This window comes from Dreissena polymorpha, chromosome 9 (genome assembly GCF_020536995.1).
Source record: "Dreissena polymorpha isolate Duluth1 chromosome 9, UMN_Dpol_1.0, whole genome shotgun sequence".
NCBI lineage: Eukaryota > Metazoa > Mollusca > Bivalvia > Myida > Dreissenidae > Dreissena > Dreissena polymorpha.
In genome coordinates this window covers 95304039-95376127 of record NC_068363.1, presented here as the reverse complement: position 1 = coordinate 95376127, position 72089 = coordinate 95304039, and the positions used below count along the sequence as shown (strand labels likewise).

General features: G+C 33.9%; 1 protein-coding gene across 1 annotated transcript; it reads right to left on the bottom strand.

The window, feature by feature from the left end:
* Nucleotides 1-44540: 44540 nt before the first annotated feature.
* LOC127846284 (uncharacterized) lies at nt 44541-58877 on the bottom strand. Its single transcript, XM_052377453.1, has 3 exons — nt 58622-58877; nt 45388-46436; nt 44541-44884 (listed from the first exon to the last, which is right to left on the bottom strand). Exons 1-3 carry the CDS (start codon nt 58753-58755, stop codon nt 44541-44543), a joined length of 1527 nt encoding a protein of 508 aa, XP_052233413.1. The 5' UTR covers nt 58756-58877.
* Nucleotides 58878-72089: the final 13212 nt, after the last annotated feature.

The window sequence follows — 72089 nt, the reverse complement described above, 5'->3', positions numbered from 1 at the left end:
GCTGAAAAGCTTGGGGTCCTGACCACCAAACTGGCCTGGATTTTATTATACCGAAATAGTTCAGGATCTGAAACTCAAACTGACTTGGATTTTTATTATGCTGAAAGGCTCGGGGTCTCCGCCACCAAACTGGCTTGGATTTTAATTATGGTTTAGAAAGCTCGGGGTCTTTACCACAAAATGGCTTGAATTTTAATTATGCTAAAAAGCTCGGGGTCTTGACCACCAAACTGGCTTTGGATTTTAATTATACCGAAATAGTCCAGGATCTTGACCACTAAACTGACTTGGATTTTAATTATGCTGAAATAGGTCGGGGTCTCTGCCACCAAACTGGCTTGGATTTAATTATGGTGAGAAAGCTCGGGTCTTGACCACAAAAATGGCTGGATTTTAATTATGCTGAAATAGCTTGGGATCTTACCACCAAAGTGGACGGGGCCCTGGGTGGGTAATGTGAACATGGATGCCGAGATAGACTGTGTTGTCATAAGAAATCTTAAGTATTAATTTGAAGTCAATTGGTGAAAAATGGTGCGTCAGAGGCCGACGCGTATTTCCCACGCCGCATGTTTGACCCAGGGGCGCCCCAGGGTTGGTAATGCGGCCATGCATGGTTGAGATTGACCGAATTGTCATAAGAGATTTCGAGTGCTGACAGGTTAATGTAAGCCATCATGGAGAGGGAGGTTTAGTGGTGGTGGTAATTTAAAAGATGAACTTTCAAAAATAATTATAAAAAAAATTGGGGGGGGGGATTCTGGGGTGGGGCATGGGGGATAGTTTGGGTGCAGTGCATTGTGGTATGTCAGGTAAGTGTTGTTTTTGGTCAAAGTATTAATCAAATGTGATCATAAATAAAGAAGTTATGGCAATTTAAGCAAAATGTTCAATTATCTAAGTATAAAAGGGGCAAATAATTCTGTCAAATGCTTGATACAGTTGTCTGTTCTTGTTAATAGATTGGGATCATGTTGGTTAAGAAGTATGCAAAATATGAAAGCAATATGTCAAAAGACATAGAAAATTTTGAGGTGGTATGCAAACTTTTACATAGATTTATCAATTATATATGCATATTCTAAGTATAAAGGGCAATAATTCTGTCAAAATGCTTGATACAGTTGTCTGCTCTTGTTATAGATTGGATCATGTTGGTAATGAAGTATGCAAAATATGAAAGCAATATGTCAAAGGACATAGAAAATATTTGAGGTGGTATGGAAACTTTAACATAGATTTATCAATAATATGCATATTCTAAGTATAAAAGGGGCAATAATTCTGTCAAAATGCTTGATACAGTTGTCTGCTTCTTGTTTTATAGATTAGGGTCATGTTGGTAAAGAAGTACATGTATGAACTAGTGACCTCAAAAGCAATAGGGGTCATCTGCGAGTCATGATCAATGTACCTAGCAAGTTTCATGATCCTAGGCATAAGCGTTATTGAGTTATCATCCGGAAACCATTTTACTATTTCGGGTTACCGTGACCTTAACCTTTACCTAGTGACCTGAAATCTGTAGGGGTCATCTGCGAGTCATGATCATCTACCTATCAAGTTTCATGATCCTAGGCATAAGCGTTCTTGAATTATAATCCGGAAACCATTTCACTATTTCGGGTCACAGTGACCTTGACCTAGTGACCCTCAAAATCAATAGGGGTCTCTGCGAGTCATGATCAATGTACCTATGAAGTTTCATGATCCTAGGCCTAAGCGTTCTTTAGTTATCATCGGGAACCACCTGGTGGACGGACCGACCGACACATGCAAAGCAATATACCCCCTCTTCTTCGAAAAGGGGGCATAAAAATAAAAGTAATTTGTTAAAGGACAAAGAAAATATTTGGGGAGTACACAAACTTTAACATGTGCACGCTAACGGTAACGCCGACGTGATCAGGATAGCTCCATTATATAAATTTCATATATAATAGTTGAGCTAAAAATGAGTGAAAATCTCTAACCCGTCCCCACTCCAACCCTATAACTTTGACCCCAGGGGTCAGATCAAAATTCCAATAGTGCAGGTCGCACATAATGCTCATAGCTACCATGTGTTTAAGTTTCAAGGTTCTAGTGTTTATGGTGTAAGAGATAGTGGCTAGGACAGACGGACAGACTGATGGTGGAGATAACCACAATGAACCTGTTAACAGCCAACTAACGCTGCCAACAAAGCACAGCTTTACGTGTCAGGATGCGGCACTATCTATACAAACTGCATAAGGAATAACATGACGCTTAGGGTTTGAGGGACACCAAACCTGATTATGAGTCTTCCCACACCTTAAGCATCTTAAACCCTTGGCATGCTGGGAAATTTGTCGTCTGCTAAAATGTCGTCTGCTAAATTTCTAAAATTAGCATTTCTTCTTCGATTTTTTTTCAAAGAATACTATCAGAATAGCAAACAGTTTGGATCCTGATGAGACGCCATGTTCTGTGGCGTCTCATCTGGATCCAAACTGTTTTCAAAGGCCTTTAAAATTCGGTTCCCGCACTGAAAGGTTAAATATACTTATTTGCTTGTGTACATGTACCTGATAATAATTATTATTATTACCTGTTTTGGCATCAACAAGCTTTATCAATTGGCCCTCAAATTTTGCACATAAACGCTACACGATCAACCAATATGCCTTTTCATTTCAAGTCGGAAAGCAATTTAGCCCTTATTCGGCCATAATAGGGTGGAGGATCGATTTAAAATACAACTATTCCAGATACAAAAGTATTAATTCATTTATTTAATGCACTTATTTTCTTCTCTTTGCTACGAAATGACCATAAACCAGCTTTCCCAGTCATATTTTGCACTAGCAGATGATATTTCTTTTTTACATATGAAAGGTTTAAAGAAATTCAAGCAGCATTTTATAATATAAATTAAAAATGCACTCAATCAATGATTCATGCACTTAAAAACAATATTATTGTAATTCTGTTATTTATAATCATATTAATAATGCTTCATTTTTCTCAATTTTATGGTTTACTATCTATTTTGCCCAATTTTATGTTTTATCTTGCTTATTTTCTGAATTCAAAAGGCACTGGCTTAAAAACTGTCTATGCATGTAACTGTATATTGAAATCTCTTTATGAGTGATTATAAATGCATGATAAAATTCTAACATGTTATGTAATAGATAAATCTATATTTTTGTATTTTTCGTAAACATTATTAGCCACCGTTGTGGTCAAACATATTTTTTTGTTTATTAATGACGTTGTTTCACAGATTACTGTAACAGAGCTACAGATAAGGTGCGCATTTGTGTAAATACCCAATGTAAATTGCCAATAACACATAGAAAAATAAAACCATGCGTTCCAAAACCCAATGAAATTGCCGATTACGCATATCATATTTTTCCTTTGCATAACGAGTAAATCTGTCCCGGAAATACCCTGGTCCGAAATACCCGGATTCTTTCCACTCTGTCCAAGCGCTTTCAGTATACGTGTCATTGTTGTGAAAATGTCGAAACCGTGAGGCCTTAAAAATGGAAACATCGTATCCCAAGCACTAACAAACTCAATTTCAAGATATTTAACTGCAGGCAACAAAAAATCAGAAGCGGAAAATATAGTGAAACTAATTCTTGACGATATTGTTTCGGAGGCAATCGCGGTCAGTGCTCTCATTGTAAGAAAACTGGTGGAAAAAATCGTTGAACTTTTTTAAAAATCAAGACTGTATATTATGGATACATCTACATAATAACACAAAATCTCTGAAACTAATCAATTAAGAGTGGAACTTCAACCAGCTTATTCAGGTAAGCAGGTGAGAATTTAAGACAATGAACATACCTAATTTTAAAACAAAAGTACCCAATTGTCAATTAAAGTAGTGGGTACCGACTTTTTTGTACCCATTGAATATGAAAATACCCAATTGAACTCATAAGTAGTGGGTATTAACCCAATTACTCAGAAAAGTTATCTGGAGCTCTGCTGTAACTTACAATCTTTATACGGAATGAAGGAGTCTTTATTTACAAGTACCTTTCTTTTTGTATTCTTTTGATAGTCTACTTATTTTTTTTTTACTGTTAAATAAAATAACGCGTCAGACTAATGTCGTTAAAATCTAGAGTTTAAATGAAATTATGTCACACGATATACGTATTAAAATATTTAACAACTGCATGTCCGACTTGTCGTCATTACATTCAAGTCGTCATTAAATTCAAGATTTTAAATGAAAATACGTCACAAGATATATGTATTTCATACCATAAGAGTTTTTTTTTGATATTTTCAGATCTGAATACTGGTATTTTACATGTCTTAAACTTTAACTGTAATGTATCGCAGATTCAGAGATGTATGTTTTGTTGTAAAAGTCATTTAACCCAACAGATCCCAGACACAAGAGGGTCCAAATTTGTGCAAACAATTAAATTAAAACTAAGACATTTATCGATTGTCATTACCTGCTGTATAATTTATTTGTGCACTGACATATATTCAATTGTGGAGAAATCAACCGGGATCACCTTTGTGAGAATCTGGTGGAAAAATCACTGCACTTACCTGAGACATCAGTCTGTCATGATTGATATTGATCAGTTGTACATATTTTTCTAATTCTGGCTACCATAACTTTAAATGTTGCTTTTTATGATTTTTGACTGGCGCGACTTTATATTTATGGACCAACCCCATTAGGAAAGTCAACCACAAAATCCCAAAAAGTTGACAGTTAACAAAGACCGGTCCAAAACAGCTTTAAAATGCAGTTATTGGCCCAAATCAATCACTTGATTGGAAAGATTGACATTTTTCACATTTAACCAATACATTCTTTCACAAAATACTATCTTAAACATTTAAAATTTATCTATTCTGCTCTTACATATCGAGAAAAACAGCGATGTGACAGACTTTCTTGAAATGCGAATCTCCCGAGATTTCACGGTATTTCTACTTTTAGTAGATTTCACGGTATTTCTACTTTTAGTAGCATACCATATGTCGGTCAATAGCGATACATCGCTAATGCTATACTTGTTATGTACAAACCGACTAAAATAAAATTTGTACTTGTATATTTGTATACCATGTGCTCAAGTGTTTTCAAATTCAGAATGACATTTCCCGGTATTTTAGAATATTCTGGCTTGTTTTGTGAACAATTGTAGTGTAAATACAAACTCAAAGTAAATATTTAAAACTACCCGATTCACACTGAAATCAGTTTTATAATCCACCAGACATATGTTGTTAATCACAAATAATAGATTTCAGAAAACAAAGGTAATGTTTACAATATCAGCAAAAGATGTCAAGGATGATCCGACAGTATCCAAATGAAACTAGTCTTGGACAAAGCGACAATGGCTTCAAAATTGTGAATTTCAGACTGATGAGAGTTATTTTCATCTATTGTTAGATGCATTTGAAACATTTAAACCTTAAAATATTCCTCGATGCAGTAATTTATATTCATCCACCAATATATGTAGAAATGTATCCAAGAAAATGAGTATTCTTTGATTTATAGCGTGACATAAATTGTTACGACTCTGGTTGACTTTCGATACAGAGTTGGCTTCAGAGTACAGGTATGTCAATACCATATAAATTGTACACTGAACTTTCTTTAGCTATATTTTTCTAATGTTGACAGACCATTCACATTGCTGGGGTTTGTTGATTTAAAGACTTATTATCATCACGGGCAGAAAAACATTATAGACATTAAACAGCGCGTCATTAAGTAGACAACAGCTGCACAACTGTATGGTAAAAGGTAAATATGTATCTTAATAATTATGTTGACAACTAGCTTACGTAGCAACGTCCGAAAATATGAAATATCCGACATGTATTTCAATATTTAAAATTCAAGATATAATGACGACTGAACTGTTTTACTTTAAGGAAAAAACGGTAAAACTATGTTGAAAATGAAACACAACAAACTAAATACTTATCTGTTACGGCTTAACGACTAATTATCCCAATATAACACTGTCATTGAATCGCACATTTCAATTATAATTATTCCCCTTGAAAGTTAATGCATATTGACATAACGAATTCATCAACGTTATCAAACATTAGTAATTTGAATTGCATCGGATTCGCACAATATTATGTGGATGTAAATCCGATCCGGTTGTTGTTTATGTGTCAAGCTCATTTCGTCAGTGACTGAGTGAGATATAATAATTTCTTCCGTAGTAAAATCTACTGTAAAGTACACAATGATACTTACGTAATTCTGTCGTATCCGTCGGAATAAACATCCGCTGCACAAATATAGACATTTGTATTAATGATAATTAAACACAATCATATTTTCTGTGTTTATTGAATTAATAACACTGAGTTTCTTTGTCGCGTTACAAGATGGCGGATGTCTAACGCTGTTTGTGAAGTGACGTCACAATGTTTATCTGTGCGCGTGCCCTTTCCCATAAAAGTATTTAAACACAAAATACTCGAAAACTTGATTTTTGCCAGGTATAACGCCTACGCCAACAGTAGATCGCATTCTTGTCCATATACATGTCAAAATTCAGCAAACGTGCTGGGCCAGTTTTCAAGAAACTCAAATCGCGGCTATATGCCTCAACTTAACGAAACTTAGCCCCCTTTATCATTCGTTCGAATGAACGTCGTCAATGATGACGTCGAATACATCACTCATTCCATATTGCCATAGAAACCAGAATTTTTGACGTAGGAACAAAATGTCCTTATTGCCATCCATCCATGTTTCAAGTTTCATGTAAAAATATTAAAAACTTTTAAAGTTATCGCAGGATTCAGAAAAGTGTGACAGACTTACTGACTGACGGACACACAGAGCGCAAACCATAAGTCCCCTCCGGTGAAACCGGTAGTGGACTAATAAAAGCTAGGCACGACGTATAAAATCAGAACCACTGGACCGAATCTGCTGAAACTTGGCCACACTATAGATTATAGTCCAAACAAGCTACAGAATGAGCGTTTTTGGACCTGACAGCGTAAAACATTAACCAATAATGGACAGCACAAAATGGGTCATTTTGTACAAAAAAATTAAACTTTAAGTGGCATTTAATGACCTTTAGACATCAGAAAGTGCAAATTTTTAATATTCTGCACACTTCGACTTTTTTTATACAAATTTAGAGAAGCATTTATGCTTGGTATGTATATAAACCCTGTTATTCAGTGTCAAATTTGGCCAAAAATCACAATACAATCCCAAAAATGGCTAAGCAGCAATGCCCCTTTAACATTATTCCTTATATTTAATTGTATTGTTTAAAAAGATAACTGTGTATATTTAATCATAATGGCTCTGTATATCACACATGATAGGCCACTGCTGGGGCTTGAACCCAGAACTCATCCCACATTGTAAGATGCGTTTTTCAATTAAACTACAATGTCTGTATCTTGTGAAGTGTAGCCAACATACACCCACATACCGGTAAGTGAAAAATCATTCTGTCCATATATTTGTACTGGGCGTTTCTGACACATGTCGCATAACTGTTTACAACAAAGATGTATACATAGATATATATACAAAAATGGGGAAAAATAAACCGTCTATTTTTTAATTTTTGTTTCATATATACACATTTGCTAGCAATGATTTATAATTATATCATGTTGAAATCATTTATAGACAGAATATTACTGAAACTGCAATAAAACTATAAGATGGATAGATATAATGTTTCATTCCATCTAGTACAATGAACAAATCGCCTACTGAATGTAATAAGTCATGTAACTGACATTTTTATAAATTTTTACTTTTTTCAATTTGTGTTTATTTAGGTGACATACATCAACTGTTAAAATATTAAGTCAACCTTTTTGGTAAAATAATGTTTTAATCAAATTTTTGAAATTGACATAACAAACAATGTCGTTTTCTGAACGCAAAAAGTAGCGTAACTGACATTTTGTTAAATTTTCAGGAGAAGCAAAAAAATGTTCTATTAAAATAATACGCATGTTTCCGTATTCAAATTTTCTGATTAGTATTATAATAACATTTGAAAAACGAAACAAACTCCAAATTGATATGTCTCTTTAAAAACAATAAAAAAGTAAAAAGGAGCAGTTACCATAACTTTCAACACTGAAATATTTTGAGCGCAAAAAATAACGTAAGTGCTCTTACTGTATTTTTGAAAATGTCTGAAAATATGCTTTCCTGAACAATTCACAAAATGTCAGTTACCCTAGTTATTACATTCACTTGACGAAATGTTTCTTCCGATGCCATTTTCACTAAGGTATAGGTATTGAATCCTGATATACGACTAAAATGTATGTTGGTAAGCATGACATATTCATCAAATCCTCATATTCAAGCTAGGTCATCACTTAGTGAAAATAATTTGTGGACATATCATAATAGAAAAATGCATTTCATGCCTCTAGATTGCTTTATTACAGGGTTCCCAGCTTTTTTGTATGAACAAAATTCCCTGATTTTTCACTGATGGAAAATAAAACGTCCAGGATCATAATTTCGACCTATTTCTTGTTTTAGACACCCTGAATAATAGCAGTTGCAGACATAACTTATTTTTAAAGCTACATGTAAACTTCAAAGTCACCATAGCCATGCAGAGGAAATAACTTGCTGTTTTAATTGTATGGACTTCTCGAGACAAGTTGGGAAAGTCTGCCCAAACAAAATTAACTGATTTTTCCCTGATTTCAGGAACTTTTCCCAAATTCCCTGACTGGAAAAAGTGAAAGTCTTTTTCCAGGTTTTCCCTGATTTCCAGGTTGGCTGGGAACCATGTTTAACTATGATAAATGTTCTTTAGATGCCATGTGTATTAATATATAGGTCTATTTTTCTGAGATATTAATGAAAATGCCTGTGGGTATGTGGCGAATATTTAAAAAATCTGCAACTTAGTTTAGTTTTAGTTTAAACCTATTTATTTTAGCTCGATTGCATAGAAAGTAATTCCTACTTATTTAAAATGCTCTCGAGTCCGTTTCCTGGGCCTAGAACCAGTACTTCGTGTCTACATGAGAAATCGAAAGAACGCTCCTACAGCGGGGATCGAACCCTTGACCTCCCAGTCGCTAGGCGGACACCATATCCATTACACCACGGCGACCTTGATCTGCAACTTGATATATGGTGCTAACACGGTAAAATTGTATGAGCCCAAATTATAATAGATGAATGCGTATTGTGCTTCTCTGCTTATACTATGATGACATGTTCATACAATGCCATTTTTATAAATATACATGTATATGCCAAATTTAATGAAAAAGACTTAAAAATGTGTGTCGCAAGATACCAAGAAAGAAAAAAATCAGCATTTTTATGTAGGGTCTTCACACGGTAAAATTATTGTGCCCAAAATAATAATAGATGAATGCATATTAGGCTTCAATGTTGCTTATACTATGACTACTGGTTCATACGATGCCATTTTTATAAATATCTATGCCAAATTTAATGAAATAGACTTGAAAATGTGTGTCGCCAGGTACCAAGTAAGAAAAAAATCAGCATTTTTATCTAAGGTCTTCACACGGTTAAATTATATGTGCACAAATAATAATAGATGAATGCATATTAGGCTTCAATGTTGCTTTATACTATGACTACTGGTTCATACGATGCCATTTTTATAAATATCTATGCCAAATTTAATGAAATAGACTTGAAAATGTGTGTCGCCAGGTACCAAGTAAGAAAAAAATCAGCATTTTTATGTAGGGTCTTCACACAGTAAAATTATTTGTGCCCAAATAATAATAGATGAATGCATATTAGGCTTCAATGTTGCTTATACTATGACTACTGGTTCATGCGATGCCATTTTTATATAATAATAAAATATAACAAGTAATCCAACATGAGACAGAATGTCAAATAAAGATTATTAAAATAACATCTTTATAGCACAACTTGAACAAATTACAAATTAGACAGGCACACAATATCATTATAAAAAATATGATAGTCATATGAAATGGCCGTAAACAACTTTAAATAAAAAATAATTACGAATTTCTATAAACTGAAAACCTTTTTTATAATAGACTTGTTTTTTTTTCCTGAATTATTAATAGTGATAGCTGTTTTTTGCACAAATTATAGGAATTCGCGATGCAAATGGTCAATGTTTTAAAAAGCGTGCAACTTATTTTTTCACATTTCTCAACAGTTAGCGACTAATGCTGATGTTGTTATGCTGAGTGGCATATGGTTGCTGATGTCGTTACTGAGACTCATATTTTCACAAATTTGAACAATGCTCAATTAATTATTTTCACAACTCATTTGTTCACAATTTTGAAAAGTGTGCAACTTATTTTTCATAATTGTCAAGATTGCGAGGCTCATTTTTTTAATCTTCAACATTGCACGACTCATATTTCACAATTTTCAACATTGCGAGACACTTGTTTTCACAATTTTTAAAAGTTTGCTACTGATATTTTAGGAATTTTAAACAATGCCCGACAAATTTTTCACAATGTTGAATAGTCACCACCAATTTTTCTCACTTTGAACATTGCGCAACTCCTTTTACCACAATATGAACAGTGTGCGCCTCATGTTTTCACAAAATGAGGCGGCAGAGGTTGCTGCACAAAGATAAAAAAGCCCACTGCCATAAATTTTATCCAAAAAATAGCAACATGGCTTATTGGAGCTAAACAACCCTTTCTACATGTACTTTCAACAAGCACACAGACCAATGACAGTAGGACTACTGGCACTGACCGTTGGTTTATCAGCATGAAAAATGGGTGTCAAAAATAGCACAAATAATGTAAAATGTGTAATATGCATGTATAACGATGAAACTTACCGACCACTCGACCAGGAAACATCTGTTGCAGACTATGTCACATAGTATGTGGGATTCGGGATGCTCTCCCACTGGTATCATATGCAGATCAGTGGTAACAAGAACGTACACAACATCATTAATGTCAGCAATATATATCTCCGACTTCAAACACACAGCTTGCAAAATCGCTGAATATTGCACAAAAGCAGCTTCGTTACAAACTTCCAGCAACTCGAAATCCACAAGCAGTCTCGTTCCCCACCCACTTTGACTTCGTAGCGAAGGCATGTTTTTTGGGGAAACCGTTAACATCTCACAACTAAACGTATACTACGAAGTTGAAAAAAAAAATACTGTAATCACTTCCAATTTGCGCACTACGTTAAACTCCAGTTCCATTTTGTCTTTATTGTTGAAATGTTACTCTACACATTCGCTTTGAAAATAGCGGTTGGCGTGTTGTTGGAAGTACATGTACACGTCGAATGTGTTATTGTAAAAACTATTGGTATTGTGTTTTTAGTGCAGACATTGTATTTAAGTTTCGATTTCTAGCTTAAATTTATATATTTTGTTAAAAAATTTGCGTTTAAATGTGATTGTTTGTTGCTTACTTGCGAACTATTTTTTATGTGTAAATATGCATAGACGCTAGTGGATATGTAATCAGGTTACCATATTTACAACAATAAAATTTAACGGTTGTTTGTTTTTGTTTGTTTTGTTAATATTTTCTAAAACGTATGTTAAACGCAAGATGAAATTATTTATTAATTTTGAAATAAAATCGCATTATGTATTATTAAAAATCAAATTTGAATTGCCTAGCGCGTGAATTGTCTCCTGGGGTGAATCGGCTTCAGGCGAGAACTCATTTTAATGCGATTGCGCAATAAAAACACACCACTTTTTCGTTATTTAATCAAAAACTTGATTTTTTCCAGGTATAACGCCTACGCCAACAGGTAGATCGCATTCTTGTCCATATACATGTCAAATTTCAGCAAACGTGCTGGGCCAGTTTTCAAGAAGCACAAATCGCAGTGATTTGCCCCAGCTTAACGAAACGTAGCCCCCTTTATCATTCGTTCGAATGAACGTCATCAATGATGGCGTCCAATACATCACTCATTCCATATTACTAGAGTTGCGACACCTTAAGGGTTTCGCGGGATGGAATGAGTGGAGAGATCAAAGCAAATTGAAAATCGATTATTGGAGAGCTGAAATTCAATTGAAAATCGATTATTCCTAAAAATATTGGTACGAAAAAATATGTGGGTACGCAAAAAAAAACAAATTTGGGTACGAAACTAATTTGAGTACGAAAAAAAGGGTACAAACAAAATGAGGGTAAGAAAAACTAGTTTGGTACGAAAAAAATGGGTACAAATAAAAAATAAGTTACGAACAAATTTGGGTTCGAAAAAAAATTGAGTACGAACAAATTGGTACGACGAAATTTGGGTACGAAAAAATTTGTGTATGAAAAAAATTGGGTACGAAAAAAAATGTGGGTACGAAAAAAAAATTTGGTTTCCAAAACAAATTAGAGTACGAAAAATATAGGGAACGAAAAAAAATGAAGGTACGAAAACTATTTGGGTACGAACAAATTTAACATTTGTAAAGACATAAAACAAACTAATAAGATTTTATTTCAAGTTTGGGTGGAGTCCATTGTTGTATGTCAGGTTAGTGTTGTGTTGTCAAAGCATGAATCAAATTTGATGATAAACAAGAAACAATCGGAGACGGGTGGTGCTCCCCAAAGGTTTTTTGGTCACAATATTGCACTATATATTCAGATAAAAGGAAACGTCTTGAGGGGCATAACTTTGGACAAAATAATACAATGGATGGTTAAGTAACTTAAAAATTTCAAAGGGCCACAACTCTCTAAATAAATCATCTAACCTGAACCCACTTATAACATGCGCATCTCCTAGAGGTAGTTAAGCTTCCCATAAAGCTTTATTGTATTGGAGTCAGTAGTTGGGGAGAAATAGCCCGGACAAGAATTGCACGACATAAATATGTTCAGTTTATAGAAAATTTTAAAGGGCCATAACTCTGTGAAAAATCAACCGACCATAACCGGCTGATAATATGCACATCTCCTGTTGGTAGTGAAGCTTCCCATGAAGTTTCAGTGAATTCCCATAATAAGTTGCTGAGAAATAGCTCGGACAAGAATTGCACTATATGTTCAATGGAAAATTTCAAAGGGCCATAACCCTGTGAAAAATCATCCGACGAGAACCAGCTGATAATATGCACATGTCCTCTTGGTAGTGAAGTTTCCCATAAATTTCATTGAATGCCGGTCATTGGTTGCTGAGAAAAAGCCTGGGCAAGAATTGCACTATATGTACAGTTAATGGAAAATTTCAAAGGGCCATACATTGTAACTCTTGTATAGAATGGCGCGCAATGGAATGCCGGCTTACCGAAAGCGGTTCAAAACAACACTTTGTTGTCATATAATGACTACATACGGTGTCGTCTAACCATCCTGACATTAAATCGGTAAACCCAGAAAAAGACATTATCGCCCCGATATTAAACAATTTGATTGCATCGGTGGCTCAAAACTTTAGAAAACACGATGGAAAACGAATGAGACAGTGAAATAAGTGTTCATATACTTAGCTTACTAGTTGGCTTGTGTTTTCTTGTCAAGAAAAATGAAGAAATAGTATTAGTCATGAGTTTTAATGTGTACTGGTATTTGCATCATAATTCAGAATGGAAAACCTAATACAATAACTATTTTAGAAGCTACATATATTTATTATAATTGCTACAATGGTTACAATGTAAAGTCAGTTATACACCCTTCAATATCCAAGAACACGGGTAGTACAGTACTACCTGTATTTTTGGATATGGTAGTACAGGTACTAATTGATTTTAAGCGTTACTCCTTGTCTTTCTGTCAGTGGCAGTACCGTTACAAATTTCACAAATCCTTATCTGGAGCTCTGTAAAATTATTAATGTGATTAAATTTTAAATCTTAAATTGTTTAAAGTCACGTCATTGTATGACGTCGTCAAGTATAAAATTTTCCGCGACGTCGCACGTTCACTTTTTACAGCCATAGATTTTTTAAAGAAACATTATTTGGTTTGCAAGAACCGTTAAATGGGGAACACCATATTTGGTATTTATATTATGTTTTAACAATTAATTCATGCTGTGTAATAAATATTGTATAAGATATTTCGATATTAATTGAAAATGTTTCAAATTGTTATTTATGAAACCGCTTATTCTAATGAGTGTATTCTATTATATTATACTTTGAAAAGCATATCTGTTGTACTATATCCTTATTACGTGTATTCATTTTTATTGTTAATTTCATTTATTGTAGAGAATCGTCAATGTTACATCTAGTCGCCAATGCTTGTTGTCAGTGTTAGTCATAAATGCTTGTGATCATTGTCGTCAATGTTAGTCGTCAATCCTTATCGTCATTATACATGAAGGAAATAAAAGCAGAAACAGAGACGTATTCTTGATTACTTGCTTATTCCTACGGCGTCCTCTCAACACTCATACTAAAAAGCATGTTGATGCAGATTTTTTTAAAAGAGAAGGTTGTTTAAGGTAAACAATATTGTTTTACGTTAATCGGTAGTATGTTTAACGAAATCAGATTTTTTGGCGGATATACAACTCGGATACAATCTAATATTTGCGGGTATGTTTAAGTGTATTTACCGTACCAGGGTTACATGTAAGTAAAGTGAAGAGTACCCGGGGTACATGTACCGGTAAGTAGTACCCGAGCCGAGAATCATTCAATGACCAATCGAGCCTTAGTTAGTGAGTGATGGTTTATGGGATAACATGCACTGAGGGTGTATATTTTTTATGAACAAGTCAATTGAAGGTGTTAGAGATGCATTGATCCATAAGATTAAAAAGGGTAATTAACAACGGACTTATTAAAATAAAAACGATGATATTTCATTGTACCAGCTGTTTATTGTTGTATACTGTAAGCTTGCAATATTTTAAATAATGTAAACAACTTACCTTGTATTAAGTTGGCACATTGTTGTCAGGTGTAGAAACTTTTTATACTTATTTCTGTTAAGTTGCACTGGCTGAACCAAAAGAATTATGTAGTCGTTTCTAAATAATCACGAAACAACCTACTAATGCATATATGCTTGCCAGTTACTGAGTTTGTGCATTTCCATTCATTATATTATCGGCCTTGGCAAACAGCGTAGACTCAGATGAGACGCCGTGTGATGTCTGCTATTTCGTTACGCTAAAGATTTCCATATCCACGGGTGTTTTTATGTCAAATGTTATGGTTTTTCAATAGATCGTATACTTATCTACAAAACAGCGAATTAGCGTTCACTTTACATCATCTATGTTATTTTGTTAATACTTTCTCCCGTTCTTTTCGAACCTGTATTAGCCGTCTGCTATTTCGAACGCTGAAGATTTCCATATCCACTGGCGTTTTTTTATGTCAAATGTTAGTGTTTTCCAATGGATCGTATACTTATATACAAAACAGATAAGTAGCGTTCACTTTACATCGTTTGTGATGATGTTATTTTGTAAATACTATTCTTAGCGTTCATTCTGGCGAAGACAGCCATTTTGACGGGTGAGAAGAAATACCGAAATTCCCGTAATTACCAAACTCCCCAGGAATCCCTGAGATCCCACGAAATCCCCATTAATATTGATTATTTATCGAAAAACTGCGTATTTAATACAGATTGTTGCAAAATACACTGAAATAACTAATGAAACATTGTTTTTATCAAAGTTTGATTTCGGAGATTTCGGTAGGGATTTCGGTATATCCACGTACCGCATTTTGTAATTCCGGTTATGTAAAACTTGCGAAACTTTTTCGTGATTTAATCAAAAACTAGATTTTTCCCAGGTATAACGCCTACGCCAACAGGAAGATCGCATTCTTGTCCATATACATGTCAAATTTCAGCAAACGTTCTGGGCCAGTTTTCAAGGCGCCCAAATCGCAGTGATTTGCCCCAGCTCAACAAAACTTAGCCCCCTTTATCATTCGTGCGATTGAACGTCATCAATGATGACGTCCAATACTAGACTTGCGACACCTTAAGGGTTTCGCGGGATGGAATGAGTGGAGAGATGAAATCAAATTGAAAAAAATTGAAAATCGATTACTAGAGTTGCGACACCTTAAGGATTTCGCGGGATGGAATGAGTGGAGAGTTCAAATCAAATCGAAAATCGATTATTTCTATAAAAAAATTGGTACGAAAAAATATGTGGGCAGTGGGTACGAAAAAAAAATAAAATTTGGGTACGAAAACATATTGGAGTACGAAAAAAAAGGGTACGAACAAAATAAAGGTACGAAAAACTATTTGGGTACAAAAACAATGGGTACGAATAAAAAATTAGGTACGAACAAATTTGTGTACGAAAAAAAATTGCGAACGAACAAATGGGTACGAAAAACATTTGGGTACGAACAAATTTGTGTACAAAGAAATAATGGGTACGAACATAATATGGGCAGGAAAAAAACTAATTTGGTTACGAAAACAAATAAGAGTACGAAAAAATAAAGGAAACTAAAAAAATTAGGGTACGAAAAACTATTTGGGTACAAAAAAAATGGGTCAAATAAAAATGTGGGTACGAAAAAATCTGGGTACGAAACAAATTTGGGTACTAAAAAAATGGGTACGAATTTTTTTATTTGGGTACGAAAAAAATGGGTATGAAAAAAATAATTGGGTACGAACAAATTTGGGTACGAAAAAGATTGGTACGAAAAAAAAATGGGTACGAACAAATTTGGGTACGAAAAACATTTGGGTACGAAAAAAAATGGGAACGAAAAAAAAAATTTGGTACGAACAAAAAATTAGGTACGAAAAAAATGGGTAAGAACAAAATTGGGTTCGAAAAAAATTGGGTACGAAAAAAAAAGGGGTACGAAAAAAATTGTCTCCTGGGGATGAATTGTCTTGGGGTTGCTATTAAAGCTACATGTACTTCCGGCCAAGCCACGTGTTTATAGCGATTGCACAATAAAAAACACCACTTTTTCGTGATTTAATCAAAAAGTAGATTTTTCCAAGTTATAACGAATACGCCAACAGGTAGAACGCGTTATATGTACAGTTAATGGAAAATTTCAAAGGGCCATACATTGTAACTCTGTGAAAAATCATCCGACCAGCACCGGCTGATAATATGCATGTGTCCTCTTGGTAGTGAAGCTTCCCATTAAGTTTAATTGAATTCCAGTCATTAGTTGCTGAGAAATAGCCAGGACAAAAATTGTGCACGAACGGACAGACGAAGCGGCGACTATATGCTCCCCCCTTAAAAAATTTGGGGGGGGCATAATAAAGAAGTTGTGGCAATTTAAAGGTGGTACGCAAACTTTTAAATAGATTTATCAATTATATGCTTATTCTTAGTGAAAAAAAAGGCCATAATTGTTACAAAATGCTTGATACAGTTATCTGCTTTTGTTTATACATTGGGTCATGTTGGTTAAGAAGCAAAATACATGTATGAAAGCAATATGTCAAGGGACATAGAAAATATTTAAGGTGGTATGCAAACTTTAACATAGATTTATCTATAATATGCATATTCTAAGTGAAAAAGGGCCTAATTCTGTTAAAATGCTTGATACAGTTGTCTGCTTTTGTTTATAGATTGGGGCTATGTTGGTAAAGAAGTATGCAAAATATAAAAGCAATCTGGCAATGGACATAGGAAATATATTGAGGTGGTACGCAAACATTCCAATGTGCACGCCGACGCCGCGGTGAGTAGGATAGCTACATTATATATATTTCATATATAATAGTGGAGCTAAAAAGTAAATACACTATAAACAACAAGCTAACCTCAATCACAACTTTAATTCAATGCTTATAACAATAAAGTTACAATGATATGCCAGGGATTCAAACTAACTTTTTACTATTGTGGGCAACCATCTTTAGTATTTTGGTTGCCCAGATAAAGAATAACGAGCCCAGAAATATGAACATGTGAATATTATACATTCTTTTAATAAAATAATAGATAATTAAATACATTTGCTGAAAATACACATGTTCAATGCATGATGTATTATTATGAGCCTGAATTGAATCATGTCCTATTCCTAAATAATGAAAGTTATTTAACTAGTATTGATCCATGGTGATCAATTGTTTTTCAATTTTTATTGCACTGAATTGTTTTAAGATTTAAAAAAAAAAGTTTACCAACTTTTAAAATTGAATTGCCTAGGCAAAAATCTACTTGCCCAGGGCTCACGGGAAACCACTTATTTCCATCCTTGTATGCTCTTCATTTTCTGTTCTTCCATCCCATTCTCGAAATTAATTTTAAAGCACAATGTTTTTTAATAATATTTGTATGAATTACTAACCATTATCACCCAAAAAACAATTTTACAAAGCTGTAATCCTGTCGTAGAGATTTAGTTTACTATTATCAGTGTTATCTTTAAATACCGGCAGCCAGCGATTTTGCCGGTTACATTTACTCTTATATTAACATGCCGGCTACTTTTCCCAAATATATCAAGTAAATGTCATAAATGCTTTCGTTTTACTGCATAATTGCCAGCCATATAACTGGCTACTCAATTTTTTCTGGAAAACACTGATGACAAACAAACAATACTTAAAATCTTAGATTCGTTTTTAAAATAAATTGACAATGCCAGCTTGTCGCCATTAAAATCCAAAGATTCAAATAATTTTCCACGATATACGTCAACAATTGCGTAATCAAATGAATGAAAAATAAAAGTAAAGAAAGCCGGATTTTACATAAATTCCAGGTTGATAAACACAACAAGGTAAAGGTACCTTGTAGTCGGTGAGATATAATAATAATACAGTTAGTAAGGCTCGTACCCTGGGTACAGTAAATATACTTAAACGTTCCCGGGAATTTTAACACTAAATCGGTTGTTGTCGGGTATTTTGTAAAAATTAATTATGCTTACATTTATGTCAATTTTCTGTTCAATGGCATTTATATTATCAAAACTCATTGTTAACATCAATAATGTGATTTAATTTTAAATGTTAAATTGTTTAAAGTCGCGTCATTGTATGACGTCGTCAAGTATAATATTTTCTGCGACATGGCACGTTCACTTTTTACCGTCATATATTTTTTAAAAGAAACATTATTTGGTTTGCAAGGTCCGTTAAATGGGGAACACCATATTCTGTATTTAAATTATGTTTTAACAATTAATTAATGCTGTGTAATACATATTGTATAAGATTTTTGATATTTATTGAAAATGTTTCAAATTGTTATTTATGAAACCTTTTTTTCTAACGAGTGTATGCTATTATATTATACTTTGAATAGCATATCTGTTGCACTATAATCTTATGACTCATTTCTTATTGTTAATTTCATTTATTGTAGAGAATCGTCAATGTTACATCTAGTCGCCAATGCTTGTCGTCAGTGTTAGTCGTCAATGCTTGTAATCATTGTCGTCAATGTTAGTCGTCAATCCTTATCGTCATTATACATGTACATGAAGGAAATAAAAGCAGAAACAGAGACGTATTCTTGATTACTTGATTATTCCTACGGCGTCTTCTCAACACTCATACTAAAAAGCATGTTGATGCAGATTTTTTAAAAGAGAAGTTTGTTTAAGGTAAACAATATTGTTTTATGTTTATCGGTAGCATGTTTGACGACATCGGGTTTTGGGCGGATATACAACTCGGATGCAATCTAATATTTGCGGGTATGTTTAAGTTTATTTACCGTACCCGGGGTAAATGTAAGTAAAGTTAAGAGTACCCGGGGATCATGTACCGGTAAGTAGTACCCGAGCCGAGAATGACCAATCGAGCCTTAGTGAGTGAGTGATGGTGTATGGAATAACATGCACTGAGGGTGTATACACCATCAGTTTCTAACAGTGTCAGTTATAATAAAAAAAACTCATCGTTTATATAAAAATACTAGTTAGTCATTAGCATCAGAATAAATGTGGTCTAAATACTAATAGCCGTCAATGTACCATAACAAACTATAAATTAGCAGTATAAGAACTTCAATGAAATTTAATATAAAAAATCAACAATAAAACATTTTTATACCAGTAATTAAAGTTATCAAAGGTGTGAGAGTGCTTCATGTAGTGTGTTTTATTTTTCATGTGCAAGTCAATTGAAGGTGTTAGAGATGAATTGATCCATAAGATTAAAAAGGGTAATTAACAACGGGCTTATTAAAATTAAAACAATGACATTACATTGTACCAGCTGTTTATTGTTGTATACTGTAAGCTTGCAATATTTTAAATAATGTAAACAACTTACCTTGTATTAAGTTGGCACATTGTTGTCAGGTGTAGAAACTGTTTATACTTATTTCTGTTTATTTGCACTGGCTGAACCAAAAGAATTATGTAGTCGTTTCTTAATAATCTCGAAACAACCTACTAATGCATATGTGCTTGCCAGTTACTGAGTTTGTGCATTTCCATTCATTATACTATCGGCCTTGGCAAACAGCGTAGACCCAGATGAGACGCCGTGTGATGTCTGCTATTTCGTTACGCTAAAGATTTCCATATCCACGGGTGTTTTTGTGTCAAATGTTATGAATTTTCAATAGATCGTATACTTATCTACAAAACAGCGAATTAGCGTTCACTTTACATCATTTCTGATGATCTTATTTTGTAAATAATTTATGAGTGTTTATTCCTACGTTGCTATGTCGTCAGCCATTTTGACGGTTGGTTTGTTTACTTTCGGTTTCCACTACAAACGAAATTAATTGATTTGCTGTTCGCGTTTATTTATTGATTAAATAATAAATTATTAAACCCTTATAATGTAATTGTCTCAATATCATTTATATTCAAGATATTATCGGATAAATAGAATACCATTCTAATACCAGTGTGTACTTACATTTATCTCGGAAAGCCTAGCCGTGTAAACCTTCAACTCGTCGCACACAGTACGTTGAATAACACATAGATGAATGTCATGTTCATTAAAAAAACACAATATGCACAAAAAAATGCATGTGTACTACCGATTGATATTCAAACACAATTAAATTACGTCTTTGTTTTTCGATTAAACGCCTAACTGAATTAATAGCGCGTAACTTGGTTTCTTTGTTTATTAACAGGATGGAAGCTAGCCTAAGCGCTTTTTATGACGTCATGCGCGCGTGTGGTTTCCCATAAAAAATATTTAAACACAAAATACTCGAAAACTTGATTTTTTCCAGGTATAACGCCTACGCCAACAGGTAGATCGCATTCTTGTCCATATTCATGTCAAATTTCAGCAAACGTGCTGGGCCAGTTTTCAAGAAGCCCAAATCGCGGCTATATGCCCCAGCTTAACGAAACTTAGCCCCCTTAATCATTCGTTCGAATGAACGTCATCAATGATGACGTCCAATACATCACTCATTCCATACTAGAGTTGCGACACCTTAAGGGTTTCGCGGGATGGAATGCGTGGAGAGTTCAAATCAAATTGAAAATCGATTATTTCTATAAAAAAATTGGTACGAAAATATTTGTGGGCAGTGGGTACGAAAAAAAAAAAAATTTGGGTACGAAAACAAATTTGAGTACGAAAAAAAAAGGGTACGAACAAAATAAAGGTACGAAAAATTATTTGGGTACGAAAAAAATCGGTACGAATAAAAAATTAGGTACGAACAAATTTGTGTACGAAAAAAATTAGAGTACGAACAAATGGGTACGAAAAATAAATGGGTACGAACAAATTTGTGTACGAAGAAATAATGGGTACGAACATAATATGGGCAGGAAAAAAAACTTATTTGATTACGAAAACAAATAAGAGTACGAAAAAATAAAGTAAACGAAAAAAATTAGGGTACGAAAAACTATTTGGGTAAGAAAAAAATGGGTACAAATAATAATTTGGGTACGAAAAAATCTGGGTACGAAACAAATTTGGGTACTAAAAAATGGGTACGATTTTTTTTTTATTTGGGTACGAAAAAAATGGGTATGAAAAATAATTGGGTACGAACAAGTTTGGGTACGAAAAAGAATGGTACGAAAAAAAAATGAGTACCAACAAATTTGGGTACGAAAAACATTAGGGTACGAAAAAAATGGGTACGAAAAAAAAATTGGGTACGAAAACAATTGGGAACAAAAAACATTTGGGTACGAAAAAAATGGGTACGGAAAAAAATTGGTACGAAAAAATTTGGAACGAACAAAAATTTAGGTACGAAAAAATGGGTACGCCCTATGCCACGGGTCCGACATTCGGCCCCATTCCCAATGCAAATCTGGTTGTTTTTTTCCCAATTGAAAAAAAAATCCCAATTCCCCAATTTTTTTAATTTTTTTTTAACTTAAAATATTCAAGTTAACCTGATCCGTTATAGAAAATAGAAAGTGTTGCATAATTAAATTATCTGTTGCCTTGAATTTGTTTTAAAAACTGTAAAATATGTTAATGATTATTTAAGACTTTCCTTATTTTCCTCAAATTCCGGCGCTTCGCACGATTTTTTTCTCCTCAAAAAAGCCAGGCCTTTTCCCCAAATTCAGATTTAAAAACCTGCAATTATCTCACATGTTCATGATACGTTGTAAAATTTTAATAATAAGTTATCAAATAAGTCGTTATTTACCAGTAAACGGCTTCATTGAAATATAAGAAACACTATTTACATGCGATAATTTTTCCCAATTGAGCCAATTTTGCGACTAATTTTTTTCCCAAAATGGGAGTTTCCACGACGCGAAATTCCCAAAATTTCAGTGTGGCGTACTCCCAAAATGGAGCGGAAAAAGCCTGGTACGAAAAATTTGGGTACGAAAAACATTTGGGTACGAAAATAATGGGTATGAATTTTTTTTAGGTACGAACAAATTTGGGTACGAAAAACATTTGGGTACGAAAAAATGATTACGAAAATCGAAAAATTGGGGTATGAAAAATCTAATTTGAATTGTCTAGCCCGTGAATTGTCTCCTGGAGGTGAATTGTCTTGGGGTTGCTATTAAAGCTACATGTACTTCCAGCCAAGCCACGTGTTTATAGTAATTGCGCAATAAAAAACACCACTTTTTCGTGATTTAATCAAAAACTAGATTTTTCCCAGTTATAACGAATACGCCAACAGGTAGATCGCGTTACATGTACAGTTAATGGAAAATTTTAAAGGGCTATACATTGTAACTCTGTGAAAAATCATCCGACCAGAACCGGCTGATAATATGCATGTCTCCTCTTGGTAGTGAAGCTTCCCATTTAGTTTAATTGAATTCCAGTCATTAGTTGCTGAGAAATAGCCAGGACAAAAATTATGCACGGACGGACAGACGAAGCGGCGACTATAAGCTCCACCCTTAAAAAATTTGGGGGGAGCATAATAAAGAAGTTGTTGCAATTTAAAGGTGGTTCGCAAACTTTAAAATAGATTTATCAATTATATGCTTATTCTTAGTGAAAAAAAGGCCATCATTGTTACAAAATGCTTGATACAGTTATCTGCTTTTGTTTATACATTGGGGTCATGTTGGTTAAGAAGCAAAATACATGTATGAAAGCAATATGTCAAGGGACATAGAAAATATTTGAGGTGGTATGCAAACTTTAACATAGATTTATCTATAATATGCATATTCTAAGTGAACAATGGCCTAATTCTGTTAAAATGCTTGATAAAGCTGTCTGCTCTTGTTTATAGATTGGGGTTATGTTGGTAAAGAAGTATGCAAAATATAATAGCAATATATCAATGGACATAGGAAATATATTTGAGGTGGTACGCAAACATTCCAATGCGCGCACCTACGCCGGGGTGAGTCGGATAGGTCCACTATATATATTTCATATATAATAGTCGAGCTAAAAAGTAAATATACTATAAACAACAAGCTTACCTCAATCACAATTTTAATGCAATGCAGTTAAACAATAAAGTTACAATGATATGCCAGGGATTGAAACTAACTTTTTACTATTGTGGGCAACCATCTTTAGTATTTTGGTTGCCCAGATAAAGAATAACGAGCCCAGAAATATGAACATGTGAATATTATTATGCATTTTTTAAATAAAATAATAGATAATTATATACATTTACTGACAATTCACATGTTCAATGCATGATGTATTATTATGAGCCTGAATTGAATCATCTCCTATTCCTAAATAATGAATGTTATTTAACTAGTATTGATCCATGGTGATCAATTGTTTTTCAATTTTTATTGCACTGAATTGATTTAAACTGAAAAAAAAAGAAGTTTACCAACTTTTGAAAATGAGTTGCCCAGGCCAAATTCTACTTGCCCCGGGCTCACGGGAAACCACTTATTTCCATCCCTGTATGCTCTTTACTTTCTGTTTTTCCATCCCATTCTCAAAATTAATTTTAAAGCACAATATTTTTCAATAACATTTGTATGAATTGCTTACCATTATCACCCAAAAAACAATTTAACAAAGCTGTAATCCTGTCGTAGAGATTTAATTTACTATTATCAGTGTTCTCTTAACTTAAATACCGGCAGCCAGCGATTTTGCCGGTTACATTTACTCTTGATGTCGGCTACTTTTCCCAAATATATCAATTTAATGTCACAAATGCTTTCGTTTTACTGCATAGTTTCCGGCCATATAACTGGCTACTCAAATTTTTCTGGAAAACACTGAATTATGCATGACAAACACACAATACTTACATGTAAATACATCTTAGATTCGTTTTTAAAATAAATTGACACTTCCAGCTTGTCGTCATTAAAATCCAAAGATTCAAATAATTTTCCACGAGATACGTCAACAATTGCGTAATCAAATGAATGAAAAATAAAAGTAAAGAAAGTCGGATTTTACATAAATTTCAGGTTGATAAACACAACAAGGTAAAGGTAGTCGGTGAGATATAATAATAATACAGTTAGTAAGGCCCAAACCCTGGGTACGGTAAATATACTAAAACATGCCCGGGAATTTTAACACTAAATCGGTTGTTGTCGGCTATTTTGTAAAAATTAATTATGTTCACATTTATGTCAATTTTCTGTTCAATGGCATTTATATTATCAAAACTCATTGTTAAAATCATTAACGTGATTTAATTTTAAATCTTAAATTGTTTAAAGTCGCGTAATTGTATGACGTCGTCAAGTATAAAATTTTCCGCGATGTCGCACGTTCACTTTTTACCGCCATAGATTTTTGTAAAGAAACATTATTTGGTTTGCGAGGTCCGTTCAATGGAGAACACCATATTCGGTATTTTTATTATGTTTTAACAATTAATTAATGCTGTGCAATAAATATTGTATAAGATATTTCGATATTTATTGAAAATGTTTCAAATTGTTATTTATAAAACCTCTTATTCTAATGAGTGTATGCTATTATATTATACTTTGAAAAGCATATCTGTTGTACTATAATCTTATTATTCATTTTTTATTGTTAATTTCATTTATTGTAGACTAGAGAATCGTCAATGTTACATCTAGTCGCCAATGCTTGTTGTCAGTGTTAGTCGTAAATGCTTGAGATCATTGTCGTCAATGTTAGTCGTCAATCCTTATCGCCATTATACATGAATGAAATAAAAGCAGAAACAGAGACGTATTCTTGATTACTTGCTTATTCCTACGGCGTCCTCTCAACACTCATACTAAAAAGCATGTTGATGCAGATTTTTTAAAAGAGAAGTTTGTTTAAGGTAAACAATATTGTTTTACTTTAATCGGTAGCATGTTTAACGACATCGGATTTTGGGCGGATATACAACTCGGATACAATCTAATATTTGCGGGTATGTTTAAGTTTATTTACCGTACCCGGGGTACAAGTAAGTAAAGTTAAGAGTACCCGGGGTACATGTACCGGTAAGTAGTACCCGAGCCGAGAATGATCAATCAAGCCTTAGTAAGTGAGTGATGGTGTATGGGATAACATGCACTGAGGGTGTATATTTTTCATGAACAAGTCAATTGAAGGTGTTAGAGATGCATTGATCCATAAGATTAAAAAGGGTAATTAACCACGGGCTTATTAAAATTAAAACGATGACATTACATTGTACCAGCTGTTTATTGTTGTATACTGTAAGCTTGCAATATTTTTAATAATGTAAACAACTTACCTTGTATTAAGTTGGCACATTGTTGTCAGGTGTAGAAACTTTTTATACTTATTTCTGTTAAGTTGCACTGGCTGAACCAAAAGAATTATGTAGTCGTTTCTAAATAATCACGAAACAACCTACTAATGCATATTTGCTTGCCAGTTACTGAGTTTGTGCATTTCCATTCATTATATTATCGGCCTTGGCAAACAGCGTAGACTCAGATGAGACGCCGTGTGATGTCTGCTATTTCGTTACGCTGAAGATTTCCATATCCACGGGTGTTTTTATGTCAAATGTTATGGTTTTTCAATAGATCGTATACTTATCTACAAAACAGCGAATTAGCGTTCACTTTACATCATTTTTAATTATGTTATTTTGTTAGTACTTTCTCGCGTTCTTTTCGAACCTGTATTGGCAGCCATTGGTCGACGCCGTCTGCTATTTCGAACGCTGAAGATTTCCATATCCACTGGCTTTTTTATGTCTAATGTTAGTGTTTTCCAATGGATCGTATACTTATCTACAAAACAGATAAGTAGCGTTCACTTTACATCGTTTGTGATGATGTTATTTTGTAAATACTTTGTTACCTTTCTTTCTGGCGAAGTCGGCCATTTTTACGGGTGTGAAGAAATATCGAAATTCCCGTAATTACCAAAATCCCCAGGAATCCCCGAGATCCCACGAAATACCCATTAATATTGATTATTTATCGAAAAACTGCGTATTTTTTTAATATAGTTTGTTGCGAAATACACTGAAATCACTAATGAAACATTGTTTTTATCAAAGTTTGATATCGGGGATTTCGGTAGGGATTTCGGTATATCCACATACCGCATTTTGTAGTTCCGGTTTTGTCAAACTTGCGAAACTTTTTCGTGATTTAATCAAAAACAAGATTTTTCCCAGGTATAACGCTTACGCCAACAGGTAGATCGCATTCTAGTCCATATACATGTCAAATTTCAGCAAAAGTTACCGTTCAGTTTTCAAACGCCACAAATCGCGACTATATGCCTCAACTTAATGAAACTTAGCCCCCTTAATCATTCGTTCAATTGAACGTCATCAATGATGACGTCCAATACATCACTCATTCCATACGACACCTCAAGGGTTTCGCGGGATGGAATGAGTGGGGAGATCAAATCAAATTGAAAGCCGATTATTTCACCAAAAAATCTGGGTACCAAAAACATTTGGGTAAGAAAAAAATAAATGGATACGAATAAAAAATTTGGGTACGAAAACATTTGGGTACGAAAAAAATTTGGGTACGAAAAAACTGGGAACGAAAAAAAATTGGGTACGAAAAAATTTGGGTCGAAAAAAAATTGGGTAAACAAAAATGAGTACGAAAAATATTGAGTACGAAAAAAAAATTGGGTACGAAAAATTTTGGGTACAAATAAAAAGTTGGTACAAAAAAGTTTGAGTACGAAAAAAGTTTGGGTACGAAAAAAAAGAGTACAAAAAAAAATTGGGTACGAACAAAATGTGGGTACGAAAAAAAAAATATGGGTACGAAAAAATTTGGGTACGAAAAAAAATTATTGGGTACGAAAAAATTTGGTACCAAAAAATGGGTACAAAAAACATTTGGGTACGAAAAACATTTGGGTACGAAAACAAATTGTGGGTACAATGGGTTCATGTTAAGGTTTTAGCATGGCGGACGCCGGATGGCGAAAAGACACGACATGACACAATGAGCTGGCTATGACAAAACTTCAGGTTTTGTCCGAAAACAGCCGAGCTCATATGCATAAATGAAGTGAGTAATAGTACTTATACTTAAAATCAGAACCACTGGGCCGAATCTGCTGAAACTTGGTCGCATTATAGATTATGGTCCAAACAAGCTACAGAATGAGCGCTTCTGGACCTGACAGCGTAAAACATTAACGGATAATGAAAACCTCAAAATTGGGAAAAATTGAGTCGTGAAAACCTTGAAATTGGGAAAACTGTGTCGTGAAATCTTCAAATTCGGAAATTACTCAAATTAGTGTATTTGATTTTTTGCTGACAAATACCTTAAAATTGAGAATAACTGATGTCAAGTTATTAATATTATATTTACTGAGGTTCTAGCCATAGCGCTGCATAAGTAAATTAATTAAAGTTAATAAAAAAAATAACCTTCATTTGGGAAATATGTAATTTTTCCAAGATTGGGAAAGTGCCCTTTTCCGGTACTTTTCAAAGAAGAAGAAAAATCGCTGTAGATGAATGCATATTATGCTTCTATGTTGCTTATAGAATGACGACATGTTCATACAATGCCATTTTTATTAATATATATATGCCAAATTTAATGAAATAGACTTGAAAATGTGTGTCGCCAGGTACCAAGTAAGAAAAAGATCAGCATTTTTTGTAGGGTCTTCACACGGTAAAATTGTTTGTGCCCAAATAATAAGTGAATGCATAGTATTCAATTTTTATTGCACTGAATTCTTTTAAGCTTTAAAAATACCAAGTTGCCCGGCCGACTACCAACTTTTGAAATTGAGTTGCCCAGGCCAAAATCTACTTGCCCCGGGTTCACAGAAAACCACTAATTTTCATCCCTGTATACCCTTTCATTTTCTGTTCTTTCATCTCATCATCAAAATGAATTTTAAACCACAATATTTTTTAATAACATTTGTATTGAATGCTAGCCATTATGACCCAAAAAAAACAATTTTACAAAGTGGTAATCCAGTCGCTGTGAGTTGTTTTATTTAGTTTACCATTATCAGTGTTCTCTGTAAGTACAGGCAGCCGGCCATTTCGCCGGTTATTTTAAGTCTAGATGCCGGCTACTTTCCCCAAATATAGCAAGTTAAATGTCACAAATGCTTTTGTTTTACTGCATAGTTGCCGCCCATATAACTGGCTACTCAAATTTTTCTGGAAACCACTGAATTATGCGTGACAAACACACAACATTAAAATACATTTTAGATTCGTTTGTAAAATAAAATGACACTTTTGGCTTGTCTTCATTAAAATCCAAAGATTCAAATAATTCCCCACGAGATAAGTCAAAAATTGCATAATCCATTGAATGAAAAATTAAAGTAAAAAAGCCAGATTTTACATAAATTTCAGGTTGATAAACACAACAAGGTTAAGGTAGTTGGTGAGATATAATCATTATACAGTAAGTAAGGCTCCATTGGTCATTTTTGGCACAGGTACTACATGTACTTACATGCACCTCAGGTACTACTCTTAAGTATACTTACATGTACCCTGGGTACGATAAATATACTAAAACGTAACGGAGAATTTAAATGCTAAATCAGTTGTTGTCGGCTAATTTGTAAAAATTAATTATGTTCACATTTATGTCAATTTTCCTTTAAACAGCCTTTATATTATCGACACGCATACTCAACTAGAAATGGCGTGGCAGAGGCCGACGCGTATCCCCACGCCGCATGTTTGACCCAGGGGCACCCCAGGGTTGGTAATGGGGCCATGCATAGTTGAGATTGACCGTATTGTCATAAGAAAAGTTCAGTATCAATTAGAAGTGAACTGGTGTAGAAATGAAGAAATTATAGTAAAAGGCAATTTGGGATGGGCGTGGCCTATGTGGGCGGGCTGCCCCAGGGTTGGTAATGGGGCCATACATAGTTGAGATTGATCGTATTGTCATAAGAGAGGTTCAGTATCAATTTGAAGTAAATCGGTGTAGAAATGAAGAAATTATAGTAAAAGGCAATTTTGGGTGGGTGTAGCCTATGTGGGCGGGGCGCCCCAGGGTTGGTAATGGGGCCATGCATAGTTGAGATTGACCGTATTGTCATAAGAGAGGTTCGGTATCAATTTGAAGACAATCAGTGTAGAAATGAAGAAATTATAGTAAAATAACCAGATCAGATCATAATTCCAAATAGTGCAGGGTCGCACATATGCTCATAGCTACCATGTGTGTAAGTTTCAAGGTTCTAGTGCATAAAGCGTAGGAGGAGATAGTGGCCAGGACGGACAGATGGACGGACAGACGGACGGCGGAGATACCCACAATATCCCCACGCTCTTCAAAAAGTGTGGGGATAAAAAGCAACATGATGCAGATATTTTAAAATAGAAGTTTGTTTAAGGTAAACAATATCGTTTAACGGTAATCAGTAGCGTGTTTTACGACATCGGATTTTGGGAGGATATACAACTCAGGTTTAATAGTCTAATATCACCGGGTACGTTTAAGTATATATTCCGTACCCGGGGTACATGTAAGTATACTTTAGAGTACCCAGGGTACATGTAAGTAGTACCCGAGCCGACAATGACCAATCGAGCCTTAGTAAGTGAGTGATGGTGTATGAGATATACATCCTCAGTAATTTACTACCATACAAGACTGAGCTTTGCTGTTTGATCAGTTTCATCTTTTCTTTAATATCACGGGTTAGAGAAAAAAACTCTATCATGATAAAAAACAATGTAAATAGAGGGACAAATGTTAACTTCCCATTCATTGTAGATTTAATGATTAATTTGTCCAGTGTGAGTCTTTGCATATAGTATACTGTTAATTTGTTTAACAGTTTAAACACAAGAGTTGTCCTTAAATTAGGACCTCTGTCACACAATATCATAATAAAAAAAATGATAATATAGGCATATGGAATGGCCGTAAACAACTTTAAATACAAAATAATTACGATTTCTTTAAACTGAAAACTTTTTTATAATAGACTTGTTTTTTTCCCTCAATTATTCAGCATTATAGATATCGAGAATATTATGTGAGTTTTGGATAAAGATCAAGTTTATCATGCGAGGCTTAGAACCGATGTAGCGCGAGGCTTGCCGAGCGCTAACATGGTTCGTGCCGAGCATGATAAACTTGATCTTTATCCAAAACTCGCATAATATTCTATTTATCCTATTTTGTGGTCGTTTATCGTTCAAAAAGAGTATTAATACTTTAAAATTCAAAGAAACAGCGCTGGTTTTCCAAGTTGACTCCGAAGTGTTTGTTTACTTAAACGTCATCATTTGCTATGACGTCACATTGAAACATATAGTGTTCTTAAGATAGAGGTCGGAAAACCATGGTCTAAAAATAGCGATAGTATAAAGGTAAAGTTTATACGATCGTTGTTATACTATCGATTTTCATCTGGTAATAGGATAAAAAAAAATACCCATGGGGGTAAATACCCCCACTTTTCATAGCATGGGTGTAAATGGTCAAATTTTGCCTTGGTTGAAGGGTAATTTGCTAAAAGTAAAACCAGAATATAGCCGGGGTACAGACACTCTACTTTGATAATGTTAAACACAATTAACCACTAACTATGTGTATTATATTAGTAGGTTTCTTAATTTCTTGTTATTTTAACTTGTTGGCAGATTACATTTAAGAAAATCTTCGTCCTTATTGTCCACCACCGTGGCCAACGGATAACTTTTTTGCCAACTTTCAACAGTTGTTTTATTAGCATTTTAGTGGTTCCTTTTTGATTTGAAAACAGAGGAATTTAAATCATTCAGTATTGTCAGTACAATTTTATTACTCGATACAATTTTTGCCATACACAAAGAATCAATTGTACTATGAGAAGTAATTTGTGTTGGCTTGGAAGAAGCCATGCTGACCACTTCATGTAATTTAATAAACACATAAGCGCTTGACTGTCTGTTAAAAAATCAATACCAAATTTACCATGCATCTAGATGATACAGAGTATACATACCGACTGGCTAACTATTTCTACGACCAGCTGTAATTTTTACGATAACCAGTCTCATTTTTTGGCTAAAGACAATCAGCTGTTTATATTTTTTGTTTATGATGTCCGCAGAGAATTTACAGCATTAGCGTAAGTACACATTGGCTTGCTTAAATGTACGCACGGAAATGATAAATTGAGCGTATCTTGATATTTCGAATGCGTATATTACGCTGATACGCGGCTTATCTAGAACGCTGATTATTATTAAATAAATAAATAGCGATAGCTGTTTTTGCAAAAATTAGAGGAATTTGCAATGCAAATGTTCAGTATTTTAATTAGAGGAATTTGCAATGCAAATGGTCACTATTTTAAAAAGTGTGCAACTCATTTTTCACATTTTTCGACAGTTAGCGACTTTTTTCTCTCACAAATTTGAACAGTTTGAGACTCATATTTTCACAAATTTGAACAATGCTCAATTAATTATTTTCACAATTTCCAACAGTCACAAGTCATTTGTTCACAATTTTGAACAGTGTGCAACTTACAGGGGACCAACATATTTCTAAACTGCACTCGTCCTGCAAACACATGCACTCGTCCTTGAATATGTGTGAAATAAAGTTTGCAAAGGGCTAATATGACTAATAAAATTTACTATATCACTGCTAAAATGCTGCTTACTCAGTTATTCATGTCAGCTGATCAAAAAAGAAATGTTAAGCAGTGAAATAAGTTATTTATGAGGAACACAAAATAAATAAATGAAGACTGCTGTTTTACTTTTTTCTAATGCTTTGGGATGTTTGAACATCAATCCCCCCCATCCCTTTAAAGAACGCTCAAATGTCAGACATTTTTCGGACTAGTTATAAACTGTACTTTGCAGTTAAATAATTCTTTAAAAATCAATACTTACAGTGAATGTAGTCGGATGGTTCCCTGTCAATATTGACACCAATATTTACTCGGGACTTAGTCTCGCATAACAATGCGCACCTGTTGTATGAAATTTACAATTACAATTTTCAGTTCATTCTCGTTCTACTTTCGGAATAGATATGCTTTAAGAAAATGATTTTATTTAATTATTTACGGGTCCTAAAATACATATTTTAACATCTGCTTTTTCTCTCGTCCTGTAGGACGAGCGCTTTAGGGAAATTCACTTGTCCTTTAAAGATTTCACTCGTCAATATGGGAGGACGAGTGGAATTTTTGTCCCTTGACTTATTTTTCAATAATTGTCTAGATTTCGAGGCTCATTTTTTACCTTCAACATTGTGCGACTCATATTTCACAATTTTCAACATTGTGCGACACTTTTTTTTACATTTTTCTAATGTTTGCGACTGATATTTTAAGTATTTTAAACAATGCGCGACTCATTTTTTCACATTGTTGAATAGTCACCACCCATTTTTCTTACTGTGAACAGTGCACGACTCATTTTTCCACAATATGAACAGTGTGCGACTAATGTTTTCAAAAAATGAGGCGGCCGAGGTTGCTGCACAAAGATAAAAAAGCTCACTGCCATAAATTTTATCAAAAAAATAGTAACCTGGCTTATTGGAGCTAAACAACCCTTTCTACATGTACTTTCAACAGGTTTCCGGACGTTTCACCCCCAAGACGTTTCCTCCCCTAGACGTTTCTCCCCCAAGACGTTTCCTCCCCAGACGTTTCCCCCCCACTTTGGTTTAAGTGCAGACGTTTCCCCCCCCCCAATAAATGTATGATTGTTTGGTTGAAGTTTATTCTTGATTTATTATCAAAATAATTATTTTGTTTATGAAGTTTTCAATTAACTTTATTCATGAAGCAGCTTGTTTGATTATTTTTTTGGTTTAACTGTGAATGGAATGCATGTAAATCATTAGTGTTGAGGAACTGTAGTTGTTTGTTGTTTTTAATCCAATTACTCCGATTAAATAGGGTCAATTGGTGAATTGATTAAATGGTTAAATCACATTTATATTAATTTCAAAACTGTTTTCCTCGTAACAGTTAAATATGATAAATAAATAAACTATATAATTGTCAACAATTTTTTTTTTCATGCATTTATATGTATGTATATAATAAAATGATTGGATGTCACTGATATTTTAATTTTTACTAATAACTAGTTCAGACTAATTAAAACAGAATTGCACTTTCCTTGTGCATTATTTCATTATTGGTATAATGAGCAAATGTAACCAAAACTTATTGATATTTTAATAATTTTACTCCATTATATTAATTATATTAAAAAGCAACAAAAAACTTTTTTATTTAATGAAGGAATTTAAGGAAAAGTTAATAATTTTACAAATGACAAAAAAGGGTTTTAAATGCATAAATATAAAATATATCAGTTCTACAAACACCAAATCTAAGCAGTTAAGTATCACACTCCACAATATCATGAACTCCATTATTTTAAATCTGGTAACAAGTGTCTAATGGTGTTTTAAATGCAAAAATATTAAATATATCAGTTCTACAAACACCAAATCTAAGCAGTTCAGTATCACACTCCACAATGTCATGAACACCATCTTTTACAATCTGGTGACAAGTGTCTCATGTACTGTGCGTTCCGCTGTGGGCTCCACCTGTGGGCCGTACACCTTTGCACATTCACTCAGAAGTTTACTAGTTGTGATGTCTTTGCTGTCATACCTTGCCCAGAGGTCTCTTATGTTTTTCTCTATCCTACGGCTCACTGGCCTCACTCTCCTAGTGGATTGGCCCTCTCTGAGGTACCTCAACTCGTACTGCACATTCTCAGCCTCTGCACGTAGTGCTGGAATCAGGCGGTAGAAAGTTAGTTCCTGGCCACCTGCTTTTCTATTCAGAGATTGGTGCTATCCTTCGGTGTCATTGTTGGTCCTGACACTCACCCCATAAACTGAAAAGGAGTCAATATCGAAGATGGCGTGGTTAATCCACTGCTCCTCCATGTAGTATTATTATATTACGCAAAGGTTACCAGGCGCTATAAATAGCGCATGCGCAATTTCATTTTAGTAGAGACACACTTATGACAACGTTTTACGATTAATTTTTCATTCATCATTACTCTTCAAAGCAAATCATTTAACGGCCAATAAATTCAATGCCTTATGGTTCATTTAAGTTTGATGGTTGTATGTCCAAAAACTTACGATGCTATAACTTCAGTAAAGCGAACTTCCACGATGCTAAATACATGTAAGGCCAATTAGAAGTGTACATCGTATATGTAGAAATTTTAAGATAACGTGAATCAGTAACAATGTGTAAAATCACTTACATGTATGTACATTTTCTCACTTTGCTGAGAACATATGGTTGTACCCCTTACGCAAACACATTGCATACTATTTAGGCTGTACTGTTTGGGCAATCGGTCACTTGCCTTAAATAAAGGACCAACTAATTGTTTTTAATGAAAATTCAATGCTGCTCCAGCAGCTGGAGTTTCACTTCTTTATATTGTGATTATTATTTTAATAGTATTGTTACACAACACCCGGTTTTATCAGTTACACATAAAACCGAAACTTTAATTCGGAAACGATAAACTCCAATAGCAGCGACAATGCAGTCATAAGTACAATATTTCCAGAACTGTAAGGATTTCTTGTGTGCAACTATTTTTTGTGTGTGTATGCCTATCCACTTTAGTTTTTTATTTGAACATTTTATGCATGGTTTACATTTAAAAATATAATAAAATATAATTTGCATCATATTCGATAACGTGGTGTACAGCTTTGGCAGGGATATGATAAAGCCTAAATCTTAACCATTCATATCTCTGAGCGGACGTTGCCGAGACAACCGAGGTTGCTCAGATTTTCAAAGACTCCCCTTAACACGAACATGTATAATTGGCGAGCGGATGAATCAATCATTACAGCTTGCTAACACGCTCAAAGTGTTCTGAACTTTTTATTTCAATTAGCATTCCTTTTACCGCGAATTATATTGCGTACCTACTAATTTAAAGATGTTAGCACGTTTTAGAAATTGTTCCGATCATTCGAAAGCGTTCTATGCGTGATTAAGATGTGCAGTAAATTCATCATAAAGTTAGTAAAATGTCGTTTCCAGCTAATGAATGAGTATGCAAGCCCAGTCCGTCAAATAATGACAGAGACATTTTCACAGAATTTCGCGAAATATATTTCTTTATGTAATATAACATATAAAATACTCTAAGTAAAGTAACATATAAAGAGAACTGTTGAATATGCTTGTGTTTCATCTGGATATAAGTCACTGACATTTGGAAAAAAACGCGGTGAAAGTGGGTAATTCATTCTAATGAACTTCTAGTCATAATTAAAACGATGTACAACTGACATTCCTATACATTACTGGGCACTGCATGCAGACAAACATGCAAGTTTGAAAACACACGGTTCCTAGTATCTATGTTCGCAGGCATATGCTTGTATTCATGATCATATATCACATATGTGAATATTCTGTCTTGCATCAAACTGGAGTAAATAAATACTCGTTAATATATGCTTCATGTCGAATATTCATGAGCAATATCTGTTTCAATATTAAATTTCAGAAACAAGTGTTAGTCATGTGTATAACATAAAGAAATTAAATGGGATTCTGTTGATCTATGTAATAATAAAAACAAAATAAACAGTTTGAATTCGATACTGCCATAAGAAAGTATTATAAGTGATTGCCACCGGTTTATAGTATAAAAATTGGTCAACAAACAAACAAAGTACCCATTTGTTATCAAATAAGCGAATGCCGTCAAATTGCGTGTTTATTTATACATACACGCAAGTTCTGTATTTTAAACAAATAACATATCATTAAACTGAGCCTAAACATTTCGAGTTGCCTAACATCAAAACCGTTATCGAGTAATTGGAGAAATGATTCAAGTATTTTGGCGTTATGGCCCTTTAATTAGTATATTTATTTATATACGTATACTTCAGAGCTTGTAAAAACGTTATTGCTTCGCATTGCAATTATTATATTTTTAAAGGATATGTTTTTTTAATTCCGTGATCGTCTTCTACATTTCAATACAAACTAACAACGTAGAGCTTAATGAGCGTTTTCAATTCAAACTTTATATAAAGAGGCTTACAGGGGAAAATATCCGTCCTCTTCCAGTAAAAAATACAAACAAAAAAAAAAGACCCTATTTGGTAAGTCCCAACTTCCTTCACCTAATCGCGATCAGCTTGCTACCAACTCCACCCACACCAATGAGAAAGCCCTCAGTGGTGTAAACTATTTCCTGAATGATGTCACCTGGAGCACTTTCAATTGGACGGGAACATTAGTTATAGTAAAAAGATAAGTATTGATGCAAAGCATCAAAGGGCGTCGGGAATTTCAGTGTAAAAGGCACTCAATGAAGTTACATGGAGCGATTTGTTTCTGCTGTTCTTATTAATAGATTGGCTGATTATTTTAAACAAAACAGAAAAAGATACTGGTATAACCATTATCTATGATTTTGTGTTATAACTCCCAAAATAACCATTATCTATAATGTTGTTTTATAACCCCAAACTAACCATTATCTATTATTTTGTGTTGTAACCCCTAAATATTTCATAGTTTATTTTATTTATATTGGTTTCATTTTTTTTACTGGCATCCGTGTGCAGTTTTCATTAATGGAACAGAACTATGTAGGTTTTTAAAAATTTGCTTTATCTTGTAAGCGTAATTTCATATTGTTCAAACCTTCATGGGGAGATGATTCTGAACTTATTCTTACGTTGATCATTTACGATAGGGGTTAAGTACTCATTGATATGATTACAATGTAAAAGTTTTAATGTGTTTAAGAACTCCCCCACCCTCTCACACATATTTCATGGGCATAATAAAAACAAAAAATGGTTACAATAAAACAGCATATTTATTTAAAATAAAATGTCAACATCAAAACAAAAAGTTAACATAGAACACAAATAAAATAACTTGATTCTACTGGGGCTCGAACCTTGGACCTCTTACATGTGAAGCAAGCGTGCAACCACTACACTACGGAACCGCTTGAAAAATCACCGCCTACCTAAAATATTAATAAGTGACTGTAGTGTAACGGTTATCAATAAAGCTATCATTCTATACATAGATGGTGACGTCACTACGTTATTGTCAGTAAGACCGGTGTGTACATAATGATAAAGCAATAAACCGTGTAATCGCTGTCGTCTTGTAAAATTGAAGAAAATACGCGTTAACCAAAACTCGAACAGCAAAAGTCTGCGCTACTGTCAGAAAAAACACAAAATAAATATATTTTGATTATGTTTTGTTTTTATACAAAACCAGAAAGTTTCACCGGTTCGCGTATTTGCCCAGTCCCTGTGATCTTTTATTATTGCCCAGTCCCTGTGATCAGTAATTAATTAAAATAACTAGCTTTGCATTATTGGCAATAAATGTTGTAGTAAATGTAATAGGCACAAATGCAGTACTTATTTACACTAATAAAAAATCACCACTATGCAAGATATTCTTACAACAAAAATATATACATTGATCCATAAAATAACTTCTACTCCCATAAGCGAAAAAAAACGTATTAGATACTAGTCGCCGCACTTCAGTTCGACGCCAACAATACCAGAATCAGATAACTCGTCATAAATTTGATACACATTACTGCTATACTTATTTACGCTATAGACGGCATTGGATTTTTCCTCTATGAATTTCAACTTCGCCCTAAGCTATTGTCAAACAACTGATTTTAATCTATCCATGATAAAAACACTTAAACCCGTTCTTTTTTAAAATAAAAAAACAAAACTCACGTGCGCTGGTGTTTAAAATATTTTAACCGCGTAATATTACGATCAAATGAGATCTTTTATTATAAATTTGCAGAATATTGATGGGTAAGATCATGTACTTATTGTTAATAGTATTTATGTTACGTTAAATAAACATTTTATTCAATTCTATGCATGAATTTACAAATGGATGGAACTTAAAAAAGAGAAAACGATTGTGATCTGCTTATTGAAAAATGTTTTGGCAGTGTCATTGCATAAGGACAACGCATTCCAAATCCACCCGGTAACTCATAACAAAAAATCACAATACATAAAATATCTCGCAAACTATGTTTATATGTGTTAGTTTTCAGTACCGGCTAAAATCGTTTGAACCTCCACACGGCTAAACCATCTGCGATAATCCCGTATTCCATGACGATAATATTAAACTAGTGGTACCGACATTCCCCGTGTACGCACATCATAATCATTAAGTGCATTTATTTTTGAAGCCGTTAATTTAATAATAAACAAAGCACATGTGAATAGGCTGGCATAGTGGTAAAATTAATGGTGAATATAGTTTAATAATTAAAAAAAGATACGTTTGGATTTATTACGTATGATCTTAATACAACATATGTCATTTTTAAAGTTGCAAAATTAATAGCAATATTTAACATTGGTGTTAACAAACCAACATCAAAATGCTTCACACGTTTGATATTCGCCCAGATGCTTGTGTTAGTAACGCGTTTGCATTTTAGTGTAGTCGCGTCAACTTCCCAAAAACGACGCCTAATTGTAATTTACATTTACAATCACATTCGATACTTCATGGTTGTCTTTGCAACTTTTAAATTTGCGTTTGCAAGGCGCTGTAACGACTGATCGTAAGCATTTGACATTTCGAACTATACCTCAAATTGCTATACTTTAGTCATGCACATTTAGTCAATTGATGGATGTCTATTTCCGTATTTCTTTTCCATTGAAAGTCTTTGCTATATTACGATTTGTCCGTGTGCATAATAGTTGTATAATATACGAAATACTAACAGTAATGATATAACATTAAAGTGGATGACTGCATTTACCAATCAATCCCCGTATCATATACTTAATGTACTTAATGTAGTTTTTGTAATTTTCGAAGACACATGTTGAGCGTAGCCTTGTTGATATTTTCAAATGTAATCATGATAATAACATATTTTAAAAAGGCTAATATCGCTATGCATATTTTGTAGCGTAATATATACATACTTAATAAAACAAAACATTGGCCCGGTAGGATGGCATATAGCTGTCGAACTGTTCATCCGTCTGTCCGTCCCGCAATCCGTTTCCGGAGTGTTTTTCCTAAACGCTTTTCAGATATTTACCTGATATTTTATGTGTGAGTCTTCCTGCATGACTTACAGGTCAAGTTCGATTTTTTTCCAGTTCATTGATTTTCGGCTAAGTTACGGGTCATGTACTTAGGAATTTCCTTAAAACAAAAGGTTTCTGGAATTTTACAAAGTTTATGTTAGAAAACTAGGTTTTTAAGTTAACATGCTGATGCATATGTGTGTACAATTTAAGCGCTTAAGCAAATATACTTTTTACGTCACATGCGACACAATAATCCGCCAGTCGAAAGGAATACAAGACCGGTGTAAATTTATATGCACATCCCTCCTCCTGAAAGAGTAAGCATACAACTGGTATGGAAACAAACTGGTAACCATACGTGTGAAAACATTCATATAGATTCAAACTAGATGTCCGCTTTCTGAACGAAAGCATATCATTGACTAAGTCTGGGAATTTTGCGCGCAACACTGTCTAATGGTGCTGAACAACGTTATATCAATGTGTCACCTTGATACGTTGAAATCAGCAAATACTTCGTATATTAGTTTCATTTAATTCTCAAAAAGGTGACCCATGTGACATTTATCTCTGACCTAATACACACACAATCAAAAGAAGCCTTGTCTTTATAAAACCCAACCACCATATGAAATATGAAAGTACTGTAATGAATGACTATCATGATTATTAAACGAAAACATAGAGTGAAGAAAGACGGTCTGACAAATGCACACATATCAGTAAAGGGGAAACCTTTTTAAATTAAATGGTGGAAAGTCATATAGAAGTCAGAACACGATTTTGAATTTATTATTTGACATATCAAATAAAGTCAACGTACACAAATATTTCCACTCCACAAATAGATATGTACATTTACAACAGTGAAACAACAAACTTAAATCAAATTATATAAATGCACATGCTTATATGCCTTTGCGAACCAAACACTGATTATAGCAGTGGTTGACACAACACCATGATTAGTATGCTGTCGTGATTTTGAAGATATTTACAAAAGTCAGACAAAGGCATTGAAACAATCATGCAATTAATAAGTCCCTGATCATGATCTTGTACTACAGCACTTTTACCTTGGGGCAGTTTCCATAAAGTCCTCTTTATAAAACAGAGCCTTTTCACAACTGCTGTCACTTTAGGATGAGACAAACCCATAAACTTATTTTTAAAATGGTACCTACAAGTACCAATATAGTTCAATATTCATAATAAGTGTTATGCATCCCACATCAAATATGAATAATCAACAATGTATGAAAGTTAAAATATTATTAAGTTAAAATTTAAAAGTAATATAATAAAACAAGAAAGGTTTAACTGCTGAGTTAAAACGTTATTTAGTTTTAATTTTAAAGTTATATATTAAAACAAAATGGATTTTACTGCTAAGTGAAATATTGTTTAGTTTCAATTTAAAAATAATATTGTAGAACAAAAAGGGTTTAACTGATAAATTTGCAGTGTTGTTATAAAAGACTACTTCAGCCAATTTTACATAATATTGTTACATCATACACAGAAATCTTAAGTTAACAGCTCCAGCTAATGTTACATAATATTTTCACATAATACACAGGCATCTTAACCTAATTGCACTTTATATCCTTAATTTTACATCTATTGCTATCTTAATGTTAAGCTGCATTATTGGTCCAGACAACTGTTAAGAAATTGGATAGTAAAGTGAAGAATATTAAACACGAGGCATAGATAGAATTTAGCTTTACTTTGTGACATTTGACTTTGTGATTTTCTATGTGATATAAATAAACTTCATTAAACGTTATAGGAAAACATTTCTGATGAACACACATTTATTTAACATAACAATTTAACTGTGTGTCGTGTGTAAGAACTGTGTAATGTATGGCCTAGTGCTATTAATGCTGTTAAACTTAGTACTTTGTGAACATAAACACTAATGTAATCAACACTTTGAGTTGCTTTTGCCTGTCTTCTGAACAACGAACTGCGTCTCAAACACCTAAATCCCCGCATCGGCATACTCATATAAATACTTGTATGGTTACCATTTTAATTTAGCTTAAAATGACTTCAAATTTACAATGTTTTTTTTTGTATGTAAATATCAAAATAATATTATTGAAATGACACAAAATTTTAATTGCTGAAACATAGAACAAACATGTTCCATTCAAAACCAAGTTGAATATAAACAATCACTTTTGGGGGGAAGCAAGGCTTTCAGATATTTGTTAGAAGTTGTACGTATTAAATAAGAGGGTCTTTGAAAACTGGCCCCCGTGTTTTCACTTCACCAATAATTAATTTGGAGCGGTCAACGTGATAAAAGAACTGTAGCAAAACTGTTAAAATGTAAACACTTAATTTTCAGTCATACGTCAAGTATAAAGCAATAAAGTGGCATTATGTTCAAAACATGTAATTCGAAAAGTCAAAATTCCAAAAAAGAAATCAAAACTGTATAGTCATCGAATTTATAAAATATTTTATTACATATGCAGTTTGTTATAACACATGCACTTGAGTTTGTGGTGCAATAAGAATTCAATTTTACCTCAAATAACATTACTCAAACATATATTTCTGAAGTCTTTCCGTCCGTCCGGCACTTTTGTGACCGGAGCCATATATCTTGGAAGTGCTTTGGCGAATTTTATTAAAACTTGATATGAGTTTATAAATGGATACCAGGATGATTCATGCCAAATGGCATTTTGCACCATCTGTTAATAACGGAGTTATGGTCCTTTGTATCTTGAAAAAATGCTTTTACTATAAGCATCGAGCTTTATCTCCATTAACACATGAGCCAGAGCCATGCAACTTGCCATTGTTGTTCTCAATCATCTGAGGTGTTTTGGTCACACATTTGATGATTTATTCATTATTAAGTCATTTCTTTACTATGCATCAAGGGATTCTGATATAACTGTCCCCAATTGTTCTCCATTATCTAGCTGAGTGTCAAATATAAAATCCAATTTTCTAGGGTCATAGTCATAGTCACACACAAAGCTCAAAATCACACATTTTGATTAAATATGCCTTATGTGGTAAGGATTCTACCATACTTAAATGGATTCTCAAATTGGCCTGATATAATTGTTAAATTATCAGGTATTGCAAACCTATGTGTTTTTGACCAAAGTCAAGGTCACACATCAAAGGTCACACATTTGTAGAAGTATTTATTATTTAGCAATTATTTTACTATGCATCACACATATGCATTATGTAATAACCTTCCATAATTCTTCTCCATCTTCTTCCATGCTGTGTGTCATATGTAAGATCCATGTCTAGGATTAAGGTCAAGGTTCATGTCTAGGGTTAAGGTCAACGTCACACAATATACTTTATGTAAGGTCATACGATTCGCATCAAGGGTTAAGGTTACACAAATGCTTAATGTAAGGTCGTACGCTAAACCTCTAAATTGACCAGCATTTTTCCAGAATTATGTATACATCTTAGAAATTACAGGTTAGAGATTTTTGCTCCAACAAGGGAGAGCGTATAGTCGCTGACTTGTCTGTCCTTCCTCCGCTCAAATTTGTATCTGGAGTAGGATATTGTTTTGGCGTTGTCCATCCGTCCTTTTATCTGGATAAAATTGTTTTGGCGTTGTCCATCCGTCCAGAAAACTGTTGTGTACACAAGCATATTGTTGAACTGCTTTCGAAAATTTCAATGAAACTTGTTTGCACATAAATGCATTTCATTTATCAAAAAATATATGCATAAAATGTTATGTTTTAAGTTTTTGATTTTCCCAAATACTAATGATTCACACACGTTGGACCCATGTTCACCAACCATGCTTAATTTCTTGTACATTTAAACTAATTATTCTCCCACCCCCCCCCCGCTATAGGCGGAGGGGTATAGAATTTGCGTTGTCCGTCAGTCCGTCCGTCTGTCACAATTTTGAAATCGGCGTGGAATATCAATTCAACGAATTTGCTCGTTAAACATATTTTCAAGAATTTGCTTACTTTTGTATTGAAAAATAAGCATTCTTTACAGCAACATGTTTCTATTTCCTAAATATATTTTCCTCTTTAAAATATTTTATTTAATATTACTTTATTACATATAAGTTTCATATCAGCAATCACAGAAGCAACGCTCTTTTTATTGCCTTGCATATAAGCGATGTACATAATGAAAATGTTTTGTACAAAAAAATGAAAACAATGAATTCATTAATTGAAAACAAAAACATCTCATAAATAATTTAAACTGGAAATTAAAGTGTCTTGCTTAATATACACAATGGCAACATGTAAATAAAGATAGTGACCACATTAAGTCAAGTTGTTCATTAATTTACGCACATAAAAATCTGGTTTTCTCAACAGAAATGCACAATATATACAAAGCATCACAAACTATTGAGTCAAAATACAAATGTTGACAATTACAATCAGCATGAGTGAAATAATTGTGTGATCCATCATTAAATGACTAGGTTTACAATCATGACTGAGGCGATCATTTACAAATAATCATTTTGCTAATAATTTACTTTTTTTATAGATCTTAAGTTTTAAAACATTGAAAGCATTCCCCATAATAAGAATCATTTTCTTAATATTCAACAAACCATCTCAATTCAAATTAATTATTATCAGCATCTACACACACTATGTTGTATTTTAACATCATATTCTATGATGTTCTAATGCAAAATCACATTGTCGATGTGGTATAAATCACATATTACAACTAGTATTTACATGTGAAAGTCAGCTATTTTACTCTGAACACAAGGATGTTGTTTTCCTCGCACTGTCCCACAATGATGGAGTTAGTGGTGCTGTTGTAGCAGACAGACTCTGGTCCACCCCTCACTTTGGCTAAAGTGGCCAGCCTCTTCCTCCCCTCACAGCCCACCTGTATTATAGTCCCAGACAAGTGTCCACAGACCAAAACCTGGCCTGCAGGGGTTACGTGCACACAAACCGGGACTGTTAGGTTTGGTTCTGTGTATATAGCCAGGATTTTACCATCCCTGGCCAGGGTGATGAGCTTGTTATTGAGTTTGTTGATTATGTACAGCTTGTCTCCCGTGCGACTCACAGCACACCTCCATACTGCAAAACAGATTAAATTCACCATATTGAATTACTGTTAATGTAGATAATACACGGACTGCCGTGATATTGTAGTACATATGTGGTGTCATAAATAAGCAATTTCACATTGTAAAATATATTAATACAGTCCAATCAATATTTGTTAGACTGACTAAAATATATTATGGACTTAAAAGTTAACTTTTAAATTCTGTTGATTAAAATATTTTGTTGACTTCGTTTAAATAGCAGAATACATTTTAATGAACAATTCTTCGTGTTGTGTGCTTCATAATTCCATAGAATCACACATCTGGAGGTCAAGTTCTATTTATAGACATGTCATGATATTACAGACAAAATACTAAACAACTTGTGTTCAGAAGTCAATAATAGTGAATAATGTTCTTGCTGTTGTAATAATATATTGACACATAAACATTTAACTAATATGAAGTTCATCAATTACTTTGTAATACATATTTCTAATGATATCAGGATGAATCCACGATGATTCTTACCTGTAGAAGGACCTAATGAATCCTGGAACAAAGTATATATGTACGGTGCTTTACCAAAGTTGCTAATATAGAATTGTACATGATCATGATAAAGCATGCAGCCTCCTTTCCCACTCAGTGAGTACTTATACAGTTCACGGCCAGAGGTGACAAACAGGTCACCGTCGTGGTGGGCAATACCCGTGCATTCATGTTTTAACTGAAACTTTCTTCCAATTACAAGCTGGCTGTTGATGACTGTGATAAACTGGATCTCATGTGTTGTACTTCCATCATCAACAGTCACTGCAACCTCACTTGGTGTGATTTGACACACATCTAGAGGTTTAGCTGTCACACAACAATGACTCACAACCTGGTACTGCTCATTTAGCAGCTTGACTTTATTATTAGAGTTGTCTACAATCAGGACCTGCTCTTCTGAGAGAACACAACAGCCTGTGATATGACATGTGTGTAAATCCCTTTGTATTTTCACATTGTGCACAGACATCCCCTGGACAGTAAACACATGGTCTGCCTTTCCCAGCACTGTCAAAGCCTGCTGTATTTTGTTCTCACATTTTATGGTGGCTATAAGGTAGAGCTCTTTATTATCCCCAATTTTCTGAATGGTTGAATAGAACTGTGTTAATTCGTTCTGAAGTATTGCGCATTTATGAATAAAACTTGTTATGGAACCTTTAATGCTTAAAACTGCATCTTTCATTTGTTTTAGCTCTTTTATATTACTGTTATCAAAATCATCTAAGAAGGAAATGATACTCATACTTATTTCTTGTTTTATATTCTGATCATTTGCTTCAGACTTACTCACAGAACCATTACCACATTCATCAATAGTAGTGCTTATAATTTGACGCATCCGTTGTATTGTGGATTCCTCATGATCCTTGTATGTTATCTGCAATGACTGAACACTGGCTTTCTGACTTATCTGCACTTGTTTGATTTCTACCAGCACAGTTTTTAGCTCTGCTAACAGTGTCTGCAGGTCTTTTAACTCTGTGTCTCTCAGCTCAGAGATTCGTGTCACTCTTCTGCACTGGCTGAAAGAAACACAAATCCTTAAAAGTGTTAAACCGTTTTACAGTTTATGTTTTGTATTAAGTAGAGAACTGTTTACTGTACTTTAGTCCTCCTTATGATAATCTCAATGTTTCTTCTAAAAGTTAGTGTTTTGTTGGTTAATGTCTGTTTAGTTATATCATTTTTGTTTTCTAAGGCAATGTTCCCCTGCTCAAAGCCGGGCGTCTAACAAATAGGCTCAAGTTGTATTACACTACGTATCAAGGTGTTAAAATAAGGCTTTTTTTCTTGATTTAAGGAAATGGCATGGCCTTCCATTTTGGGAAAAAATAACAACAAACCTGAAAAATAGGAAAGCTATTCCCAAAGTAAGCATGTAATGTGGGGAAAATTGCATCATTTAAAATAAATATATATAAAAAAGTGAAACTCCAGCTGCTGGAGCAGTATTGAATTATCTTTTGGGAAGTGGTCTTTATCCCGGGGGAAGGGGCCTATATAAGGCCATTGCTAAACAATGAAAAAAGCCCTAGTTTAAGGCAACGATAACAAGTTTGACATAATCAGCACACTTACAGTTTATATTAGTTAAAGGGATCTTTTCACGCTTTGGTAAATTGACAAAATTGAAAAAAGTTGTTTCAGATTCGTAAGTTTTCGTTTTAGTTATGATATTTGTGAGGAAACAGTAATACTGAACATTAACCATGCTCTTATATAGCCATTATATGCATCTTTTGACGATTTTAAAACCTAAAAATTATAAAGCGTTGCAACGCGAAACGATTGAATAATTTGGAGAGTTCTGTTTTTGTCGTTAAATTTTGTGAAACTACGAAGATTGCTTATATAAGGTATAAAATACGTCACCCATGTGTACTCGGCGGAATAGCTCAGTAGGCTAAAGCGTTTTTACTTCAGGACTCTGGCAGGACTCCAGGGGTCACTGGTTCGAAACCTGCTCCGGGCAATGTTCTTTTCCTTTTTTTAATTTTTTCTCGATTTTTTACTGGAGCTTTTACGATCCAATGTTTACATTTATCAATATAAAGCATTTAATGAATAAGTTAAAAAAATGCCAAAATCTGTGAAAAGGCCCCTTTAAATGTTTACAATTTGAGGTTTCATACAACAATAGATTGGTGCTTATCTTTGTTAAACATTAGCGTATCTTTCTGTAAATCTAATTAAAACATATCTACATAGATGAATAATGCATATTTTCATTATGTCTCCAAATTGTCAGACATTTACTTTTAATATGGATTTTCTACCATTCAAAGTCAATGCATCTGTATGAGGCCATCACCCAATCCTTTGATGACATATCGAACGGAAACCAATTTAATACTTAATGTCACAGTGACCTTGATCTTCGAACTTGTGACTATTCAACAGGGGTCATTTACTGTTCAAGGCCAATGCAAATGTTAAGTCTCCAGCCAATAGGTCAATGTGTTGACGAGCTATTGATCAGATATTAATCACACTTATTGCGACCGTGACCTTGGCCATTGACCTCGTGACCCCAATTTCAGTAGAGGTCATCTACTGTCCAAGGCCAATGCACATGGGGAGTATCAAGTCAATCGGTCCCTCAGTTCACACGTTACTGATTTGAAACAAAATGTTCACTCTTACTGTGACAGTGACCTTGAACTTTGACCTAGTGACCCAAATTTATATAGGGTGCATCTACTGGCTGAGGCGAAGGAACATGGGAAATATCAAGCCGATGAGTCAATCCGTTATTGATCAGAAACAAACTGGTCTACCGACAGGCAGACAGAGCGACCATCATCCAAAAAGCAATATACCCCCTCTTCTTCGAAGGTGAGCATATTTATGTGACACACGTTCTTAACAATAACACATAAATAGTGAGCAATAAATTAAGCCTGTAAAGTTTTCACAGGCTTATTGTTGATGACAGATGAAGAACGACCAATAAAAAGGGGATAGCACTGAATACAATTCAACATGAGCAGATTTAGCTGCCATTAGCTTTAAATGCGGTCTAAAACATTCAACCTTCCAGTGTGGCCTTGAGTAAGCATGACTGGCATGACTCGTTCATGCCTTTTACACATGGTCGTAATAAACAAAGCATGATTTGAGCACAACTTCATGAAAGCAACATACATAAAAATTGAGGCTAAAGATGTTTTTCTTTAAATATAATCTTCACAATACCTTTTGCCTACATTGCTGTAATGGTAAAAACATGATGTGCCCTTTTTGTATAAAAATCATTCAAAAGGAATAGATACAAATGCAAGGACTGGACTAAAATGGAGGCTATACTATTTTACCTTCAACTGCGACCTTGATCTTCAGCCAGTATTAATGAATCATGCCTTTTCAACATCATCTCAATAACTTGAATGTTTCAGCCAGGTTTCATGACCAATTAATCCTTTACTCATGATGTAAACGAGATTTGGAGCGGACATTATACAGACAGGTGGAGGAAAAGAATGTATACAATCTTCACAATTCGTCTGCATGGGATCAATGGCATGATTTAGGACACATTGGTAGTCGTTTGTCACATCTTAGGAAGCAATAATCATCATGTATTGACCATGGAGACTTGAAACAACCATAGATACATGTTTGTGATCATAATAAATACCAATATTTAAATGTGTACGGTTCAAGCATATAAACTAACAAGCCATTAGCAATATTTCAGACAAAAAGCTCACTTTGTCCAGGCCATACTTGAAGGTCAAATAAATAGCAGGGGAAAACATTCTGGTTTTTTGCTCGTATTCATGAATGAAATCTTGAAATGATGAGTGAAATTCCCAATAGATCTCGCACTACATGAAGCGCGAAAATCAAAACTGTTAAAATATGTATTTTCTGACCAGTTATACTTGTTTTTATTGCATTAAATACCTTTTATCAAATCATATCTATTCCCAAAGTATAACTTAAATAAACCAAAAGTTGTCATTGTAAAAATCATACAACAGGTGCGCATTGTCCTTTATTTATTTTGTGTGTGTAAACTTTGCGCATGCAATATTAAAGTGAATCGTCAGACAGCATCAATAGTAGATTTTTCCAACAGAGAGGTAATTTTTTAAACCAGTCTTAGTTTAGTCTGTAAAATGTCACATATTCGTTCGTTCTTAACTATTAAAAGAAAAATATTACACACAGGGGGGGGGGCATTAATAAACGGGAGTTAACCGGGTTTAAGTATGATTAGTTGGAAATTTGTTCCAAGATGGAGTCGTTTTTGTGTTTTTCTTAAAAGAGTAGTGGATATTGTCACCCGGTTAGCCACTTTATGTTTATATTTCTTTTAAATGATTACGCCCTTTTGTCTCCACAGTATTTGCGCTTCCTTTGTGTTTTGTTTTGTTTCAAGACGTAGACGTTGAGATAAAAAAAATACTGAAGGATAACCGTCCATATATCTGTTGTCTACTTACATGACATATGAGAAATTGGATGTACACATATCTTTTTTTCTTATAATACACGATATTTATTTACGCATGTGTACAGTAAAAAAGGTATAACTAAAATTACGATTATTTAATTTTACAGTATTTGTTGTAACGAATTTGAAATCAGCGGAGGTCTGATATATCATGGTGACTCATTTACAGACCACATGCGTTTGAATGTAGAATATGCCAAAAAGAATCCTTCAACAGAGCCGGACTAAATAGCAAATGGGAACACGAAAACCAAACAAAAACATGTACAGCTGATGTATGTAGTGTTATTTTTATTGTTTAAAAGTAACTTAAACAAGCCTGACATATAATTGCAATGAGAGCTACTTATAACACGTTTAGTTCCGTATATGTTATGATGCTATGTTTTTGTTTCATTTTAATAAACCATTATTTGTGTTATGTCATTTCTTACCAATATGTCTATGCATACTTGTTCGAGTGTATTTAGCACTACATACATGATAAACAATTCATTTGAGTCGGTATGAATTCGTAATACATTTGCAAATTGGATAACAAGCGGGAAAATTATTAATTATATTGAAAACTTTATAAAACATGTACAATAATAAGTTGCATATATAACATTAAAGTGGTGAGTGATTTCCTACAAAATCCTGTTTCTATTAACACTAAACAATGAGTTTATTAAACTTAACACTCTTTTAACTGAAGCCGTGCGTGAGAGTATCAATGGTCTAAATCGGGCCTCTGAGCCTCAGGTCCGTAGAATAACTTTCCAGGTTTTCGTTATTAGACTCGAGCTCCGATGAAACGTTGCTATCAACACCTGACAACAATGCACTGGATTCAATATTTGATATATAACTTCCCATTTAAAAAGTCAGAATATTTATAAATGTGCCGTTGATAATAAGTTCTGGTAATTCTGCGATGTTTTGACCAAAAGGATTAAGATGTGTGCATGCAACTCTTCGCCAATTTGTTCTGTGAATTGGGATATTATTTTTGTAAATCAAGATTTTTTTATATTTTGAAATTGAAAAAAATGATCTCGTTGGGAATAAAAAAAATCCACTGATATGCATCTTCTAAGCAAGCGGCAGGTATTCCAAATGCTTCGGGTATTCAAAATTGCAATTATTATAGCATTTTGTCACAAGAACCTTATAATAGTATAGAACCGGTTTTACACTTTTATGTTTTTTATAATATTTATATTGCACGTGTTTGTCATGGCTTTGTGTGTTTGACTGGCGTGGTACTTCGACCTAATCTTTTTTGTTTGATTTATTGGTTTTCATGTAACTTCCGCTTTCTAGAAAGGTACACACTTTGTAATGTCTTCTTTTAAATTTTCGCATCTTCAGCGTCTGTAACTGGCGTCTTGATACCTGGAAAGAGTAAGCATAGTATTCCATTAAGTAAGCATAGTATTCTGCTTTAGGCATATTAACACAAAAGTAAGTAAGTACACGGCTAAGAATTCCGCTAACCGCCAAATGCCTTTTTTTACGCCAAATGTAAGCGTTTTGTATGTGAGAAAACATATAATAATACGAATTAATAATATAACAATTAATATAAATAATAAACAAATGGTAACTCCTGATCTCTTAATAGAAATGCTCACAAACACATTTGCTACAGTGCGGAATTCGTTCACAACAGTGATTTCGTGTTATTGTCTTTGTCACATGCAACACCCACGTGCCCTTAGGTTTAAACTGCAACAATCAAATCACAGCAAGTTACTTAGAAGATTGATGATAGCAACCGTGTTTAATCCTTGGGAAATAGTGCATTACATTCATAGTATGGTCAATCATTTATTCGACTCGTAAAGTGTTTTAACAAATGTTGAATTCATTACACATAACTTAAATGTTTTGTCGAATTCTCAAATTAGCATACTAAAATTTGTAATCCGAAACATGCTGCTGAATTTTAAAAATAACGTGACTTAAACAAATTCTAGCTTCAAATAAACAGTGCTTAATGTATTTCTGTTGTTGCTTTATCTTAACAAAAAGCGCCCGAAAATATGCAGACACGTACGTCATGTGAAAACACTTTTGTGTTTTAATTGTAAAAGGTGATATACGCGTGTTCAAAGCACATTTTGTATACTTGTGTATTTGAATGTTGCTGCAGGGTATTTGCACTATTCAGACATACAATTCATTTACTTATCAAAGCTATTATTATTCGAAACTCAGTTGTCTAGTATCTATAGAAATACTTGATTTTGTCTTTTTGAAACAAAAATGTGACTTAAATTGGTTTTACAACGAAGTTATTATATATATCTGACGATAAAATCAAATGGTTGGTAAAAAAATTATGTTTTTCTTAAATATTGTATTGCAGCAAAAAAAAGAATTCCAAAAACAACGGCAGATAAATAAAACAATACATTTTGAAAACTTGAGTATAGATAAAAAATATATATAGTGGCATAATAATACAAGAGGGCCATGGTGGCCCTGTATCGCCCCACTGTTTTTTTATGCGAAAAAAGCGTGCAATGCGCATGGGTTGAAATGTAATCAAGCATGTGACTTTCTCTTTCTATCCCTCGTCCCACTTGGCGCTTAAAGTTGGAAGGGTGAGCATTTTTATATATATGGAAAACGTTACTACGGTGTTAACTAAACAGACTAAAAAATCCGGGCATTGTCGCATAGGTCCTTTGCTTATAACGGAGGTACATTTATCTCTCCAAAAGATATTGTCGTTCTTTCTATTTCACATATTTTTAGATGCTGAAGATCAAATTTACGCATGTTCTACAAGATTAATGAAAGTTCCTTAATTCAATCAAGAATCTTTTTCCAAAATTCCAAAAAGTGTTTGTAGGTTTCAAAGTTTATGTTACATATATAGTTCATGACATATGCAAAATACCTAATGACGTAGATCACCTGAACTTTACCTCATTCTTGAGGCATTAGTGAGTGTAGCAGGATTGTTAACGCGGTGAAGAAATTGTGTATTGTTCAAAGAAGATATTTGCCTGAGGAAACATAACGTTACGAGTTGTTCAGGTTCATTAGGTGCCGAAAGGCAGTAGGAATGATAACTTTGTAGAGGTTGTTTGTTAAACAAAGTAAATGTTTATGAGACAAAAAATTGAATTATAATTCAAGATGTTGCGATCATGGCAACACTACTTGCATATGGCTTAAGGTTTAAAGAGATATCATGACAAACAATTAGATTGACCTAACTTTCCTTTACTTTTTCCATCTGACATTGGTTACCTGTCATGTTTGTTTTTGAAAAATAACAGGATTGCCATATTTTGAAATAAGATATCTGACCTATTCTCTGATAGGTTGCTAGTAATAGACTTAGCGGCAGTCATGTTATAAACAAGGGGATTGTTCACGGAATTGGTAGAATATACTTTTAATAGATACATCTTTTTTAAGTTGGATTCTCCTTACTTTTTTGCTACTGAATATTAAAATCACTTAATTTAAATGTAACAATTTGTTGCTAAGTTTATCTTGAAAAAATATTTTTTGCAATCTGTTTATAAATCATAAAATGATTCAAATTGTTTTTGGATAAATAGGGCCTATAATAAAACAAGAATTTTGAGAATGTTAACATAAAAGAATAATACTAACCATTTGGTGAAAACAAACAAAACAATACAAATTTGTTATAAAATGTTATATACAAACAAGGTTAATGGACTAAATATAAACAAACACACTTGAGTGTTCTTCTTGTGTTAATGATGTATTAAACTGAGTGAAATTAATATACAAAATGTATATAATTTGTTTACCTTTAAATATCTTGCATTTCACATCTTTAGTTCAATGCTATTTCAATTAACTGAACAGCGTGACAAACATAATAAAGCAGAATATGCATATTAATCTGATTATACACAGATCCACTATCATATAAATCAAATCATGTTTGTCTACTTCCATGTTCGAAAGATCCTCTTCTAAATTGTTTTACTTCGCGAGTAGACTGAACTCCCAATTTGCAAACAGAAACACTGGTTTCCGTGACATAAATTCACAGTGCACATTTCTAAACAAAATATGTGTTTCTTGTATCTAAAACGTAGTCTTTTTCGTTGACAAACACATTTCATTATTCCTATCGAACTATATGATGTCAGTCGTTAATTCGATTGATATTTGTCATTTCAATACTCTTAATGTTCGCTTCACAACGGCGCCATTTGCATACGAAATACCAAACACATTTTATGAAACCGATTTTATTTGGAAGATTGGAAAACGACAGCCAATTATATCGCTCATTTTAAAAATGCTTAGGCAGAATCTACCAGTGTAAAATGCGGAGAGATTTCGCGGGCCGTGGATATATTAAGCATATGTTCATTTTTGTGACCCCGGGGCAGAGTCAAATTTAACCCCAGGGGCATAATTTGAACAAACTAAGTAGAGAACTATTAGATGTCACTACATACCGAATTTGGTAGCCCTAGGTCTTACGGTTATGGACAAGAAGATTTTTAAAGTTTGCACAAAATAGGCTTTATATAAGCATATGTTCAATTCTGTGACTTCCGGGGCAGGGTTAAGTTTGACCCAAGGAACATAATTTGGAGAAATTTGGTAGAGGACTATTAGATGTCTCTACATACCCAATTTGATAACCCTAGGCCTAATGGTTATGGACGTAAAGATTTTGAAAGTTTTCATAAAATAGGCCTTATATAAGCAAATTTTCAATTTTGTGACCCCCATGGCGGGGTCAAATTTGACCCCAGGGGCATAATTTGAACAAATTTGAAAGAGGTTCATCCAAGGAACATTCATGAGAAAGTTCATCAGAATTGGACCAGTACTTTAGGAGAAGAAGATGTTTAAAGAAAAAATTAACGCACGGACGCACGGACGCACGCACGACGGACACAGGACCATGACATAAGCCCCGCTGGCCTCTTGCCAGTGGAGCTAAAAACAAAACATGTGAGTCCTGCTTATATTAAATATTATACAATAAATTTGATATCAATCAATTGAGTGATGGAAAGTAATAAACTTGCATGATGTTGCTATTTACAAATTTTCTGCAATTTTCCAAGCAATTTTCCATGGCTTCCAAATGAAGTTCAATTATCTCCACCAATCTCACACTGTTTACTCCTAATTTATAATTTAAGATGAATTATCTGTGCTTTTTGTGATGCACTGCATGTCTTATTTTTTGCTCCAATAACAGTCCCAGAGCTTGCTGCATCCATTCGTTTCATAGCGCCTGTTGCCTTAAAGCGGGTATATACGATTTTGTCAAATATTTATGAATTTATAAAAAATGTGTAAAAAACTCATTATATATATATTTCAATATAAACTAAAATAAAAGTTAAGAAGAACATGTGTCGAAAAATGCTAAATAAGCCAGATATTTAATTCTGAAATCGAAAAAGGCTGTACAGCCGAATTCGCCAGCATGTATATCATGCATGTACGATGTGAATCTAAATTTAGTTTAACGGTTCATTTGAAATTCCTGCAGCGATATCGATTCATACGACACATGAACACTTACTAAAAAGACGAATGCAACGGTTGTTGTAGGAAAATAATTACGAATTATCTTCGTCACAATCGGCTCGGGGCGCTAATTTGTATTTGCTGTATTTTATGAAATTCGTCTTAAATGTATCATTTTTCTTGCATATTGTGTGTTATTATAACATATTTGTATCAATATTTTACAATTCAGCACATATAAAAATCGTATATACCCGCTTTAAAGTGATATTATTGGCATTTTTCACTGTTGAATTGAGCTGAAAAGAATTAACAGGTCAAAAGTGTTAGTTAAAATTTGGTTACTGACTAATTATCTGAAACTTATCTAGCTACCAGTTGTTTATAACAATATATATTATGTTCGATTTTTTCCATGACTGGTGAGTCCTCTACGCCGAAATGATCCGTAAAACAGAAAAGTGTCTTTGTGCCGTAGGAGTGAATCTGCACTAAAACTTCATTTAGATTCACATCGTCAATCGAATCATTTCAGTCGTCAGTTGCCAAAACAAAAGTAAGGTTGATATTCAAATACATTATCTTTCTCTTTCCGGGATATTGTTTAAGTATTTTGATGCTGCATTAACAAATATAAGTGTATATGAAAGGAAAACACCAAACTAAACAACGATTGCGATAGACACCTATAAACTGTTTACATTTTGTATAGCCCGTGTGAAACCTCATGAAAACCCCGTTGATTCTGCACCCTGCTTTAACATGGCTTTAACATGGCCTTGTCTACAACGACCTGTTTTCCTTATTCGTAACAAACACCAAATGACCCTGATACATGTTCAATAACAGGACGTACTTTACAAAGTTTATCATGATTGACAGCTCCTCGTGGCGGTTCCGTGGCTCTGTTAGACACATGGATATACTGGTTGAGCTTCTTGAATCTATTTGATGTGATGACTGACTTGAAACCTTGGTTGCAAATGAAGAGGTGTTCGCTCCAATATCTTTTGATTGTTGGAACCCAGCTGCTGCTCATCCAAACATTCGGTGCTGATAAATGCTCTGATCTCAGAAGCATCCGTTTCCGTCCATCGCTGGTCATGCCTTCCTTCGGACTCCATCTTTCATTGAGCATAATTGTTAGTGTGGCGTGCTATTTCAGCATACATCATGGGCTGATACATCAGTGAAAAGAAGTCAAAAGTGGAAGCCAGTTCGTCATCGAAGTCCTCACCCCATGAAACCCGATACCTTGCGGGTCGTGTAATACCATAGGGGACAGTGCTGTGCATTTAGCATGAACTTACATAGGGTAAGTAAATTGGAAAAATTAAATTTTTCAAAGTCCAATTTGAAACAACTGTGTATTAACATTGATAACAAAGGTATTGGCCTACATTTAAAAAAAATCCTGACAAATTTTCTTTAAAAAATGAGCGAAATGTGGCTCCCTTAGGTAGAAGATCGGGCAAAACGGGCCATGTTCAGGCATTTAGGGGACAAAAAAATTGCTTTAATTTGCAAGCCACTACAATAATTAAAGGATTTATACAAACTGTACTTATATTATATGAATATATATATATATATCATGATTATAAATATCGATATATATATATATATAATTTGTGTATTGTATGTAAACAGTATATATGGAACGGACAAGAATTGACATCGTCAACCTGAATTGTACAATTAAAAGTCGCATGCTTATTGTCAATGTTCATTTCGTGTACATGTACGTACCGCCCTGGGAAAAAATTTAACTTCCATTCTTTCGTCGGTTCCTCATCATGATTCCGATTCATGAGGAGCATCAATGTAAGAACGAATATCGTCTGGCTCAAATCCTGAAAATGCTAATCGCTATCGTCAGAATTTGAATTATTTACACTAGTTGTTTGAAATGCGTCCTCCATCTTTGCTGAATAGAAAGTGCAAGAAAAAATTCGCGCATGGGTTACATGATTAGATCGCTATTTTTAGCTATACTTCAAATAGTAACCATGTGCTTTTTGATCGGAATCTGGTAAGGAGAATTTAAACTTTCGATAGGTACATTTGAATATGACGTCGTTTAATGTTATAATTAGTCGTTAACGATCTAAATTCGAGTGCGTCGCAGTGCGTCTTTAGGTGGAAATTAGAAATGTGTCTGTGTGCGGCATCATCTGTAGATCGATAAGTGCGTCGATGAGCGTCAATAGGTGGTAGAGCAATAATGCGTCGTAGTGCGGCATTAGGTGGTAATGGGTTAAACTCGAATATACTCGAATATTATTCTGCCAAAAACATTATGATATCAACACACACAAACGATTTGTCAATTTAAAGGCTTACAGTTCAAAACGTGGGAAAATATGTTTTAGTTATAACAATACTTGAAACTAGAAAATAGATACATACTTTCATAAATACATAATGACATGTTGATACTTAGGAAAAAAATAGCAATATGAATTTAAATAAAAATATAGTAACAATAAGGAGACAAATAAATTGACAGACACAAACACTATAAATCCTGAGGAAAGTTGTCATGATATCGAGACATTTACTACTTCATTAGTTAAGTATTACTATCATTTGCCACTTGCCTCTGTTTGCTTTGGTGGCCATCTTGGTTTTTTGACAAACGATTTTAACATAAACGCAGGAAATTGCGCGACATCAGATGATGTTTTTCGACTGGTTGGCGATTTCCAGATCGTACACACAACTAAAATCTTAGCTGCAACTCTATACTTACTAAAGGCTGTTATAAAACGGGTATTTGTTGATCGCAAATGAAAGATCCGCTACGATAAGATCTGTTGATAAAACGGCCTCCTGGATTATAAGATTAATATGACTTATATGTGATCAGCTGACATAAATGTTCTGAGTAAACAACAATTCAGCAGTGATATATGAGACTTCGTAAGTAATGCCAACCCCTTGCCATCTTTAGTTCACACATATTTAAAGGAGTGTATGTCTTTGCAGGACAAGTGAAAATTGTAAGGCACTCATCTTGCAGGACAAGAAATGTTTGTGTCCCCTGTCTAGCCTCCATTTGTGTCCATTCCTAATAAATGATATCATTATGCCTTGGGATGAAAAAAAATCCTTCTCTGCAATGTTTGAATATTGCCACGCATGTAATATTTTGGAAATAATCAGATAACTGCTTAAAATAATCTAAATGATTGATAACGGCCCATTATAAATGCATAACATCATTATTTGTACTAACATAAACACAACTATCAGCTAATTATCAGCTACCTGTGATTAAGCTCAACACAACTAGAGCAACAGAGCTGACTGTGGTCCAGGCAGTACATCACTAATGTTTCATCCTTGTGTAAGCTGCATGTTTTAAGATAATTCTCCATCGTCTTAGAAAGTGGCCACTTCATTATTTGATCCTTTCCAAAACAACCAACTAAATTATTTGATCCTTTCCAAAACAACCAACCATGCTGTACATGGGATTGAATACATGTTCCACAGAAGTATTTGAAACATGTTTTACAGTAAAAAGCTGCATCAACTTGTGAAGACTGTTGTTCGCAGATTGTACAATAATATTTATCCACATCACAATTTCCAGCAACTTTAGACACTGAAAATGCCGCCATTTTTATAAGACACTTTCTACACACAAATTGTACAACTTAAAATTAATGGATATATTAATGTCACAGTATATTTCTTTAAATGAATATCCAAGAAAACACACACTAAACCAAGTTAACATTCAAATGGGGTTCAGTTGTATGATAGATGTAAACAGAATGAATATGTATACTGTCATGAGATTGTTCGGTCATGTGAGTATTGAATATGTTTATCTTCCCCAAAGAAATATTGTAGATAAAACCTTTAAACCAGATTGTTAAACAGGCCAAACATTATTAGTGCTCCTACACATAACATGATAAGTTGCTGCATATGTAATTATAATAATAATAATGTGGATTCTAAACTCGACCTTTTTTATTACAATTTTCAGGTCCCTTTCTTTGAACAGTATTTACAACTGATGTTTTATACTAATTTACAAATTGACAATGTATTTTTGTAGAGATTTTAGTTTTAAACTAAAGGCAACCATTTAGTATAAAAGATAAATGTGTTTTCATAATTAAGGGTGTAATAAAATTCGATGGGATTACACAGCATACATACGTCAGATGAAGTATTCATTGATATTTTATTCTGCTATAAAACAAGTCCTTAAATATTCTAATTAAATAAGATACAGTCAGTAACTTTTGGATTCATAAAATATTCAAGTCAACTAATTAAAAATACGGCAGATGGCCAGCCCTTTATGGGCCTGCCCTTCGATTCACAATTAAAATTAATCCACATGTATATCCTTGTTGAACTCGAGCTGGAATTCTTGTACATGAAACATTGCTCTCTTTTACATTCAAAAAGACACAAACCTACGTTGCTACTAAATATAATACTTTGTGATCCACAACAAATGTATAGTATCCTGTTAGAAGTATTATAATAGTATTGGCTAAAAACTGTCATCTTTGTGATCGAAGTCAAAACTTATTTTCACAACCGATGTCTGTTTCCTAGTCATGTACATATTATTACATTAAAATTGTCGTCACATGGAAAAATATTATGTACGAATGACTGAATGTTTAGGTGGCTTTAACAAGTGGTTTTAACATTTTATCCATAATTTTAATTCCTTTATTTAATACAAGTCATAACCAAAACAAATGTACTTTCTATCATGGGCAACCATGAAAGGCTTATTTATGCAACCTTGACGGTTTGTTGAGTTAAATCTAATACTGTTACATTCTCCAAAAGATAGCGTTTTTGATAGCGTTCTGCTGACTTAAGCTTATTTTTTACTTTCGTTATTCGATACTGTCATACTTATTTAAAAAACATATAATGGATATTGACGCGTTACGTCACAAGGGGTTAAGCATGATAAGAGAATAGATTTATCATAACATTTAGATGCATTGCTGAACTCATGGATCTGACATAGTTATTACAAAACTTTGCAGGGCTGCAGATAGGATTTGAAAAAAGCAGAGGGGGGGGGGGGGGTATTTTGTAAAAAGAGCACTTTCGAGCGCGCAGTATTTTGTCAAGAGGTCACTTTCGAGCGCGCGGTCGTATCTGCAATGCTCTCTGTTGCGCATTCATTTTTATATTATTAATTATTGTTAGAATATTTTATTTCCATTATTATTAAACCATGAACATAGTTTATGAGGTCCTTCCATGCATGAGGCTGCATTTTTTGTGGACCCGGGGTGTGTCCCAGTAATCTTACCTAATTAAATTATGAGACTCATGAAAGTTGGGAATTATTTTTAAATCACAGTTTCAATTTCCAGCTTTTAAGTTGTTTCTGAAAGATTTTGAATGAAATTAATACCGATGCTTGCTGAGAAATTATTTTAAACGTGCATATGCGCTAAATCTGATATATTACAAAACGATCAGGCAGTTATCTTTGTTTTGTTAATCATACCTCTAAGTCCCCCATTTTATAAGAAATAAGGAAAAATAACTGCTACGACGATGCATTTTTTGCGGGAATGGATATGATTTTTTACGTTTGATGTGTTAATACTGACCTCATATGTTCTTGTGCTTAATATTTGTCGAATATGTTTTTTGTTGTTTATGTTGCTTTTTGTTTATAAAATATATAACATCTTGGCATCAAGCTGTTTGTCCTCTTGAATCTGATACTCCAATTAATATGAACTACCTCCAAACATTGACTGATATACTTCCTGTTGAAACTTAAAAAACTTATATCGGGCAGCATTATATGAGTCAGATATCAATGAAGTGGTATCATAAAATCAAAATGCATCCAATAAAAAGTCGCCGTAAACATATTACACTTGATTAATATTGGCAACTTTACCTGTTTATGTCCAACTAAAATATGTTTGACTACTTTCAGTTTCAATTAATTGATCTCCAAAGAAACACTGAAAATGTTACAATTGACATGATTGGTAAGAAACCAAGTATAACAGTACTATTTTAATTGTTTGACCAATCAGAATAAGAATTACAGTCCTAGTGAAATCTCCATACAGGAGAGCACTGCATTTACCGCATTTTATCAGAATGTTGACAGAATTATCACTGTTTTACATTTCTTATTAATTTTTTTTAACGTTTGGCCAATGACTCGATATTTGGAGCAGCTGGATTGGCTTGAGCAGGTGCCTTTGAATTGTTTGATATGCGGAACACTGGTGTATAAGACACTACAATGGCAAAAGGAAACTTGGAATACTATCAAAACATATTGACGCAAAACTGATGCTACTACTTATACTAATAATATTACTATTATGATTGCGTATAAGCAACAATTGCAAATACGCCATGAATGTCGGCAAATAAAATTCATGCAGATTGCTCAAAATAAGCGTCGATGTTCATACGGGCGTTACAAAATATACTGCCACAAAATATCAGTACACTGATTAGTGAGTACAATGTACATCATTTAATTAATAATTTTCCTCGCTGAGCGTCTAAATAAAAAACGACACAGTACAACTACCAGTACAAATACTTATAATACTTATGATATTAAGAAAACAAAATCTCAAAATTGTACATAGATTTCTAAATTAAATTTATAAAGTCAAAAGAAACTGAAAATAACAGCATATTAGGTATGTTTGTAAAAAATGTTTATTTTATATGTATGCTTAAGCTTGCCCTAATATATTTATATATCCAAAATATAATGCATTGTACAACATTTGCTGTATTTAAGAAGGTAGAAAGAGACAAAGCGAGCAACTACAAACCCAATGTCACTCACTTGTTTATGCTGTAACATGATGGAGCACATAATTGTCAGCAACGTTATGGGACACCTCAGTAGAAACAACAACGGGTTTGATCCCTACCGTGGGAGCGTTCCCCCAAAGACACCAAGTACTGGTTTTAGGTCCAGGAAACGGACTCGAGAGCGTTTATATAAGTCTCAGGCATTCGACGCAATCGAGCTAAAATAAATAGGTTTCAACTAAACTAGAAAAAACAGCATAACTAACTGGAAGCATGGATTCAGAAGAAAGCAAAGTTGTGAAACCAAACGCCTAACCTTGTCTGACGAACTTCTGAATTCGCTAGACAAAGGAAAACAACATGACCCTACCGTTTATTACTTACAAGTTTTCAAACCAGAGTTTATTGACCAAGCTGCATCACTATGGCATACATGGCAACCTTAGAATGGATACCAGCCTTCCCAACGACAGAACACAGAGAGTTTCTTTTGATAAAGCAATTTCAAATCCTGCCCCAAAAGGCAGTGGAGTGCCCCAGGGGAGTGTTCATGGACCGATCCTCTTCCAGGTCTTTATCCAAGTCTTCATGTGTTTATGTTGTTTTGTATTGTGATGTTTTGTACTGTTTAGGCAATTGGTCACTTACCTTAAATATAGGACCAACTAATTGTATATAATCAGAATGCAATACTGCTCAAAAAGCTGGAGTTTCACTTCTTTATATTAATTAATTAGCCCTCTTAAAGTCTCTTCCAAGACCAAGTTATTTGCACACGACTGTGTGTTATACAGTCAGACAAATATCCTCCGATAGTGACTGCAAATTGCTTCAGGAAGACCTTCATTGTCTGTGGGAAAGGGAAATGTCTTTCCACCTGGATAGTGCAGCATCCTTCATGTATGCAGAAAGCAATCACCCATCCTAATCAGTTACACTCTTAAAGGCCACAACACTTGCATGTGGCAAGCATATAACAGTGATTTGTTTTCGCTTTATATTTAACAACCAATTTGATTTGGAAATTGTGAAAAATTAAACATTATTAATATGATTATAAATAACAGTATACCAATTGTTTATAAGTACATGTGTACCTGCGTTCTAAGTCTTATATTATTCAATTCTAAGGATTTAAATTGCTGTATAATACACTAAAATAACCTACTATTTAGTTTATATGAGACGTTTGGCATATTTTTTTGGAAATGTTTTGTCATATTCTTGGGGGAAAATGTATTTTTCTGCCAGTTGTATACTTTTTGAAATTAGAAAACCAAGGAGAATGAAAGAGGCTGTACATTTGGGGAAAAATCACTGTATAAGTACCTTTTGGTGGAATGGACAAAGAATTCCCTGACTTAGTTTCCTTCAAGCGGGGGCTTAAAACAACAAGAATCTAAACAAGTCGTCAGCGCCAGCTTCAACGTTTAACTTCTAATAACCTCTTACGACTGTGGGAATTCCCCCTACTTTTGGATTTCTAGAAAAGACACTTGCTAAGTGAAGAACCATAGCTGGGTATGGATGGAAATTAGTGGTTGCCCGTGAGCCTGGGTTTAGTAGATTTTGACCTTGGCAAACCAAAATCAAAAGTTCGTAGTCCAGCTGGGCAACTAATTTTTTTAAGCTCGAAACCAGTCCGTGTAATTAAACATTAAATAAACATTGGCAACTGTGGATTAATAATAAGTGTAATAATATTCATTTATCAAGGCCAAGGTAATGATTCAAATTTGACCGTATTAAGACATAATACCAGAACGTGTGTCATGTTAGCAATGTTGTTGTTTATCTATCTATAATTTTATTTGAAGAAAGTATTAAATACAGATGGCACTACATGTACTTGGTACTTGGCTCGTTAGTATTTAGCTGGGCAAACCAAAATACTTAACATGGTTGCCGTGTGGGCAACCAATTGTAAAACGTTAGTTCCCATGCCTGCAGAGGAATCTGCTTTACTATATTTTAGTGTGTTAAATATCAAACTCTTTTAAATTAACTATTTTTTACTCCTTTATCTTATTCTCTAACCACCTGTCGCATGATAGTCAACTTTGACTGCAGCAATATACGATGCAGATAAAAAGGTAACAGACACCAGAAAATCACCATTTTGTGCATTTACAAAAATTGTGACAGAAGGGATACAAATCTTATTACCTAATTTACTTAAACTTTAATTATAAAGACTCACAGTTTAATAATAAATGTGTACACATTTATTTGTATTTTAAGTTTATCAATTGATTGAAAAAACAAATCTAAACAAAATCGTAAAACATATTGTAACCATACTATAATAAACGAACTAACGTTTCCAAGTGGAAAAGTTCTATTTTATTGATATTTATTCAACGATCATGTATATACAACAAATCAAGGCGTATCTACAGGTCATTTAGACGGACCGATTTCCAAAATTACAAAAAATATCCCCCCCAAAAATCCCTTTTATTTATTTTTGTTATAAAATAAGTGTATCGTGACAGTTAAATCACAATTTTATTTCATTAACATCTAACAAATGATATAACTATAATTTATATGATTTGTTTTTATAATTCAAATTAAAGTCAAACACGAGACCACCGGTCAGTCAAGGGAATTGATCAAAGTGACCGTTGTACAGGTGACGGTTGTTCTCAGGTGACCATGATTGTTGGTAAGTTGGTAGTACTGTTAGATTGTTACCCCACCCAGTCGTTTGCACACAGTGTAATGTAAACGAAGGCTCATTGCCAATAATTTAGTACAATAACAAAATGTATTCCTATTGAATAATACAAATTAATATCTTACACATTTATTTAAATTCATACCTTTTATTAATTGTATGCCTTTAATAAATGTAATATTTTTGTTGTACTCATGCATCTCGTTCATTCCGTAAATCTGACAGTTTGTTTTACGTTCATTGGAAGATATTTTTTAATATTGGCTGTAACATGTCATTGACATCTAATCTGAAAAAGTATTAATAGCGCATCGCTCTTTTAAACCAAATATACGGCAGGGCAGTATCGTTCTCATTAAAAAAAAGACATCAAAATCTTATACAAGTTTATTTTTACGCAAACATCACACGGAAAGCATTTTCATTCAAACAACCACAAATGAATTTCAGGGACTTGCCGATTAGATGATGTGTCAGCTTCTACCTTGGAAATTGAACAGGAGTTTTACGTGAAACAAATCCACTAGCATTAATGCCGAAAGATTGTTACAAAAGGTGCAATTCGATGTCTGTTTTGCCAATTGACGATCACAAATCCTTTATTCCTGCTAATAACAATACTTGCGAACTAATTGTTATCAATTTATTATGTCAAGCGCACATGGTTAGACATTATGACTGCTGAGGTGTCAGAGATAACAGATTGATGTGAGTGTTAACTTTTTGCACATTGAAACACGTGATTTGTGAATGCTATACACAGGTGAAAATGGCTTTGGGAGTGAAATATACTGGCCATTGGCAATTATATGGACATGTGGCTGTAAATCTCAGTTGTAGCATAGAAGTTTTTTTCGTCAGGGCGAATCCACATTGACCGCTGTAGGCAGGTGACTGTTGTTCTCAGGTTGCCGTCGAGTCAGGTTGGACTATATTATAATGAGTTATATTAAATATGGTTTTCCCACATAAGTGGACTTTTGCACACACAAAATCCCAATCCAATGCTTTTTCAATAAATGGCGAGGAAAAGGTTTTAGTGAAACATTGCCGTATGCTTAGATTAAACAATATAAGTGACTTTATTGTACATATATTGTATGATTGATGTTCTTAAGGTATCAAAAGAAAATCAGTTTTATGTAACATGTTGAAAAAAGTTGGGTAGGTATGTAGTTCTTTATTTTCGTTTTAATTTTGTATGAATTTGTTAACCAATTCTGTTCAAGCTTAATTAACTTAATCATTTATCCTTAGAAAACAAATGTTCGCTTTGTTTCCTTATTATTGGGATTTTTTTCTTTCTCTCTCATTACAGTACTACGTGTGTACACTGCACATGTTTAAAATATATTAATTGCTGTTTTTATAATCTAGTTTATTTGACACTCAAATAAGATGATATTGTAATGCTGATTTATAAAGTGAATGTCAATTTAATTAAGAGATGGAACTACTGTTGCTAGCAGTATTTCTCTTCTATTTTACACACATACATGGTCCTTTATTTATGGCAAGTGACTATTTTGAATGGTCAAATTATAATTGAAAATACACATTTTCTTCATTCATCTCTTAACTAGTCAGCGGATATGTTTTTGACAGAATGTCTTCAAATGAATATGGTACGAAAATCACTTTGAAGAGAATATTATTTTTTTTTGTATGTAGTTATCGTTCTTTTATTAAGCGTGTTTGTGTATGAATTTGCGTTATGAAACATTTTATCAACCGGAACAGCGCTTCGGTTAATGGACGTCCGGGCGTTAATAACCTCCCAAAACAGCAGTTGTATGTCCGTTTATAAATGGTGGAAGTCACGTGGACATCCGATTATCGGCTTGTATACTGTTCTAATACATGAAACGTACAATCACAACAGTAAATCTGGTCATTCACTCCACGTGTAATCGCCATAAAAGCGACATAGGGTAATATATCATTCACTGATAAGAGATATCAGAGTATCGAGTTGTAGCGCGGGCCGCCGACTTCCTGAGGCCGCCACCGAGCGCTATGTGCGCGGCCTCACAATGACGATGTGCCTTCGGAAACCCTCGGAAGGCCGATTACAAGTAACAATTAATAATAACTAATTTTTCTCAGGCTACCTGCCTTATGATTGGAAAATGAAGAGTAATTGAGTCGCCTTAAATATATACAATGCGACCAAAAGAGGGGAATCGATGCCTTCGACCGATTTCCTGAGGCCGCCACCGAGCGCTATGTGCGCGGCCTCACAATGCCGATGTTCCTTCCACGAATCCTCCGGCTTCCGTGAAGCTACATGTCACCGCCTCCGTGGGGCTACTGGCTTCCGCGAAGACACTGGCTCACGTCATCCCAAGGTCTTAGGTGAAGCTTCCGTCACTGCCTTGTACGACGTCCGTAGATTCCAACCCTCTGAAGACCCTCTCCAAGAAACAGGAACTCTGCAGCCCGGGCAGTACCGTTTAAAGCTTGAAGCCAACGTAAATACCCAACTGCTCCAGAATACTGTTCTTTTAGAGTAACGTCCCTTTTCTTCAGATGTTGATCCGCTCGCATACACCGGAGGACTCCCTCAACTTGCCTATTTGCAAGCCTTTTATATACTGGCAAACAGAGCGCCACCTAGCTCACGGAAAGACACGATCCGGAAACTACCGACGTTTCCGAATTCCATCCGCACTCTACGGAGATCACCGATCAGCATTTCTCCTTAACTAACACAGAAACTAGCCGAATATATACGCCGGATTTTACTAGAAACATTCCTTAAATATCAAATACTCTTTAAATGCTTAATATATTACTTTTAGCCATACAATTAACTTACTTTATGAAGAACAAGTTACAATTTAATATTGTTAACGTTGCAAATGTAAAACTAAGGGAGGTAATTATACTGTAGCTGTGAAGAAACGCAAAGCATATATTTCGACTACGAATCCTTTCGTTATAGAATAATTAAGTCAATTTACACACCCATGTATAATGACACGGTTGCACCACGATAAATTCTCAGGTAACTTTCCAGTCGCCATACTCCCAAACAGATTTTTTTTAATAAATCACTAATGTATCATCAATGTATCATCAATGGATCACTCTTCTGCTACCCATGTAAACGTGATACATTAGTGATCCATTATACTGTAACTTTTGATACTGATCTATTAGTGCTTTATTACACTTACAATTCTCAAAAAGTGATCAATAAGTGATTCATTACACTTACCATTCTGACTTAGTGATTTATTAGTGATCAGTTACACTTAACATCCTCATATAGTGATGTATTAGTGATTCATTATACTTAGCATTCTCAGATAATTTGTTGTGTCGAATTCAAAACGAAAAACGAAAAGACAGTATACACACAGACCTAAATGGGGTAGCCCAATTTGATATTCAGCCAGAGCAAAAACAATATGTCTCCTTGTTTTATTGGGGAGTCATAAATATGCAAGACCCGTGATGATTTTTTGTGTTAAATGAGTTTTTGAAAATATCCTTATTTCTGTGAATGCAAGATAATGTAATGATATATTCTCTCTATTCCATTCATGGGAGTCATGAAAAAGTCTCTTAAAACATATTGTAAGTTTTTGAAACTTTATTTATCATACTCAATATTAGGTGTTACAATTTGATAAGATTCATATAAATTTGAATTCGCCCGTACGAAATTTTGTGGCGGAAATGAGACGGAAATGAGGCGGAAATTGGGGCGGAAACTATTGTGTCCGGGCGGACTAGAGGCGGAAATTGATTTCCGCCCCCAAAAGACCATGTCTCTTGATTTTTTCCAGGCGGAACTCATTAGCAATTCCGGGCGGAAATAAGACTCGGGCGGAATTTTATACTTAAACATTTGTCTGGGGCGGATTTTCTAACTAAGAAAATTAACTCGGGCGGAATTTCATACTTATACATTTCTCTGGGGCACAATGTTGGACTTAGAAAACTATTGATATTAAAAGAATTTTGAAATGGGACTTTAAGATAATTAATAAACAGAGTTCTGATTTCAGTTTCTAAATGGTTATTGTAGGAAACATTTGCTATACACAAGGAAAACAACATTTATATTCAATTTATACAATAGTTAACCCATGCAAAAAAGGCTGAAATGAGCTTGAAATGACACAAATTTAAGGCTGAAATGACTGAAAAAATAGGATTAATCTACAAATTCAGCTGCAAGTTTTCACTCCTCAAAATTTGGAGGAAAATAATTAACTTAGATATACTGCAATTTATATATATATTGGCTTAGGCTTATTTTTATAGGACCGTATAATTAAATAACTTTGTTATGATAATTTAACTTACAACATTTAAAGTACATGTAAATCTTTGAATTAAGGGTCTTAGAGTAAACTTGATTAAGGGATGTATGATGCAAGTTGAAAATTGTTGTGAAATGCAGTAAATTTATCCCTGTTTATCAGTAGTGTTTTGTTTTACGATGCCTATTTGCTGGCTGTATCTTTGTATTCCCCCAGTTGTAAACAAAGCATGCATGGGTAATATGATCCTACAGCTTATAGGACAGACACTGGTTCAATTTGTTAGTCAGAATTTTGAAAAGAAGAGCGCGGTTTTTGCAAGACCAGTGTTACTGGCTTCAAAATTTAAAAAGCAGTTTCACAGCAATTATTGGACTTGTTTAACTTAAAGTTGTAATAAAATGATGAATTAATCTTACACTTTGATGAACATTCTGAAATAATTAAGTAAAATGTGGAAGTCAACATTCAGTGTGTAAAAAAGGCTAATTAGCGATTCAGTGAGTTATGATGGAACTTTATTAAATGCTCTGAACTACTAAACAGGTTTGTTTCTATGTTTACTTAATTTAGTTTTCTTGCAATGCAGTGTTTATTATAGTTATATTGTTTAACATAATATCTGATTTGGCGGGTGGCTTTAACCTATACCATTTAAAATGAATGCTCAAGCTTGTTATCTTTATTTGCAGTTCATTTCACATTATATAAAAAACATAATGCAGTGAAAGATGTCAAAATCTTATTGAATGTTTTTTGACATATCGAGATTTTTGTCATTTGTGAAATAGAAACCTAGTGTTTTAGCTCCATCAGAGGTCCAGATAAAGTTTTTTTATTCTTTAAATTTAATTAGTGAATGTTTAAGTTTTAGTGTAGCAGTTATTATTTGTGAAAGTGACTGAACATACCTATTTGTCTGCTTAAACAATTATACATCTACAAGCTGAAGGTATTCTTATTCACTTTGTCTTCTTATTAAACATTCTCCAAACTTTAAGGATGTTTGTAAATTATTTTGCAGTGATATATTTTTTGCCCCCAAAAGCTCATTAATTAAAAAAATATATATACAATTTAGTCCTACATTAGTGGTTAATTTAAAGTGCAGAAGTTTATAAGTAATACATAGATATTGATACATTAGTGATTTATTAAGCCCACAGTGAGCCATTAGTACTCCATTGACAGTAATGCATTAGTGATTTATTAAAGCAGAGTGAGCCATTGGTACTTCATTGACAGTGATACATTAGGGATTTATTAAAGCATAGTGAGCCATTGGTACTCCATTGACAGTGATACATTAGTGATTCATTAAAGCAGAGTGAGCCATTAGTACTCCAGTGATAGTGATACATTAGTGATTTATTAACAGCCAGCTCAGAAAGGGTGATTCATTCGTAATTCATTAATAGTGAGCCATTAGCTCATTTGCATGTCATTTGTATCACTATAATCGCTTACTCATAAAGCACTGTTATACATTAGTGATTTGGTGTAGTGCTTCATTTCCTGTTTTTTGTATGGGCTGTGCTGGTCAGCGTCCAATTAAATCGGTAAAGAGATTGCGTAGGAGGGCAAGGTAAACTGGCGACCATTATTTTTATTGACGTCAGTCATGAAGTAAGCGTTTATCGCACATTGATTTCAAAGGAAATCACAGTTTAAAAATTTACGTAACATCCAACATTAATTAAACAGTACATTAAAGACGGTGTCGGGCATTATCATCACACCTTTTTATCATAAACAATTACTGTAAACAGTTGTTCTTTATGAGACGTTAAATGCAAATGGTGAGCCTATAATTAATTATGGAGAGTAAGTTCTAAAAACAATACTGCTTACACATTTTATGCGGTAACAATTTAATTTCAGTACAAGTATATTTCATCATGTTAACCACATGGATTAAGCATATCAAGTGCAATGGATGCACAAAATATTTGCCGTTTTTGTATTTCAGAGCCTCGTAAAAGTACCATAATGGATTACTGTAATAGCCGCCATCACGTCCATTTGATTCTACAAAACATAATATTGGCCAATGGTGACGAAATGGTGCGATATATATTGTGTTTAATGACGTTATGATGCGGCAGATGTCGTTTCCGTAATGCATGCTTTAAGATTACTCAATAGTTACAAAGGTGTGGTAACTGCGATGGTGCGATAGATGTGATGTCCGTGTTCCGTGTGGTGTGTGGTTAGTTGACGCAATGGTACTAAATATATGGTGTCCGCAGTGCGTGCTGTGAGATGACGAACTGTGACCGTATAGACTATCGACTGCGCTCCCTGTATCTTTCGTTAGGAATCAAGAAATCAAGTTCTTTCAAAGGCATCGAAAATGTCGTTATAAGACAATGATTTTTGTAAGTGAAATCATTGATTTTAGTAAACAAAATGTGCGTCAGACTTTAAAAGAAGAAATGCATTAACTTTATCCGGACCTTTTGTATTTACGACATCTTACCTGTTATTAGATTGTACATATACAATCACACAATCGTGTACACATTGAACCCGTCATAAATACCTGCTTTATCCATAACCGATGTGTTTATTGAAGTCAAACTGGAAACCGATGCGATTCGAACTGAAAAATAGTTGATTCAACACAAATGATCATGCTCATTACTTACTTTGCTGCAAGTATCGAGCTTATCTGATTTCGAATGTTTTGCATTTATGAAATTTCACGTTTGTAACGCAAAACGACGGAATGATTAGGGATGGTTCTGTTGTTTTGGTTAAAATGTATGAGACATGGAAATAATGTTCAATCTTATTACAACAAGCCGTAAAGGCATAGTTGGTAACGTATTCTCACTTTTTTATAGTTAAATGTGGTTCGAATACCGTTGGGAGCAGCTTTTTACTTTGTTTCTTTCGCTTTTTATTATAACGTTTATTATTTATTATTATGTTTCAATTAGCTTAAACTTTTGTCGAGATCATGACTAAACAGTATGATAAA

Excerpts from the sequence above, each read along its gene's own strand:
- LOC127846284 (XM_052377453.1), bottom strand. The coding sequence starts at position 58,755 with ATGAAGTGGCCACTTTCTAAGACGATGGAGAATTATCTTAAAACATGC. Across the intron at positions 46,437-58,621 it reads TGTGTTGAGCTTAATCACAG|CCAGTGCAGAAGAGTGACAC; the intron begins GTAGCTGATAAT and ends TGTTTCTTTCAG. Across the intron at positions 44,885-45,387 it reads TTCATTAGGTCCTTCTACAG|TATGGAGGTGTGCTGTGAGT; the intron begins GTAAGAATCATC and ends TCTGTTTTGCAG.